The sequence below is a fragment of the Fringilla coelebs genome, assembly GCF_963513975.1.
Source record: "Fringilla coelebs genome assembly, chromosome: 22".
NCBI classification, from domain to species: Eukaryota; Metazoa; Chordata; class Aves; order Passeriformes; family Fringillidae; genus Fringilla; species Fringilla coelebs.
In genome coordinates, this window is record NC_140048.1 from 9,635,627 (window position 1) to 9,699,612 (window position 63,986).

The 63,986-nt window shown below is 46.8% G+C and overlaps 2 protein-coding genes across 3 annotated transcripts; one reads left to right on the forward strand and one right to left on the reverse strand.

Annotated features, from left to right (window-relative positions):
* Window positions 1-13,933: 13,933 nt before the first annotated feature.
* On the forward strand, window positions 13,934-30,923 carry PIK3CD (phosphatidylinositol-4,5-bisphosphate 3-kinase catalytic subunit delta; the record flags this gene model as incomplete). Its single annotated transcript, XM_084220196.1, has 22 exons — window positions 13,934-14,074; window positions 14,975-15,203; window positions 16,272-16,495; window positions 17,234-17,413; window positions 18,017-18,166; window positions 18,465-18,554; window positions 19,210-19,431; window positions 22,243-22,339; window positions 22,660-22,790; window positions 23,377-23,436; window positions 23,599-23,766; window positions 24,248-24,369; window positions 24,530-24,673; window positions 25,232-25,331; window positions 25,911-26,089; window positions 26,292-26,401; window positions 26,663-26,741; window positions 26,990-27,157; window positions 27,501-27,624; window positions 27,839-27,984; window positions 28,194-28,326; window positions 28,848-30,923. 22 exons carry the CDS (start codon window positions 13,934-13,936, stop codon window positions 28,983-28,985), a joined length of 3,135 nt encoding a protein of 1,044 aa, XP_084076322.1. The 3' UTR covers window positions 28,986-30,923.
* Window positions 30,924-31,090: 167 nt separating this feature from the next.
* On the reverse strand, window positions 31,091-60,673 carry CLSTN1 (calsyntenin 1; the record flags this gene model as incomplete). 2 transcript variants are annotated; one of them, XM_084220186.1, is made up of 19 exons in its annotated part: window positions 31,091-33,466; window positions 34,116-34,300; window positions 34,533-34,668; window positions 35,097-35,242; window positions 35,817-35,987; window positions 36,287-36,513; window positions 36,999-37,147; window positions 37,769-37,926; window positions 39,600-39,650; window positions 40,756-40,918; window positions 41,656-41,777; window positions 42,592-42,840; window positions 43,915-44,100; window positions 44,199-44,348; window positions 44,588-44,796; window positions 46,299-46,494; window positions 47,869-47,898; window positions 51,672-51,794; window positions 60,313-60,673. In XM_084220186.1, the coding sequence occupies 19 exons, from the start codon at window positions 60,671-60,673 to the stop codon at window positions 33,272-33,274; spliced, it is 3,207 nt and encodes a 1,068-aa protein (XP_084076312.1). In that variant the 3' UTR covers window positions 31,091-33,271. The 2 variants fall into 2 exon arrangements, with proteins under 2 accessions (XP_084076312.1, XP_084076313.1); XM_084220187.1 differs by lacking the exon at window positions 47,869-47,898 and having other exon boundaries at window positions 60,313-60,515.
* Window positions 60,674-63,986: the final 3,313 nt, after the last annotated feature.

The following is a 63,986-nucleotide window of genomic DNA, read 5'->3' on the forward strand; positions in this document are numbered from 1 at the left end:
GGAGGCCACTTTTCCCTGGACCAGTTTGCTGGGCTCCCTCAGTCTTTGCTAATTCACGAGGGCAGGACATGTGCTTACCAACAGCAGCTCGCACCTACGAGGTCTCCAGAGCACAGCCAAGGTAACCAGCACGACCATCTGGTGATGAGCTGGAAACACTGACCTTTTTATCACTGAGGTGATAAAAAGTTAATCAAGGTTTGATTGTGCTGTGGCTGGTCACTGCTGCCCAAAGTGGCTGAAGGGCACTGGAGGGACTTTGCTCTGTCAGCTCTCTCCTGTGCAAGTTTGTTGGGTGTTGTCATCTCGGTTTTTTTGCAACTTAGCAGGATTTCATGTGCTATTTTTTGTCATTTGTAAGTTGAGTAGATGCTTGGCTGCCTTTCCTCCTGTGGTCAGCTGGTACCCCACAAAAGAGGTTCAGGAAGAGGAGAAGGGGAAAATGCTGTGGACTGAGCAATTCCCAGTGCCTGTGATAAATCTGTTATCACCAAACATCCTGCCGTGCCCATTGTCAGAGAAAAGGGAAGACAAAGATTGGGTAAAGACGAGAGCCCTGGGGGACAAGAGCTCAGCCACGCTGGGAAATGAGATCAGATGCCTGTATTTGTATTTTGCCAAGAGGAGGGATGCACATTTCAAATCCCTGCGGGCTTTGGCTGGTTCTGATTCAGCAGTGAAAACAAGAGGTGTGGGTTTGGAGGCGTTTGTAATTTGGTAATCTGAGGGATCTGTTCAAATCTCCAGGTTTGCTCTGTGCATCCTTACAGTGACAGAACTGTGTCTGAGGAGCAGCCAGTGGTGCTGGTGTCTGTCCTCACTGTGGCTTCCCAGGCAGGGAGCACACAGCGTGAGCAGCAGCAATCAATGAAGCTTTGAAGGGAGAGGAGAGCGGTAAATAAATAATGTGCAGGGAGGAGTAGTCAGGGCATGACCCTTAGCAGGGAATGGGCTGTAAGTGGGTGCAGTAAAAGCCCTTCTGGAGCTCTGTGCTTTGAATGTGTCTGGCTCCATCCAGGGTGGGAGCCAAGAGACGACGGTGACAGACTGGGAAATGGCACAGGGAGAGGAATCTTTCTGGTAAAGGAGAAGTCCGAGAGGGGAAGAATGTATTTTTAGTGTCAAAGGGCTTCTGAAACGTTTCTGTTTCTGCCACGAAGGAATCACATGGGTAGTCAGTAGTTGTATTTTTGTTTGTATTTTGGTTGGGGGCTGCTGAGGCTGGGGAGGAATGTCTTTCAAGGCAAACTCTTCTCTGGAGGGTTGAGTGAGTACCTCGGCTCCCCAGAGCTCCCCAAAGTATGGGGGGGTGTGTGGTCATTCCATTCCCAAAGGCACAAAGGGTGGCTTGGCAGCAATGCTGCGCTGTCCAGAGCAGCACACACCTGTGCAGCTGGTGCTCATGGAAAGAAAGAGGATGTAAAGGTTCCATTACATTTTCCCATTAAATGCTAATTCAGAAAGCCAAAGCTGTGCTCAGTGCTGTCCTTTTTGGAAGTGCTGTGCACTTGGTTCTGCTCTGTTGGCATCCCAGCCTCCTTCCCCTCGTGCCTGTGAGCTCTGGGCTGCCACTGCCCTCTCCTCACCCTGCCATTCTGTCGCTTTAGCCAGCAGACTCTGCTCCGTGTCTCTGCCCTTTAAAGAAGAGCAAACTGAAAATCTGGCTCCTGACTGCAGCTAGTTTGCAGCAGCTGCTCAAAACACCAAACAGAAAGTGGCTGGGAGGAAGGAAATGAGAGAGTGAGTTTTTTCCTGTTGCAGGTAGCAAGGAAATAAAATAGGAAATTCAATGCAAAGTTATCATCTTGCTGAACCCCCAGCACCACAGGCTGCAGGTGCTTTATGGTTGCTTTGTCTGATGGTTTGTTTCTCTTTGTGCCAGGGTAAATTCTGGATTTCAGGTCCATGTGGTTCTGCAGAGCAGCTCCCAGCAGAGACCCTTTGGAAAAGGGACACCCAGGTAGTGGGGACAATACTGACTTAGAATACAAGGGGAGTTGCTGTGAGCTGGCCATTCTAATACAGACCCTGGCTATTGGGGCCTGGTGAAAAATGGACCTGTATCAAATTCCCTCCAAGATCTTGACAATTTTCCAGCCCAGTGAATGAGTGGTTGCATGGGCAAAGGTGCCTGAGCTCTGTAATTTGTGCTGCCTTGCTGCCATTCTGGGAAAATGGAAAAATCACTTGGGTGCTCAGGTGCCTCCTGCTGCTGAGGGGAGACCCACCCTCACTCAGACCCGGCTGCTGCCGTGTTTTTAATGGTTATTCTCTCGTAACAAACGATGGAGCTTTTTCCTTTACTTTTTGAGCCAAGCTCGCCCTTGTAGCACAGAATCCAAGTGTTTAACATCGTCAGGACTTGTCCGGCAGTTTCCCAGTTCTGTTTAGGCTGGCTGGACTCTTCCCTTCTGTGAAATACATCTTCTCTTCTTTGTAAATGTTTTTAAAGACTTAATGAAAACAAACATTATCTATTTCTAGACCAAAATCTGAGGGCAAAAATTTTGTGCTTTCCCGCTACTGAAAAGAATTTGTTTTTCCTTCATCACTGTTCCCATGGTAAAAGTTGTTACCTCCAGCTATGTAAATGAGTCTTCATCAATATGTCTCAGGTGGAAATTCCCCTTTTTGCAAATGGAAATTTTCCTGTGGTAACAGTAAAAATAATTTTCTTTCAGCTAGAGCCATCTCTCATTTTAGAAAAAAAAGAAGAAAAATTCCATTCACATTCCTTTTCTTCTTGTCACTGGTGACTCATGCAATGGCCTTTGCTACTTATTTCTGACTCTTAAGTGATTTTTCAGGTGGCTGCTTAAAAATTCTTAAAGCATTTGTCATTGGCATCCGTCTCACTTGGTAACACAATACATATATTCTGATTTTTATGCAGAGAGTGTATTCGTTTGGATACATTTGGATACATTTAAATGTTGCTTAGTTTGGAATACACATTTTAGATGTCAAAGCTAAACAAACAAAAACCACTGAAATACAACAAACTCTTGAGTTTGTGCAAAATATTTAGCACAGGCAGGCACCTGCATCTGTTTTCAGGGTGCAGCCAGCCACCCACACACGAGCCTGCAAGATCCGGTCTGACTGGAAACAATTAATAAAGACCCCCAAAATTCCCAAATGGGATGAAAGGCTTTCTTTTTAGCACTGTGACTTTATCACTGAAGTCGGGTTTTTTGAACTTGAGCTGTGCTTCTGAGTGTGGGAAGACTGGGTGCTGCTTTCCTTCTGGCAGCAAAGAAAAGGATCCAGAATCCCCTAACAGTAATTTCAAGAATAAATAGCGTGGTTTAGTTAAATAGGCAGTTACAATTCATAATGGAAATGTGTGGTTTTAAAGATCACTCACTTGTATTGCAAAAAAAGAAAATAACAAGAGAAAGGAAAGTTGTTTGTCCCTCCTGAAGAACGGATAATCAGAGAAGGGATAGAGCTTCTGGACTCTGTGTTTGACATTTTTTACTTTTGTATCAAAACCCATCTTCAACAGAAGTGAGCTTTTGAGTGGCATTCTGTGAGAGGGGGAAATGCTGTGTTTGTGTTGCAGGCACGCTCTAAGTGATAAAGATGTAGTGTGTGTGACATTGCTGCTCTGAGCTGTGCAGCTCCGCCAGCTGAAGACCTCAGCTGGGCTGTACAAACAGCAAAGCTCCCCAGAATGCCCTGTGGAACACGAAGGAGCATTCCCAACGTTCTGCATGCAGGAAAACCAGCAAAAGCTGTGTCACTGGCACCATGTGAGGAGCAGAACACGAGCCCCTTACCTGCCTTCAAAAACCTCGGGTTTCCACAGCAGCCTATGCAACTTTGCTGGGCATTTTTGTTTATTTCTGGGGTATTTTCCCCAAACAACTTTCTCATGCGTTTTTGCAGTAGGTAACTCCAGAATCCCTGTCAGAGCTGTAGCCTCACGTTCCTTGCAGGGCTGGGCCAGCAGCATCTCCTCCTGCTTCAGTTTGGTTGTACCTTCCACTCTGTTCTGGGGATGATGTGCTGCTCACAGAACCTGCCTTTCGCCTCAGCACTAAACTCTGGCTTGGGCAGGGGTGATAACTCAGAAATTCTGATGAAGAGTACCAAACACACTCTGATTTTGATAACTCTGAGGCAGAGCTGCCTCCTGGGATGGTTCTGCCGTGGTGCTGCTGCTGGCCAGGAGGGAACCTGGGCTGCCACTGCAGCTGACTCAGGTCGTGCCTTGTTACAGTTTTGCTCTGCCAACGTTTGTGGGGGAACCAGAGAGGAACACATTGTTCTCAAGTCCACAGTATCCTTCATTTAAATACACAGTCACACAAATAAAACAGTATTTTTATCTGGGCAAGGACACCAAATTAGGCCACTTTGGCCTTCAGCAAGAGGGCTGAGTATCTTTGTCATCATTCTCCCTTCTCTCTTTCATTTTGTGGTCGTGAGATTTACACCATTTCAGAAGCTTTTCAAACAAACAGACTGCTCAGGTCCTTGAATCCCACCCCCTAATACTTCACCGTCAGCTCCTCACAGCTTGTGAAAGGGTGTTTTTTAATGGCATTTTTGTTTGAATGCACGGTCATCAAAGAGAAAACCGTGCTGGAGCTTTGTTGTGGTTTTAGTCTCTGAAATCTCTCTTGCGGCAACATCAACAAGTAAACTGTGGCCTTGTTCCTGAAAGAAAAACAACTCATGTTATAACCAGGGTGTCCTCAGCTGTCCCAAAGGCTGAGATGTGTCACGTTTGTCTTTAGGGCAATGTCCTCCTGAGCAGGTTGCTGCAGTGAGACGGAGAGGGAACAGCACTGGTTTGGGGATGGGTGAAGGATGTCTGTGTGTCAGGATGTGACAAACTAGGGGTGTATGGAGGGGCCAGTCCAGGGAGCAGAGCTGGTGGCTCAGGGGGATGCCCTTGGCCCTGTTCCTGTGCTCTGTGAGGTGCAGTTACAATACTTAGTGCAGTTTATCCTAATGCTCCTTGACGTGCATGTTGCTCACTTGCAAGAGGACCTGGGTACCCCAAATATATATATATCTGTATGTGTGTTTAAATAAACCTCTAAAGCCTGCAGCAGTGTAGTATTATTCTATAGCACTGAGAGCTTTTGTGTAACGTGCAAAACCAAACAGTGACCTTCAAATGTTGGAGCAGTTTGGCTTGGGCAGAGGGTTTGGTGTGGCCCGTGGCTGTGCTCAGGCAGGTGAGCCCTGACAGCCAGTGTGGATCAGGGCTGCCCTTTGGGTGGCTGTAATCCTATTTCACATCTTGTTGCAAAAAAAGCAAACCAAAACCCCATCTTTTGAGTTTTAAACCCAAGCAGCTCCCAGCCGTGTCTGCAGCCCGGCGCGGTTTCCCCGTTGAGCAGCGTGAACCTTGAGTAGTGCTAACCACATGGAGGAGAGAGCCCCAACTCTCCTCAGGCTGCTTGGGCTTCCTGTTTGCCTCCTGGTGCAATGAAATGCAGCCACTTCTTGGGTCTGTTTGTTTGTTTGTCTGTCTGTCCCATGCTGGTGAAGGATGAGGGAGACTCATCTGGCCCCATCTGGAAGCAGGGAATAATACACCTCCAGAAATGTCACTATTCACCACATCTGCCAACACCCCTGTGGCTTGGGACACAGGAGGGCAGCCAGGGTCTTTGTGTCTCTGGGCGGAAGCATTCTTGCTGGGTGATCCTGGAAATACCAAGCTGTGGTGGTTCTGTGTCTCATTGTCATCCTCCCTCCTGTTTCTCCTGTAAAAGCTGACCACATCTCAGCACTGGGTAAATTTCCTGAGTGGGACAGTAAATTTCCTGAGAGTGGTGAGTGCTGTGCTGGGGTCTGCATCATTCCCCAAGCAGGACAAGGCCCCCCAGACTCAGCAGCAGCGTGGAATTGTGTGATTCTGCAGACTCACCAGATTAAGTGGCACAGAGCACATTTCCACAGGCAGCAGGAGAGCTTGAGAGGTGAGAACACAAAATTAACCTTTCAAAGTTTTATGAACAATCTGGGTGAATGCAAACCAGACTGGCTGTGGGAATGGACGTTGTGATCTGGCATGCCTTGCACGTCCCTCGTGTTGGATGCATTTGAAATAATTCTACTTGCCCTTCTTAGCAGTGTTCTCTTCCAATGCATTAGCCCTGTTTGGTTCTCGATAACACGGAAGAAAAACTAAGTAACCCTTCCTTCTGTTCTTCCTGGAGGTCTCAGATCTTAATCTTAGCAGGTTGTAGATGTTTTTTCTGACTGAGTTCCTTTTTCCCTTAGCTTCAGCTTCTGATGTCCAATTTCTCACAGGCCATGTGGGCAAATGCCCTGTTGGTGTTCAGTACAGCTGTACATGTGAAACTTGGAGATGATGAATAGAAAAGCTGTTGAAAAGGAAAAAAAATTACAGAACAGAAACCAGAATTCCTGTAAACAGTCTGTTAAAAATATCTTCAACACATGTCAGGGCCGATGATTTAAAATAGACAATTTCTGAGCATTATAAGGTCACATGGAGACACGATAGTAGATTCAAATGGAGTTGAACAATGAATGTTTCAACAGTCACATCTTGTACTGTTGGCAAGATATCTGTGTTGCCAGCTAGTAATGTTCAGGGAAAAAAAATGAGTCAGATTGCAAGAATAATGAGCTTTTCTTGGACGATAACGTAGGGGGAGGGGGGGGAAGAATTTATACCTTAATCACATATCTCAGCAAAAGCTTTAGGAAAATGGTGATTCTGAGAGTCATAAAACTGCAGGACCAGTAGAGGCGACGCAGTAGCACAAACCATGCACTGTACCATGGCTTTTTGTTTCCGTGTGCGGCAGTGAAATTATTAAAATCACAAATCCACATTCCCAATATTTTCTCATTTGTGACCCAAAGTACGGCGGGCATTTCAGAGGAGATGTGTGAAAAGAGAGAGACTTTTCAGATGAGCACATGGTCTTTGAGTATCTAATTGCTGCTGAAAATTTAATGAGACAGAGAGGAATGATTGTCTTTGAACACTGGAAACATTTCTTGTCCCCATCTGCTGCTGCTTTGGAGCCACTAATTTCCCGTGGCAGTTGGAAGAGCTGCACTGAGCAAAGGGTGATGGCAGCCCCAGGGGTGTGAGAAGAGGGGAACTGGTGGGATGAGACCCTGCACAGTGCTTCAGTGCCTGGGTGGGCTTCCCCTGCAGTCCATGGACCTGTACAACAGGTTGGGGAGAGAAAAAACCCGAGTGGACAACCCTCTGTGTCCTTGGTATCCAGCATTTGAAGGAGGGCTTGGTCCCGTTCCCGTGATTAGCAGGTGGAAGTGGAACACCAGGTGTGTTAAAACCCACCCTGCTCCTGCTTTGGACCCACGGGCACCTTGTCTGCCTCAGAGATTTCTTCTCATCCCGCAAATCCACTTGGCTCTGCTTTGGGATTTGGGATATTCCCCACCCTTACTGCACTGTTACCCACTGCCAGCACTCTGCAAGTTCCACCACGGCCTCTCCCCTTCTCTTTGGGGCACTCTCCTTGTCTCCTGCACTCCATGTCTTTTCCCTTTAAATGCCCTTCTCCTCTTTTTCTCCCAGACTTGATGTCAGCCAATTTCTAGGGTTCCCACATGATTTTTTCCAGACGAATTTCTAGAGTTGCCCCATTTTTTCCAGATGAAGAAAGAGCAGACCGAGGCTGTCAAAGCAGTGCTTTCCAGGAAAGGAGTGGATCTCAAGCCGTTTTACATCTCTTGTGCGGGCAGTTCCACGCACAGATGTGCGCGCAGGACCTGCCCTCGCTGCTGTGCTGTTGTGCGGCCCTGCGGACCGGGAGCGAGCCGCGGGTGCCTCCGGTTCGCCGCCAGTGCGGCAGAGGGTGGCGGCCACGTCATGCTCCGGACACTCGGTGCGCTCGGCTGCCGGCACCGACTGCAGCCAGCACCGAGCGCTGCCGGCACCGGCTGCGGCCGCGCCTTCCCCGCCGGCGTCTCCGGTGCGTGCGGAGCGGGCCGCGCTGCCGGGCCGGGAGCACCGGGACGGCCCCGGGACGCGGCCCGGCCGGTGCCGGGGCGGGGCGGACTCGGCGGGCGCGGCCCCTCCGCCGCCCCTTGGCAGGCGGGGCCGGGGCGGCGCCGGAGCGGGGCCGGGAGCGCGGGAGCCCCGCAGCCCCCGGGACCCCCGGCCGCCAGCGCAGGTGAGCGCCGGGACGGGGCCGGGCTGGGGCTGGGAGCGGGGCCCGGGGCCCGGGCGGGCCGGGGGCTCCGGGGTGCGCGGCCGGCGCTGAGGGGCCGCCTGCGGCAAATGCCGGCTCCGAGCGGGTGCCGTCAGCGAGCAGCGCTGCTGTGCTCGGGAAAAGCGCTCCAGCCTCCCGGAGAGCGGGGCTCGGCACAGCCGCTGAGCGGCCCGAGCTGCCCAGGGGCCGCCCTTGGCGCTGTGTCCCCCGTGCTGGTGGCAGCGCTGGGATGGATGGATGGATGGATGGATGGATGGATGGATGGATGGATGGATGGATGGATGGATGGATGGATGGATGGATGGATGGATGGATGGATGGATGGATGGCGGGCAGCGGGCTGGCTGTTTTGGCCAGTAACCTGCCGGCCCACCTCACGGGGTGCTGCTGGTGTCTGCCTGGCCTTTAGGTGGCTTTGGCACATGGCGCGTTGTCGCCACAGTTGTCCCTCCCGGGCTTTGGGAGTGGCAACACCTGGTCATCTGGACCTGTCCTGGTGTAGGGCTTGTGCTGCCTGGCTCAGCCATGTGTGTTTCTGCTGTGGGTTAGCTTTGGATCATGTCTTTGGCAGGGCATGGGAGTCTGGAACATGGCACGTTGTATGTGCCTGAGATGGGAACCTGAAAGGTGAATGTCATGATAGAAGTCATTAGAAATGCGTGACTTGTGTTTTGTTTCCATCAACAAGATGGGCTCTGGTTTCTGGTATTGTGGAGCCGTTGGGAACAGTTGAAAAAACCCAATTTCGGCAACTTCTTCAGCTGGAAGCTTTCGTTTATCACAACTTCCTCCAACTCCCAGGCTCTGCCTGTGTTAGCAGTAATAGCAAGGGTGCAAGGAACTCATATCCCTTTGCCAGCATTTAAGAGTTACAACACCACTCATGAGTTACAGGCTGTACTTGTGCATGTGAGAAAGCTGAAACACGGAGGAGTTGGTTGTTTGATGTTGTGCAGCAAACAATTGTCAGGTTTGGGAGCAGAGCTGTGCACAGTGCTGGTTTTCAAGCTTTTGCTTTAACCACTGAATATATGTTTTCCCACTAGGTAGTTCCTCAGGCAGTACTGTGAACTTGCCCAAAAGCTGATTGGAAGTTTCCACCAAGGCTCTCGAGTGTCCCATCAGATGCTTTTCTCTCTCTGGGATGTCTCTCTGTGGTGATAGTGTTGTACTCCCAGAATGAGAAATGGCTTTACATTTATTTTTCTCTTAAGTTTCTTTGCCTGAACTCCTCTTTCTCTCCCTCTGGCTATTGCTTCTGGTTGGATCTAAGGTTCTGCTGAGCCTCAATGATGGCATATTGCTCTAGGGCTCTTCTGGAGCTGGGAGCCCCAAAAACTGCAGCCTGTTTTTATCACCACATGTGCATTCTGCTTTCCTATCTCTTCTCTTGCTGATAACCCCTTTCATCATCAGCCCTGCACACAAACAAGGTTATCCCCAGTTCAGATCACATTAGTGTAGTTCTGCTTCCATTACTTTTCCCTATGAGTCTGTTTTGTGGGAGTGTGTGTGTGAGGTGGGCTTTGAACAATTTAAAAGCTCAAAGCAGTATTTATTTCATGAAAGGAAGGGCCCAAGCCAGGGGATTCTTTAGCCCCAGTGGTTGTTTAAAGCTTGATCCTTGTAGTTTTCACATGACCAGAACAAAAATCCATGGTTCTCCAGTGACATCTGGATGCACAGAAGATGCTGATTTTCGTTAATTAAGTGCTGGTTTTTATTGGCACCTCTGGTAGGGAAGGGCATGCTCTGTAGTGTCTCAGAGGCCTGAAGAGTTAGGTGTGGGCATTTTCATCCCTTGCCAGGGACAGTTCATGGTACAGCTACATCTATCTAATAGTTTGTGTAAGTAAAAGTCAGATTAACCAGGGGCTCAGAAATATCTAAGAAAAGTCATTGTCAAAGCAGCATAACTGTGTGTCTGGTATGTAGAGTTGGATGAACAATGAACTGCTGTTGAAAGAATGAATGAATCAGTGCAGGCAACTGTGTGGCAGGATAGGAGAGATCAATGTACAAAATGGAAGCTGATAATATGAAAAAAAACTTTATTTGATTTTTATATTTGGTGGAGGTAGAAGTCATAGGATGGTAAACCAAGTAAAGGGAATTAAAATATTGTAAACCAGGGTTTGAGGAAGATAAAAAGCCAGGCTCTTGATTTTAGGGATTGTTCAGTGCTTGAATGGTTTTCCACACTTTTCTAATGGGTCCCCAGTTTTCCTGCCTGGTTCATGACCTGAGTTTGACACTTGTGGGTGTGTGGAAGGAGGAACTAGAGACAGGGCTGTGGTGCAGCCCTTTTCCAGGAGCTGAAGGAGGGCAGAGATGGCCCCACGGCACAGCTGAGACTCGGATCCTGTTTTACAGGAGACTGCTGGAAGCTGTGATGGAAACATCAGTGGGCACAGCAGCAGAGTCTGACCTGTTGCACCAAGGGGAAGCAGCTCCAGCCTGGTTCTGTGTGTGGTGGAGTGACTGGCACTGGGTGTGAGTCCCCAGCAAACCCTGCTAGGGTTTGGTTTGCTCTCCCAAGCTCTCATGTGCAGGCACAGTTTGACACACTTACCTGCTGCAGGATTCTTCCCCATCTGTCTTGAAGGGGAATTTGGGGGTTACTTTTACTGTCAAGTGACTTGTCTGCAGTGTGGGCTTGTTTTACCCTATGACCCCAACCAAAAAGTCAAGACCAAGCTCAAAACACTCTCAGAGCACCCTGAAGTGCTGTGAGAGCTCAGAGCTGGTTCAGCTCTGCCCAGTGTACTGATTGTGTGCTAAAGCCATGTCAAACACGTGTGTATCTCAAAATTCCGTGGTCTTCTCCCCCAGCCAAAGCCATGCCTGCAATGAAAGTGACTTCCTGCAGTCTCCCACGCAGCACATCACCTGTGAGCTCTGCACTGCTCATTTCCTATAAGCTCGAGAGGTATTTTGGTAGTCCTGGGGTTTTGTAATTTTGCAATTTGTTTGTGGGTGTTGGAGCTTCTGTGTGTGTCTGATGCTGCAGCCTCGCAAGGGAGCACTGCTCCATGTCTGATCTTGCTGCTTTCTTTTTGGGGTTTTTTTTACCTTTTCCTCTCCAAAGCAGTTAAATGTTGTAAACACCACAGCTGTGGTTGATAAACTTCACCAGAGGAAATTGAAATTTGTGTTAGTAGGTTTTGTGTTGGCTGCTGGCTTGTTAAATACTGACTGGGTGGTTTCAGAAGTGTCTCTTGCTCCCTGACACTCTGCACAAATTTACCTTGCCTCAGATTCCTCACCTGTGTTCCCTCCTGTTGCTGATGCTGTGCCTCTATTCTCTTCATGGCATTCAGTAAAACTGAGGGTTTATTTCTGTCCTAGTGCATGGACTCATCCCATGTGGGCATCAGCTCTGCCTTGGCCAGCTCCTCTCTTTGCTGAGGATACACATTTATTACCTGCACACTAAATACTGCAAGGAGAGAGCAGTCTGTAGCTTTCCTGCAGAGTGAAGGATAATAAACCGAGGCAAAGGCCACAGGGGAAGTAGTGGAGTTGCCTTCATCTAAAAAGTGAAATTTTGTCTCATGGTTATTTTCCTCCACCACTTTTCCTGGCCAGTGATGAAGAGATCTGGGCTTTAAAAATTGACAATTATATTAGAGGATTCTTTTTTTTTTTTTTTTTTTTTTGAGGAAGACTGCTGCAGTGAAAGACAGAGAGTATATCTCAAAATACTCCAGTAGTGTAAACCCTGCCAAAAAGGAGTGATGCTGCACTTGGCTGTTCACAAATGGCAGAACGACCCAGAGAAAAGGGAATTGTAATTGTTTGTACTCATGAGGTCAAGATAGTGCAAACAAGATTGGAGAACTGTTCAGTTTCCCAAGAAAAAGGGGAAGAGGGAAATTAGGCAGTGCACAGTACCCATCTATGCAGAGCTGGCTGTAAGAACTGTCACATCAGATCTGAGCTCCAACAAGTAAAACATTTTGAATTTAGCAATGGGAAGGGGAGAGTCTTGGTAAATGTTGTATTAGAAACTATGGAAGTCCAGAGATATTTTTCCTTTGGTATATTCACACCAGGAAAAAATTTTGCCATCCTCTAAATCAGGGAGTTTGGAAAGACAAGGTGCTGAACTTGAACTGACACTGTAGTGCTCGTGGCTTAGGGAGGCACTTCATATTCTCTGGGACGTGGTGCCAGATAGAAATCCTCAGCAGGAGGAAGCAGCTCAGCCTTGGCTGTGTCTCTGTCTCTGCCGGTCAGTAGGGTTGTGGTAGTTTGCTGATTCAGGCTGAGGTAGCAGATACACCAGAAACCTGCTGTTTTTAGTGTTGATGGGCAGAGAACAAGGCCAGCCTTGCCTCCTCCCTCTTTGCTGCCCTCCCTGCGAGGCCCAGGGTGGTTTGTGGTGATGCAGCCTCTGTGCTGAGGAAGCAGGACAGATAAAACACAGCTCATGTTTCTGGGAATCCTGACCTCACTGCTGACAGGGAAGTGGTGTGCTCCCAGGAGCTGGCAGATAAGATGCTGGGCTCCTTGTGCTTGCTGGTGTGCAGGGCTGGCTCCTGAGGAGCTGCCAGCAGGACTTTGTGGTTTGGGAATCAGCTGCACTTTGCTCAGCTCCTTTCTGCGTCTCCACAGCCACGGCTGCAAAGCTGTGCTTTAAGTTGTGAATGGGGAAATGCTGTGCTGGTTTCATGGGCTGGGGAGAAGGGACACAGACTTGCTCAGGGCTGAGCACCTTCCAGGCTGTACCACTGGGATGTTCCTCTGCTGACCTGGCAGGAAAACTGCTGAGAGGGAATTGGGGTGAGCTGGTTTCTCTGCTGGGGTGGTTGCAGAGAGTTAGTTGGAGCCACTTCCTTGTCTCCTGCTGGGAACCAGTGCCAGCAGTTCCAGAGTCTCCAGCACAGGGGACACTTGTCATATGTGCAGGGAACCAAAGGTTTTAATGCTGTAGCCTTTTGCTTGTGGGCAAATGGATGGAGACTTTGTTACAGGTCTTTGAGAAAGGAAATGTCTGACAGGCTACTGGTGAATGCCTTTTGTGTCATTCTGTGTCTGAAAACAGCAGCTTGTACCTGATCTTGTACCAGATTCTTGTTCTCTTTGCATTCCTTGGATGTGCTGGAAATAAACTGTAGCATCCTGCCAAGGGACGGGCTGCAGATGGAATTAACAAACTTATTCTGATTGCCTCACCCTTCAACTTCGTTTTTCTATACTTGTAGAGGGGGGATGTACAGCAGAGTACTATTTGTTTCTGTGTATAAAAATGCATGCATACTTGGAACCATCATCAACTCTTTCTCCCTCTTGCAGACTGGAACTGAGCTCTGGAAAAACAAAGTGGAGCCTGGAGCATGTGGCCTGAGGATTGCCTTACACAGCCAGGGGTAGGAACTTCTTGTTTCTCTTGGCTGCTTGGTCATAGATGAGCTGTTGGGACAATGCCTTTGTTCTCCAGAGTAGATAATTCTCTTATTTCTTTGTCAAATGCAGGTGTAGATGTTAATCCTGGCCTAGAAGGGAGTAAGAGAGGGTTGCATTGAAATACAAACAAATGCTATAGTTGCATGTGACTCAAAGGCACTGAAGTGGAATTTTTACTAACTTTTCCTGAGCGTTAAGGCTGTGCTGACCTTCCTTTTTTTAGGTTATTTTGCACATTCATTTTCTACAGAGCCCAGCACAGAACTGAGCAGATTATATGTAGTCAACAGCACCAGATTGTTTTCCCTTTTCTTGCAGGTGGTAGCTGAGCAGTGAGCAGGATGCCCCCAGGCATTTACTGCCCTACAGAATTCTGGTCCAAGGGGGAAAACCAAAACATCCAGGTGGACTTTCTGCTGCCCACAGGAATATACCTAAACCTCTCAGTGCCCTGCAATGCCAGCCTGGGCACCATCAAGCAGGTAACAGCCTTCTCCCAGCTTTGGGTGACAGTCTGTGTTACAGCCAGGGGGTCATCTACTGCAGAGTTCTGCCTCCAACAGCAGGCACTTAGGACGAGAGTCAAAAAAGGGATGTGAAGTCATGTGAGAGTGCTATCCACAGGGAGAGAAGCATCCTTGGGAACTGGATAGTGTTGACAAGACTTGAGAAGCTCTTGGCTCCTGTCCTTGGCATCCTGACAGATTTCATGTTACTGGGGGCAAGTTATTTAACCCAGTTTTGTTTCCAGTGTGAGTAATTGCTGTGTTTCACAGGACCAGAGTCAGCAGGTGTTTACTGTGAGATGCTCAGGTGGGGCTTATTGAAATGCTCAGGCTGAGGGATTGACATTGCCCGAAACAAAAGGCAAGGAAGAAAGGAAGTCAGTTAAAGGCACCTACAAATAAACCTGCCCAGCAGTTCAGCTCCAGCTGGAGCCACCAGACCTGGCTGAGGAGCAGCCTGGGAGTGCCAGGGGGCTGTGAGGACCTTGGGCTGTGCTCTGCCTTAGCTGTGTGCTGAGGGACAGGTGGTGGGTGACAGGGGCAGGGTGACAGGGGCAGGGTGAGGTGGGCAGGGTGAGGTGGGCAGGGTGACAGGGGCAGGGTGAGGTGTGCAGGGTGAGGTGTGCAGGGTGACAGGGGCAGGGTGAGGTGTGCAGGGTGAGGTGTGCAGGGTGACAGGGGCAGGGTGAGGTGTGCAGGGTGACAGTGGCAGGGTGAGGTGTGCAGGGTGACATTGGCAGGGTGAGGTGTGCAGGGTGACATTGGCAGGGTGAGGTGTGCAGGGTGACACGGGCAGGGTGAGGTGGGCAGGGTGAGGTGTGCAGGGTGACAGGGGCAGGGTGACAGCAGCGCAGTGACAGCGGCGTGCCCCCGCAGGTGCTCTGGAAGCAGGCGCAGTATGAGCCGCTGTTCCACATGCTCAGCGACCCCGAGGCCTACGTGTTCACCTGCATCAACCAGACGGCCGAGCAGCAGGAGCTGGAGGACGAGCAGCGCCGCCTCTGCGACATCCAGCCCTTCCTGCCCGTGCTGCGCCTCGTGGCGCGCGAGGGCGACCGGGCCAAGAAGCTCATCAACTCCCAGATCAGCCTGCTCATCGGCAAAGGTCAGCCCGCCCTCACGGGCTCATGGCCGCTGGCTCTGGGGGCACACAGCCCTCACGGGCACAGCATGGCCGCTGGCTCTGGGGGCACACAGCCCTCACGGGCACAGCATGGCCGCTGGCTCTGCGGGCACACAGGCCCCATGGGCACAGCATGGCTGCTGCCTCTGCGGGCACACAGCCCTCACGGGCTCATGGCCGCTGGCTCTGGGGGCACACAGCCCTCACGGGCACAGCATGGCTGCTGGCTCTGGGGGCACACAGCCCTCACGGGCACAGCATGGCCGCTGGCTCTGGGGGCACACAGGCCCCATGGGCACAGCATGGCCGCTGGCTCTGCGGGCACACAGGCCCCATGGGCTCATGGCCGCTGGCTCTGGGGGCACACAGCCCTCACGGGCACAGCATGGCCGCTGGCTCTGGGGGCACACAGCCCTCACGGGCTCATGGCTGCTCCCTCTGGGGGCACACAGCCCTCACGGGCACAGCATGGCCGCTGCCTCTGCGGGCACACAGCCCTCACGGGCACAGCATGGCCGCTGCCTCTGCGGGCACACAACCCTCACGGGCCCCTGGCTGCTCCCTCTGGGGGCACACAGCCCTCACGGGCCCCTGGCTGCTCCCTCTGCGGGCACACAGCCCTCACGGGCACAGCATGGCTGCTGGCTCTGCGGGCACACAGCCCTCATGGGCACAGCATGGCCGCTGCCTCTTGGGGCACACAGGCCCCATGGGCACAGCATGGCCGCTGGCTCTGGGGGCACACAGCCCTCACGGGCACAGCATGGCTGCAGGGCTGGGACATTGGGACAGCAGCAGGATCCCTCTGCAGGGCATGCAGGGGACACTGCCTGTGCAGGGCCAGGGAAGGTGGTGGCAGAGCGCTGGGCTGTGGGGACAGTGCCAGTGCACATCGTCCATCGGGGCCTGCTGGCAGCTTGGCTGACTCTGCTTTTGGCCGCGTGTTAAACATGGGGTCAGGGAGACTTTCACAGACACCTGAGGAAAGGACTCATTTCCCTCAGTGGCTGCAGATGCTTACTTTGCCTTCCCCTCTTGCTTTGCACCCAGGTTTGCACGAGTTTGACTCCGTGCAGGACCCGGAGGTGAGCGAGTTCCGTGCCAAGATGTGCCAGTTCTGCGAGGAGAAGGCGGCCCAGCGGCAGCAGCTGGGCTGGGCAGCGTGGATGGAGTACAACTTCCCCCTGCAGCTGGAGCCCGCCACCAAGGGCCTCTCCTCGCTGCAAATCCCCAACAAGAACATTTTTGTCAACATCAGGTTCCAGTCTGGTGGGGTAAAGCACAAAACTTTTCTGTCACGGTGTTTGATGGTTTGTGCTTTTCCTTTGGAAACCTCTGTGCGTGTGCAGACAGAATAACGTGTGCCTGAACTGTGTTTGCATGTGTTCAGTGTTCATTCTCCAGACTGCTTTGCCTGTGGAGAAGGTTGGAAGGGAGCTGCTGTCCCTCCTGAACGTGCACTGGGTGTACTGGCTGGCTGGAAACTGAGGTTGCTGCACGTATGTGGGCTGGAAACCTTTTTAGGTTTGGGTAGGAAAGGAGCACGGAATCCAGTACTTGGCTTTCCTTTGGAAGCTCAGGAGCCTGCTCAGCTCATGCTCAGCAAACACTGCTCTGTGCTGCCATGGGCCCCTGTTCCTGCCCCCTGCCTGGGTTCACGTTCTGCCTGTTGTGCCTGGGCATGAATCAAGGTCACACCTTCAGAGCAGCGTGTTTGAGCATGGGGACCCTTCCAGCCTCTGCCCTGCTGCTGGAATGACTGTGGGAAGGTTTTTAATCACTGGCAGCCATGTGACCTGGTGATTCTGCTGAAAATTTAAGTTCCTGATTTCCAGCCTTATGCTTACACTGCTGAAACTTGCTCCTGCCCAGTTTGGCAAACATATCCCTACTTTCCATAGGCTGATGTGTGTGATTGTCCCTTCCCACGCTGCTCCTCATTGCCAGCAGCAGGAATGCTGCTCCCTGTCTGTGCTGGTGTCTGACACTTTGCTGTGCTGTTGGGATTGCAGGAGAGCTTCATGTTCCAGATCTCCCCCCGGGAGTTCCCCATCACCCTCATGAGCTATGCCATTAAGAAACAGGCCACTGTGCTCCGCCCCGAGACCGTGCAGAAGCCAGAGGACTACACCCTGCAGGTGAATGGGAAATGTGAATATCTCTATGGGAACTACCCCCTGTACCAGTTCCAGGTGAGCCTCGTGTCTTGCTTTGTCAGTGACTGTTCCCCATGGCCTTCTCTTGCTGGGGTTGGGATGTGTTGTGAAGGAGAGAGTGCTGTTTGCAGGGGTGCAGCACGTCAGTGACAGCACCTGGATGCTCCCTAGGGCAAAGGGTACTCCCAGCAACCTAACCAATCCTTGTTTTTGGGGGGGCCAATGGTCTAAGCCTGTCCCTAGGTGCCAAGTGCTGTGTAAATACATTTACAAGCTGGGGTTCTGGAAATATCTGTGTGCTTGTATGGTGGGATGAGGGTTCTCCCATTGAAAGTTGGGCAAGCAATCCTGAATCATGTGCTCCTCTGGCAAGGCAGACTGCTGCTGGGAGTGCTGAATCCTCCTCAGTGTTTTCCCTTAATGCAGCCATTTGAGTCCATTGATGAAATGCCAGCTATAAAAGGCACTTCATATTCTCAGCTCTGGCAGCATGAGGCCAGCGAGTTGCAGGTTTATAAAGCAAGAGGAGATAACTGAGGGCTGGAATTGGATTGTTGCTGTGTCCTTCCCCGAGTCCCTGCAGGGCTCCTGCCTGGCCTGGTGGCTCTGGCAGGCCTGGCTGACCCTGTCCCCTCTCAGCACATCCGCAGCTGCCTGCAGCGGGGCCTGACCCCCCACCTGACCATGGTGCACTCCTCTGCCATCATTGCCATGAGGGACGAGCAGACCAACTGCATCACCAGCCCCCCAAAGGCGGCCTCCAAGCCCCCCCCGCTCCCCAAGAAAAAGGTAAGAGGGGACAGGGACCCCTGGGCTCACCCTGGGCTCGTCTGTTGGGGGACACGCTGGGCTGGGCTGGGAACAGCAGTGGGTGCTCCCTGCCCTTCTCAGGACAGGTTCCCAGCTACGAAAAAGGGTGGGAATTTCCAGCCAGCCTTCCAGCCCCCTCCACAGCTTCCCTGGTTGTCCCAGGCTTCTTGCTCTTTTCTGTGGGACCCAAAAGCATGGAATGGGAGACGAGTTCTGGTGCTGACTTGAGAGGCCTTTGTTGCATCTCTTTCTGATCAGAACCCTTTTCTCTTTGCAGCCAAACTATGGCTCTCTCTGGTCCTTAGAGCAGCCTTTCTACATCGAGCTGGTGCAAGGCAGCAAGGTCAATGCAGATGAGAGAATGAAGGTGGGGACTGACTCACTCTGGGGTTTGCACGTGTGTTTTCCCAGTCACAGCCCTCTGGTCTGTGTGGGGTGGACAGGGATGGCTGGCAGTGTGACCTCACCTGCTCCTGTGGGGCTTCATTCAGCCCTTGGGCAGCCTCTGAGCTGCAGCACAACAGGCGTGGGGAGGGAAAGGGGCAGACAGCAGCCCAGCCAGAAAAGCTGCTGCACAGCAAACAGAGCTGCTGCCCTGAGGTAATGGCATTGGGCTGGGGTGGGCTGGGCAGGGCAGGGGACACCCAGCTCTGAGAGGAGTGATGGGAGAGGTGGTGGCTGGCAAAGGGAAGGCAGGAGGCAGCAGAGGCCTGGGATGTGTGGGGTGTTTGCCATGAAGGGGGAAATGAGGAGAAGGGGAACAGCTGCCCTTTGGGAACGGAAGGAAACTGGGCAAGAACATGCCACGTTAATCAATATGCAAGTCTGCATGAAGTGAGAAGATAACAATGTCCTCACTGAAGCTGAGTGAAGAGAGAGACTTCAGAACTGAGTGTCTGAGAGAACTGGGAAAGAGTCAGGAGAGGGATGCCCTGTTCAGGGAGCAGCTGCCCTGTCCCCTTCCCCTGCAGCACGCAGGCCAGTCCGTGGGCTCACGCTGTGCTGTCCTTGCTGTCCCTCAGCTGGTGGTGCAGGCAGGGCTGTTCCACGGCACCGAGATGCTGTGCAAGACCGTGTCGAGCTCGGAGGTGAGCGTGTGCTCGGAGCCCGTGTGGCGGCAGCGCCTGGAGTTCGACATCAGCGTGCGCGACCTGCCGCGCATGGCCCGGCTCTGCCTCGCGCTCTACGCCGTGGTCGAGAAGGCCAGGAAGGCTCGCTCCACCAAGAAGAAGTCCAAGAAAGCTGTAAGTGAAGCCAGCCTGGGGCTGAGCCAGGCTGCCCGGGGCTGCAGATCGCATCCTGTGCTCCTGAACCTTTTTGCTTTCAGAAAGCTTTGTGTTAATAAAGCAGCTGACAGGGCAAGGGCCAGTAACTGCTCCAGCAGGAACAGGAAGCTGCGAAGTGGCTGCCTGTAAGAAAGGCTGTTTATGTGCAATTTCTTCTCTAGAAAGACCATTGAGAAACATACCCAGCATCTGACTGGACCTAAAGAGGAATCACTTATCTTGGTGTCCCTGTTTCACTCTTCTGCAACTTCCTTGTTTTGTAGTTGAGGTTAAACCATCATCTCTGTTGCATTTTCTTTCTAACAAGGTCTTTCCTCCAAATTCCCAGTGGAGCAAATTACCAGCTAGGGAGGGGGAATAAACTGAGGAATGTAAACATTGGTTATGGCAAGGTAAAATTAAAGTGCAGATTGTTCAAGGTCACTGCTCAGGTGTTGCAAACTCACCAAAGTGTTAAATCACCTTGGGAGCTCTTGATTTGAGCATCTTAATCAGAGGTAGTGATATTTCTCGCTTCCCAAAACTTCTATCCCATTAATAATTTAGTAACTAAAAGCAGATCCAACTGCAGCCTGCAATTGAATTGCTGGTTGCCCAGAGTTGTAACTTAAGCCTCAAGCTCTTTCCTTTATGAGCAGCAAAGGCATTTGTGCCTCTGCAAATTATTGTTTCTGTGACCCCAAAGACTGTGTCCGTGCCTTAAGGAGAGGGTTACTCATGCCATCTGTGCTAGAGTGCAGAGGAATGAGGCACTGATGAGTGTGATGAGAAGATTTCAGTTCTGCTCCCTTCTCCTCACTGCTGGGAGGTTCACTGAGCCTTGTTGTGCTGACATCAGTGGGGTTCTCAGGGTTACTGTGCAGTCATGTCTGGGAGCAACAGCCAGCTCACAAATCCTGCTCGTGGAGACCAATTTCTGGGTTGAAGACTTCAGACTGGAAACATTTTGAGGCCAGGACCAGGATTAACAGTTTTATTGTTGGGTTTCTTTTTTATTTAAGAATAGCAGAACCCCAGCTCTTGCTGGAGGCTTTTGTTGGACAGAAGATCTGATTCATCCACTGGCTGGATGATTGTGGTCACACTGGAATAATTTTCAGTTTTGAAGCAGTCAGAAGGAAATCTTGCTGTTCTGATTGACAAAACAGAGCCAGTCTGTTTAGCTGAGTTGTTAAGATGAACTTATGTGTGTTCTGGTGCTGGGAAAAGGTGGGTACATTCTGATGAGCTTTTAGTATAAAATCACAACATTCACTACAGCTGAGCATGGAAAAAAGGAATTTTTCCCCATGGTGAGCTACAGCTCTGAGTGAAGTGCCCAGAAATAATTTCAAATGATTGGTAAGGGCAGGTTACAGAGTGCACACTGATTTTTTTGTTTGTTTGTTTTGATTGTTATTTTTTTTTCCTTACTCAGAGGTTAATTCCATACATGTTGTTTATATGCAGCCTGTCCAGAGCAGATAGGTGGGACTAAATCATTTACTACCACAAAAGCAGGCATGTTTGCAGGCTGACTGAATGAGTCAGAGGGTTAATGTCACCCAGAGGGTTGGCTTTCAGTGTTTCTCTAAATCACGCAGGAGATGGCTGTCTTTAGAATGCTGGATCCTTGTTTTGCTGGACCTTATCCACCAGAAACCTTGCCTTGTGTTTTGGCAGGCTCTGAGCTGTGGTTAGATGTCATTTACTCTGTTAGAAAAGGTTATTGCTGGTGGTGGTGTTTTATTTGGCTTTTCCCTGTTGTCTGGAAGCTGATGTCTCAAATGTGATTTCACTGAAGATATTTGAAGTAATCAAATCAGCTCCAAGGTTTGTGAGAGGCTTGAAGTGACTCATTTTGTCACATTAGAGGGAAATGGGGGCTCTGTTACTTCCCCCAGTGCTGGGCTGTCCTGTGGGGTAAGGCTGCTGCACTAGAGTGCCCCAGTGGAACCAGACACGTCCCTGTGGTTCCCTCCAGAGTGGCTCTGTTTGTGGGTGCCTCAGTGAAGGATTTCTGCCATGTAGCCCCTTTTCCAGTTGTTTTCTGTGCTGTGATCTGAGCTCTGAGTGCTGCTGCATGAGGTCAAGTGTTCCATCTGGGGAACCTGACTGCAGGAAAGCTGAGCTCACTCGTGGAATGTGTGTCTGCTCTGGGGCTGGGAGCTGGGTGAGGGCAGGGGATGGGTTCTTTTTCTTGGCCATGTCCCAGGCACTTTACTTGTTGGAGTCTCCCTCCTCTAAAATGAGGCTGGGTTGGATTGGATTTGTGGGGTTTATTTTGGGGGTGGGGTGAGGGATTGGCAGCATAAAGTTTGATTTCTATAGATAGTGTTTATTATTGTACAAAGAAGCCAAGCCTTTTTTTCCTATTATGAGCTATTTCTAGCATCCTTTGTCTAGTTTTCCAAAATCGTGCCTACTCTGTGTTCCCTGTTTCAAAACTAAAGCTCTTCTCCCTCCCCTCAAATTGTGAAGTATGTGAAATAGGTAATAGTTCCCTCAAATATTGAATGTAGGGTAGCAAGGTCTTATTGGAAAATTAGAGATTCTTCAGCTTTGCCACATATCAGGTGGTGAAGTTTCAGACAGATTTGTGGGGGGCGTTTGGTGCCATTTGGCACCACACAAAAGACCCCAGGTTTTGGCAAGTGCCCGATGCCATCTTGCACTCTTAATTTAGGAGAATTCAGGAGGGGAGCAGGCAGGGTGTCCCTTTGCAGGGGGGTCTCTCAGTGCCCTGCTGCAGCTGGGCAGGGCAGCCCCCCACGAGCGCTGTCTCTGCAGGACTGCCCCATTGCCTGGGCCAACGTGATGCTCTTCGACTACAGGGACCAGCTGAAAACAGGGGAGTGCTGCCTGCACATGTGGTCCTCCTTCCCAGGTACGGCAGGAGAGGGAGCTGCTGGCCTGTGGCATCCTCAGGCTCCCCCAGGAAGTGGAGGGGCCACTGCTCTGTGCCGAGATGGCAGCTGGAGCCCTGCCAAGGCAAGGCTTTGTTGAGCTTGGCTTTGCAGGTGTGACCTGAGAGGTGGCTGCTCACCTGAGGATGCCACGTGCCCCTTGCTGGGGAAGGCTCTGGAGGGTGAAGTGCTTGTGCCCAGGCAGTGCCAAGGCAGTGCCCAGGGACAGCCTCTGCTCTGCTTTCTGCACCAAAGCTTCACAAGATTTGGGCTCATGGGTTTTATGTACTTTGTTTTTCAGATGAGAAAGGGGAACTTCTGAACCCCATGGGCACGGTGCAGTGCAACCCCAACACTGAGAGTGCAGCAGCCTTGGTCATCTGCTTCCCCAGCGTGGCAGCACATCCTGTGTACTACCCATCCTTTGAGCAGGTGGGGCACAGGGACACTTTTCCCTCACTGTCCCTTCCAATGGGGAACCTCTGGGGCAGCCATCAACAGAGACTGGGCGCAAGCAAACTTGATTAATAGATAATGTTAACTGAAAATTTCACTTCTCCCTCTCACCTAATGGACCTTTGAGTGAATACTTTTCCAAGCTATGAATTACTGAGGTAAAGCTGCTCTCATAGATGAGCATTTGTTTAAAAAGTGGGTTTAACTGAGCTGCCTTCAAGCTGCATTAGGCTCTGTAGGAAGGAAGAGGAATAAAGGGGAAATGAGTGAAAGTAGGCAGCTCCCTCCCTTTCAGCAGAGTGATAACATGCCATGTGTGAGGTGGAGATTTTCCATCTGTCACTGCAACTGGCCAGACAAGTGGAGGAAGAGATGTGCCTGTTAGAGGGGAGGAAGGAGCCCTGTGCTCCCCAAGAGGCAGGGTCTGGCTCAGAGCCTGTGCCAGGCAGAAAGGGGAGCCCGGGACTGGCAAGTGACTGACCTCCAATGCAGCATGAGGTGATGGTGACTACAGTTACAGAGGAACTGGGAGCCTTTCTCACCCTCTTTATTTGTGTCCCAGCTGCTGGAGTTGGGAAGGAATGGAGAACAGCCCCGAGCTGCCCCAGAAGATTCTGAGGAGGTGAGTCTTCTGGCATCCCTTTTCAGCTGCCTGCCAGCCTGGCTTCATGGACTGCTTGTTTCCCCCTTACCCCTCCCAGCACTTTTCACCCAGCTGGTTGGTGCCCAGCCCTGCAGGGTCCCTGTGGGCTGGCTGAGCCCAGAGTGTGCTCTCGCTGTGCAGAAGCTGCAGCTGAAGGAGATCCTGGAGCGGAGGAGCCACACGGAGCTGTACGAGCACGAGAAGGACCTGGTGTGGAAGATGAGGTACGACATCCGGGACCAGTACCCGCAGGCCCTGGCCAAGCTGCTGGTCATCACCAAGTGGAACAAGCACGAGGATGTTGCCCAGGTGAGGATGCTGGGGCTGGCAGCCAGGGCTCCTGTTTTGGTCCGTCTTTCAGTGTCTACATTCCTGTGCTTGGTCTGGGAGCCCAGCTGAGCCAGGGGTGTTTCACAGTTTTCTCAGGGAAGTTCCCAGCTGAGCTCTGGCTCTTCTGGGCTCTGTTTGGTTTTGGGGGCTGTCCCAGATTCATTACTGGCCAGCAAGGTCTTGTTTATCCCTTCAAGAAGCTGGAGCAAGAAAAAAATCTGTATAATTCTTGGGAAAAAAAGTATCTGGATTGAATATTCTTAAATGATAGTAAGAGATCAGCACACGCCACCTCAAGGGATCAGTTTGTGACCTGGTATCTGCAAACTTGCTGTGAGGCATCTATAAATAGTGACCCCCTGTAAGGAGCTGCTCTTTCATCAGTAGAATTTCAGATTTATATCCATTGTCATAAAAGCCTTGTTCCTTTTTTGAGCTATTTTCTTTTTGGTCATTACAGATGATTTCCCTGCTTCAGACCTGGCCAGAGCTGCCTGTCCTGAATGCCTTGGAGCTGCTGGATTTCAGCTTTCCTGACCGTTATGTTGGTTCCTTTGCTATCAACTCCCTGAAGAAGCTGACGTAAGTGCTGTCCCCAGGGGAGAGGCAGAGCCCTTTCTATTTCTGCTCAGGGCTGCTGAGGGGCTGTGAACAGGAGTGACAGTCTTGGCTTTGCACCTTTTACAGAACATTCATGGCAGTGAAGACAAGGCTGTGTTTCATGTTTCCTCTCTGTCCACAGGGATGATGATGTGTTCCAATACCTGCTGCAGCTTGTCCAGGTGCTCAAGTACGAATCCTACCTAGACTGTGAATTAACCAAGTTCCTGCTGGAAAGGGCATTATCCAACCGCAAGATCGGCCACTTCCTCTTCTGGCATCTGAGGTGAAGAGCAAATCTTTCAGGCTTTTTCTCAAAAATCAAGGGAAGACAGCATTTACTGAGTCCTTCATTGCTCTGTGAAGTGGGAACTGCTACTTTTTACCTTGGGTGACTCAATAAGAATTATTCCAGGAGGGCACAATATTGGTTATTTATTAATTTCTTTTTGTCTTTTGTCATTCTAGTGGTGATGTTTGGGTTAGGTTCTGTTTCCAGAATTTATATATATTTGTGACTATATTACACACATGCCTCTGAGCTGGAATTTGCTTTGGGCTTCCATGGCCACCTGCCAGCTCTGAGCCATAAGCTCTGAACTGTTCTTGCTCGGCAGGTGATGTTCTCAGAGGAGGGGCTGGGGACTGAGTCACCCAGAAAGATGTTTCACCACCTCAGGCAATGGTTTTCCTCCATCACCCTCTGGGGTGGGGGCATTATTTTTCCTTCCCCATTCCCTAGGATGTAGCCAGCAGCCAGGTGCTGTGCCGTGGTTCCCCGTGGCTGCTGAAGGGACAGTGGGTGGCCCTGCAGTGACTGCTCTAACTGCTGCTCCCTGCCCAGGTCAGAGATGCACGTGCCCGCTGTTTCCCTGAGGTTTGGGCTGATCCTGGAAGCCTACTGCCGGGGCAGCACCCACCACATGAAGGTGCTGATGAAGCAGGTACTGATTGCTTTGGGCCTTCCCTCTGCCTTGGGGCTCGTTCTCAGCTCTTGGCTTTCCCAAATTATTGTTGCCAGGAGTACAAGAAAAGCCTTGTGAGGGCTGCTGGCTCTGGGGGTCTCACCCACACAGGCTGCAGTGTGTGTCTAGAATGGTCTGAAATGTGCCATCACTGCTGTTACAGATCAGCTGGGCGAGGTGCTGTTCAGTGGGAGCTGCTCACAACCAGAACTCCCCAAAAGCAACCAAGGCAGGCTGGGTTCTTGGTCTCATCCTCTGCACTATTCCAGCCAGGGCACCTCACTTCTTCCTTTGGTGTGTGGTAATGTGCTTTATTCCTGCTGCAGCCATTACCTGCAATGCATTTGTGCCCAGCAGAGTATCCACAATTAATTATGGGTCTTCCTCAAGCACATACTACTAAATTTGTTTTGCTGCAGTATGTGAAATTGCTACAAATTGAAGAGGAAGTAAGAGATGGAACCAAGGTTTACATTTCACTGGAGATTTTAATGTTTTTTAAGCTTTCTCCAGGAATTTCCTATTTGTTAACCTTGTTTCATCCCTCCCTTTTTTCAGGGAGAAGCACTGAACAAGATGAAAGCTCTTAATGACTTTGTGAAAGTGAGTTCTCAGAAGGCCACCAAGCCTCAAACCAAGGAGATGATGCACATGTGCATGAAGCAGGAAACCTACAGGGAAGCCCTTTCCCACCTCCAGTCCCCCCTGAACCCCAACATCATCCTCGCTGAAGTTTGGTAAGGGAGAGATCTGCACCTCTGAATTTGTGTGAATTTTGTGCTTTGTTTCACACTGGAGCCAGGCTTTGTGTTTTCCCAAGGTTCTTTCCTCATGGGAGCCCCAAGTCCATCAGTGGGTGGAGTTGCTGTAGGACTGGCAGCTTGGATGGCTGATGTTTTAATAGATGGAAACTGAGGGTAATATTTTTATTTCCTCTAGTGTGGATCAGTGCACCTTCATGGACTCCAAAATGAAACCTTTGTGGATTGTGTTTAATACTGAAGAGACAGGTGGAGGTGGAGTGGGTATAATTTTTAAAAATGGAGATGGTAAGTCTTTATTATGCTTGTGAAAATATATCTTTAAGTCTCAAGTATTTACTGGAGTGAGTGGGCCTAAATCTGGACCATTAAAATGTTGTGTAAATTAGGAACTTTAATGGTTTTGGGCAAGTATTTTGGTAATAATCTGAAAATTTATATTAACTCTCTTCTATATTTCACCTGCTTCCCCCTTTAATTAAGATTTTACTGCAGTAATTGGATGCCTTTGAACAGTAAAATTCTGTTTTCCCCTGCAATGCTGCCCAGATCTGCGCCAGGACATGCTGACTCTGCAGATGATCCAGCTGATGGACATCCTGTGGAAGCAGGAGGGCCTGGACCTGAGGTGAGCAGTGTGCACACAGCTGTCCTGCACTGACAGTCAGGGTGCAGAGGCTGCTTTCTCTGCAGGGTCCTTTTGCCCCCAGCAGCTCTGTCTGGTGTTGTGGGAGCAGCTGGGCAGCTTCTGTGGGGTGGGCAACAGAACTGCAGAGCAGAAAGGGAAGAGACAGGGCAGGCAAGGGAAAGCTTAAAAGTCAGCACCATGCATTTGTGGGCAGGATTTCAGTGGAAGGGTTTCTTTCATCTCTGCAGGATGACCCCTTATGGCTGCCTCTCCACAGGAGACAAGACGGGGCTGATTGAGGTGGTCATGCACTCGGACACCATCGCCAACATCCAGCTCAACAAGAGCAACATGGTGGCCACGGCTGCCTTCAACAAGGACGCTCTGCTCAACTGGCTCAAGTCCAAGAACCCGGGGTGAGGGCTCACCTTCCCCTCCCTGCTCCTTCTCCTTCAGCTCTGCACAGCTCCAGGCTGTCCTGCGCGGGCTGCGGCTGCTCCCGTGCCTGGCACACCCGGAGGCCTCGTGTGGATCTCATTTCCATGGAGATTGTGGACATCACCTTATTGAGACCCCTTCAGTTAACAGAGCTTACAGCTCATTTTTGTGCAGCAGGGGTGGGAGTCCTGCCTCCAGAGAGCACTGTGGCAATCCAAAGGAGCTCCCCTCCCCTCTCCTGCAGCTGAAAACAGCTCTTCCCGTGGGGCAGTACTGGAGGCCAAAGTCAAATTATCTTTCACTCTTTCCTACCCTCTCCAGAGATGCCTTGGACCAAGCCATTGAGGAATTCACCCTGTCCTGTGCTGGGTACTGCGTGGCGACCTACGTGCTGGGCATTGGGGACCGGCACAGCGACAACATCATGGTCCGGGAGACGGGGCAGGTAAGGAGGCACCTGGGAGGGGATGGCGGGCACGGGATGGGGCTCTGCCCAAAGCAGGGCCCTGGACATGGGGCTCTGCCCAAAGCCAGGGCCACTCTTCCTCTCCCACAACCCTATGGCCAGGATCTGCTCAATGCAGTAACTGAAGAGAACTCAGCTCTGATCAGCTAAAACAGGTAATATTCTGATTTTTTAAAATTTTTTTTATTTGCAGCTCTTCCATATTGATTTTGGTCACTTTTTGGGGAACTTCAAGACTAAATTTGGTATTAATAGAGAACGAGTCCCTTTTATCTTAACCTACGACTTTGTGCATGTCATCCAGCAAGGAAAAACTAACAACAATGAGAAGTTTGAAAGGTAAGTGCTGGGAGTTAAACCTGACTTCAGCTTTTGAAGCTCTAAATGTTTAGTATTTATTTCCACCAATGTGCAGCTTCTAGCTGCCTGTACAGATGACAGTAAATAAGTTATTCACTGGAGAGAGCAGGGTTCAGACTGCTTAAGTGCTTTTCAGAATGGTGGAGCTGGCAGTCCTCACTCCTTTGGCTGTCTCTGCTCCTGCTCAGGTTCAGGGGTTACTGTGAAAGGGCCTACATGATCCTGCGGCGCCACGGGCTCCTCTTCCTGCACCTCTTTGCACTGATGAAGGCTGCTGGGCTGCCAGAGCTCAGCTGCTCCAAAGACATCCAGTACCTAAAGGTAAGAGGCAGAGCCCATGCAAGGGGCTAAAACTGAGCACCTCATTTTGTGGCTGGGGGAGGAGGAGGAGTTCAGTGTGCAAGGCCAGATGCTTGGAAGCAGATGAGCTCCAGAGCAGTGAGTGGATGCCCAATGCCTGGTGCAGGACATCAGGAATGCCAGGTCCTGGTGCTCAGAAACCTCTTCAGGTTCTTCACCTGAAGGCAGCAGGAGCCTGCTTACAGGGAAGGAGGCAAATCCCTTGGCTCTCATTTCCTAGTTTGCCTCCTGAGTCATAACCACCCATCCCTGGCAGCTGCAGACCAGAATATGAGCAATACAGAATGTGCCCTGCACCAACAGAAGCAGAGGGTGCAAGTGTTTATCAGAGAAAAAGCCTTCTGCAACTGCAGGAACAATTAGAAATAATCAATGGCTACTCCATTGCTCCTTTCTATTGAGTAATTTCTTATGAATAAACGTCTTACTGGTTGAGCAGTGACTTGTTCAGTTGTGCACTGATTTGTGCCTCCTGCCTACAGGACTCCCTGGCCCTTGGGAAAACTGATGAGGAGGCACTGAAGCACTTCAGAGTGAAGTTTAATGAAGCCCTGAGGGAGAGCTGGAAAACCAAAGTGAACTGGCTGGCACACAACGTCTCCAAAGACAACAGGCAGTAGAGCAGGAGCTGCCCCTGCTCCGGAGAACAGAGCAGCCCCAGCACTGACAGACAGGTGCCTGAAGACTGAACAGCGGTGCAGTGTGCAAGATCCTCCACCTCATTCCCAGAGATCAGACATTGCTGCATGACTGAAAACTGTTGGCCTGCCCTCAGCCACACCACCCTGGCTGCTGTACATCTTTGGGGGACAAGGGAGAGACGTGAGGCAATAAAACTACTGCATACAGTGAAGGTAGGTAGAGGTACTGTACCCTTGAGAACTCCTTCAGCTTCAAATACGTGTTTCAATGGAAGAGTTGAGACAGTTGTAACATCCCTCCAGTGTGCTAATGTCTGTATTTCTATTTTCTTGAAAATTTAGCTGAGCAGAGATCCCCCTATGCCTGTAGCCTATCTAGGACACCACTATTTCAGCTTAGAGGCATTAACTTCAGCATGTGGTCACTCCTGCCCTGTGTCAGTGTCCACTGAGGTGGGTAAGCTCAAAGCACACCAAAGCTGACTTGGATAAATGGTTTTACTCTGCCTTGAGACAGGATGAAAACATCCAGGCTGTCATATTGCTTTCTGTCTACTCCAGAGGCCAAAGTGTTCTGAAACTGAGCTGGAACTCAGCTACTGCTGTCTAGAACTGATGGCACAAAAGCAGCTTTGAGGTGGCCACTGGATCAGGTACTTTGCTTTCCAAAGTTAGGCTTTAGTTGAGCCTCAAGTAATTCCTGCATTTATTTTGGTTTCAAACCTGAAAACGCTAAGATTGCATTTTCAAATTAAAGTACATACTTACTGCTTTTCATAAAAGATGTTAAGCTGTGAGGTCTGTTCTGGTTTGGATCTATTAATACAAACAAACCCTGTTGCCTCTCAAGCACCTGTTGGTAGAAGCAGCAGTTCTGGCATAGAAGACACCTCATTTTAATTTAATCTAACCCTGGGAAAGCCCCTTTTCCTACACCTTCAGATGATACTGTGACTGAAGCACTCAGGCTCTAACAGCTGCTTTGGTACTAGAGGGAAATACTGCAGGATTTAGAGCTCTATGCAGGCTGATCAGTGAGAAACAGTCCTGTGCCTCTGCTCCATTTTATAGAGTAAATATTGCTACTTCCTTGCTTATTAAACTAATTTACAGAGCAAAAAGTATGCAAAAAAATGTCTTGGGCCCTGTGCAAGGTGAGATGCACTGAAACCACAGCCCCAGTCAGGTTCTTGTGGAAGGGAAGACACTACAATTCCAGAACTGCAAAAGCAATTCTTTTGCAGTGCCAGAGCCTGGTGTTCAGGGTGCTGCAGCACTGGCCCCCTGCTCTCCTGAGTCCCTCTCACAGCAGAAAGGCCAGGCCCTCACAGATTTCAGAGCAGGGGCTCCTGTCCTGTCCCTCACTTTGAGAAGTGCAATAACACAAAGGTGTATCAGTATCAGCTGCAAGAACTGAGCACAGTTCTACAGAGCTTACTTAGTCTGGAAAACTTGACTTACCTACGAGCAGTAAAAATTCAGTGAATCATCATGTGAACCTTCTTTTTTGTACGCCCTGGGAGAGAGTCTTGGATAAATCTCTGACAGCTCTGTTGGGTCAGCAAACAGCCTCTGACTCCAAATTCACAAAGCAGCAGCTCACTTGATGGTTTTCAGCAAGCTGAACTGTACTAAAGATAGAAACTTAGGTAATTTTCAAAAATGTTCCATTTCATTACAAGTGGCTTCTCATTTTTATAAATATGCTCAGAATGATAGACCTATTTCTATTTATTTAGAGATGTTTCTGTCATTATTTTTTTTTAACTCTGTACAAACTGATTGTGCTTATTCTGTTGCCTTTGGAAAAGAAGTATTTTTTTAAGCCAAACCGTGGTTCTGCAAGAAGAGAATGTTTACATGTTTAGCCTTTCAGTTGCGTTAGGTACATGTTTTGTAAATAAGAAATAAATAAAAGATATGACAAATTGTACACAAATGCTGCTAAGTCCTTCTGTGCTTGAGAGCAATGACCACAAAACTCTCCTACTTCCCCCACAGAGGCAAATTAACACATATAACTGGATTCTATTTTGTTTCACTCAGGAAAATAAAAAATGCAAACAACCTTTAGAACCAGAAATTTATTGTAGCTTATAGACTTTCCAAACTGACCTGTTACCAATATACACATCTGAAAAGTTATACCCACAGTGGCTACAAACTGCATCAGGACATTACAACCCCTCAGTATTACCATTAAGTCATGATCAGTTTTGGTCTAAAATACAGCAGCTACAGCAACAGTATATGGAAGGATAAGTCTTCTACACATTAACACAGGACAACTGTCAGACATAAGTTAAAAGTTTCCCAGTTTACTTAAAACTAGCAGTTAATTACCACATAAGTAGTCAAAACCATTTTCCCATTTTAGAAATCTAAAATTTTACATTAAAAAAAAACCAAAACAACCCCCAAAAACAGTAAGCTCTGGTGTGGGTTCTTTCCCTGCTGCCAGGTCCATCTCTATTATAAAGGCACTCCTCAGTCAGGTTCCCCCAGAGCAAACCCCATCAATCCTGGGGCTGCTCTGGGAATCCAGCTGTACAAACACGTGGTCAACCCTGATCTTTTATCCCTCTGGTGCTCAGGACCCTTTGTGCCCCTCTCTGGCCCTTCCCAGTGCTCCTGGCCCTGCCCTGCCCTGGCTGTGGCACGCTGGGCTCGGCACCCACACCCAGGAGGAATTGCTGGCGCTTGGCTTACCGTGCTCAGGAGGGAATGCAGTCCCAGGCTCCTGTTACAGGCAGAACAAGTTACTCTTTAATCCACCTCCACAGAGATCAAGCAGAAATTCATTATTCACAACTCTGCATCAGATCAAATAAAGTTAAACAACCCTGCCTGACAGAAAAAAAACAGCCCCCCCCACCATGTTTGTACCTTCCAGCTACTGCCCTCTGCAATCCCAAATTGGAGCTGGGATCAGAAACAACCCAAATCACACAAATTAACATGATTCCCAAGGTTTTTCTGGTTGGATAATTTATGCTACAGTTTTTCACCAGCAGGAAAACACAATTACTAAGTGTAAACAAAGGCTTAAAACACCGACAATCTGTACAAGGGGCTGCAGGGGAGGAGCAGGAGTGTTCAGTGGTATCAGCTACACCCCAAACCCTCCCACTTCCAAATTAGAAAAAATGAACAAAAAACCCCCAAATCCCTATCTATGTAGACTGGTAGCCCAGTGCCCAAGACTCCCCTACAGCCAAACCTGTCTGCAGTGTGCACAAGCCACACTGGACTCCAGGCACTCTCCACAGAACTACCAGGAGCTGTGGCCATACCCCACAGCCACAGCACACAGATCTGCCCACCATGCATGTAGTGTTATTTCCCCAATAACTTAAAAGCCTTTATGGCAAGCCTTAATTGGAGAAAAAAATAAAATTAAAACCAAACTGTAGTGCACAGGGGAGCTGAACCTCTGCAGAGGCTCCTAAAGCCTTTACAACTTCTCACAAGCTTGTCTGTTCCCTCTGCAAAAAAAAAAAAAGGGAATGAAAGAAGAGGAAGGAGTTCAAGGAGAGTGGGGCATGAGCACACATCGCAGTCAAGGCCAAGACAGAGTTACTGAACATCTACACTAAAAACTGTGCCCGTGCTCCTGCTGCAGTAGGATGAGACTTGGAATAGTTCATGCTGCATGATTTTTCACTTTAGCATGTTTTAAACCCCAATCCCTGTTTTCACTACCACAAATGACATAATTACATAATTCCAATATATTTACAAAATATTAAAAAGTCTTGTTAATCTTCTACATATTAACCTCATTCTGCCACTTTACACATGCACTAATTTGGGGGAAAAAAAATGAAAAGAAATTAACAGGCTGAAATGAGCAGCTTTACCCTTTGTCAACAAGCAATCTTTGCATCTTTTAGAAAGAGAAAAAGGAACAAAGCCAAGTTTGTTTCACTGAGCAAAAAAAGACAGTTCAGAAATTCATGTGCAATGGCTACAGAGCTGTAGAGTCACTTAGCTGAGATGACATGAAGAAAAAAGTGCAAGGTGGTTCCTCACAGAGCATAAAAAAAATCCAGTCACTGAGGCATGGCTGAAGGAAGAGGTGCTAACTACAACCCTAAACATCAGGAACTAGCTGACAGAACACAAACACGGCTTGTGTGGGGGTTCAATCTACTGGCCAGAATGAATTTTTTTGTTTCAAACACCATGAATCCTTGGTACCAATGGAGTGTGTTACAGTGGAGTCTTCTAGAGTGGGAACATAAAGACAAAGGGAGCAGCTAGAATCAATAACTGAGGGTAGAGTCATCCCATTCCAGCTGCTGCTGTCTGTTAACATTCTGTTGGTCCTCCTCCTGCTCCCCCTCTTCCTCCTCACTGCTTTCAGACTCTGCACTAGTGATGTCATCTTCTTCTCCGTCTTCACTTTCTTCTTCCTCCTCTTCCTCCTCCTCTTCACTGCTGTGTTGATCCTCATATGTCTGTTCAGACAAAAATTAGCTGTCATTACCATGCTGGCTAAAATTATTTTTGTTCTTTACTCAAGGCATTATATTGAGGAAGAGCTATTGCAGATTCCTTGCTGGATTTAGAAGTTCAGCAGGAATTAGGCAGAAACCAGAAAAGACAAAGGAAGTAGCACATTGTAAAAGAGTTCTGTGACAATCCTGGCACATCCTGGCACTCTACACAAATTGGCTCTGAAGGGTGATCCAGTACTGCAAATTCTACTGGAAAAGGATCTTAAAATAGGACACAGAGCATGAAGGTCACGCATCTTTCTTGTTCCCAATTTTCTAAAAATTCAGATGTCAGCCACAGGAGAAGGTAACATCATAAACACAGATGTCCTGACAATAAATTCCTGCGAGTTTAGACAAAAGCAGGCTGTGTTTAAAGCACTGTGCACATGATGAACACTAGTGCTGGACATTGGCCTGTAAAATCCCATCCTCCATCATGAATCTCTAACCCCTGCAAGATCCTAACCAACTGCCCTTGGCATTTGGCACATTTGTTCTAAATTCCCAGGTCATGTCTCTGCCCTGTGCTCAGGACTGGTTCTGCTCTCCTCCTCTTGTGCCCATGGGCAATCCCAGCTGGAAAAGGCCAGCAGCTGCCCAGGGTTACCTCCATGGGGTTGACAGTGATGGTGAGAGCAGAGTCGTCCCAGTCCATCTCGTTCTCCTTGCCCGTGTCCTGGTCCCGCATGGTTCGCTGGTGCGCGGCGCGGATCCGGAACACGCCCAGGATGATCATGAACACCAGGAAGCTGACACACACCACGATCACCACCGTGGCTGTGCTGGGGACAACTGCAGCCAGAAAACACAACACTGGTAACTGTTACACTGTAAGGGGAATTGGCTTTATACAAGTATTTTATGCATATTATTATATTTCATATATATGACACAAAGGCAGTTTGTCTACAGTCACTTAAAAGGTCAGCAGGAAAGTAAGAACTAGGCTTCATTTCCTTAAATATAATTACACCAATCTGAAAGACAAAAAACCAGCTCAACTTCAATGGCTGAGAATTCTGACCTGAAAATGGATGAGGGTTTGCCAAGTTGTGACCAGAGAGATCAACAAAGGAATGATGCACTGGGTGAATGAACTGTGGCTGCGCAGCAATGTGATTGGCATGTTCCACTGGGCTGGCTGTGTGGATAACATTCACCTAGAGACAAACAGAAAGTGTTAAACTCCAGAAACCAAATAGTTTCATTCTGAAAAGATAAAGAGAAAAAAATTTAAAATTTTAGTGCTTTTAATGCCATTTTCTGCTGTACTTACATCAAATAAATGGAAGCATACTATCAGCTCTCTGGTAGCCCCACTCTCATTCCATTTGCTAAATTAATAATCTGTGCTCTCAATACAACCTTTCCACCTTCACACCTCCATTAGCCACACTATTTCTTCTACAAACAATTTTATTTCAAGCTGAAACACAGGACTAAACCCAGATTTATATATAAAACACTGCCCGAAATGCTCACATTTCCTAATACCGATCTACAGGACAAAACCTAAATCAATAACTGGTCAATTATCTCTCAGCTGAGTGCATGCTGCAGGCTCCCAAGCCCTGGGGCAGTGACCCACCTCCACCTGGAACTCGTTGCTGACGTAGCGCCCGTTGAGCTCGGAGCAGAGCAGCTTGAACTTCCTGTCAAACAGGGACGCCGTGTGCCAGTTCCTGTAGCGGATCAGGTGCAGAACCTCCTCGTAGTTAGCCATGGTGTCCACCCCTGGGGGACAGACACTGCTACAGCAGCTGCTCTGCTAAGGCACCACTTCAGAGCCCAGACAAATATTACTCCATTGCTTCACCTAAGGTTTCTTGGCCAACAGATTTTCAAGGATACAGAGAGGGTAACACCACTGACACACACTTGTGGCGCCACTGAAATCCTGTGGGTTCACTTTGTGATAAAATCCTAAACCCAGAGAGTCTTTGAAGGGATTCTGGGAGCTTTTCTACGGAATACTTTGAACATAACAGAGAAGAATGATGCATGCTCCTAGGCATTGGAGTACCCATGGAAGGAACAAGCCTTTTCTGGGGCAAAATCCAACTGCAGTTCCATATTCCAGAGGTGACCTGCTATTTGGAACAGAGTAAAGAACAGAAGGATAGTTCTAGAATGTTGTATTTTCTGGAATCACAGAATTGCTGTGCTTGGAATTCTAAAGGTAGTCCAAGCTTGAAATTCTAAAAAGAAAATGAAGCATTTGGAGTAAGGTGTTACAAACCACCTCTCTAGAACTGCTCCCCGTGTCAGCCCCTTCAGACCCTCCCAAGAGCAGCAGCAGGAACCCCACCTGTGATTATCATGCCCAGGTTGGAACTGCTCATCTCAATGCCTTTCTGCTGCAATCGTGTCATGTCAATCTCCAGGCTTTCTTGTTCCTGATTTAGTTCCTCTCCCAGCACTGTCACCTCACACATATCCAGGTTGTGCATGATCTCTTCAGATACCAAAGACTCTTGAACTAAAAATCAGAGAAAAAGCAAAAGATTTAAGCAGAAACACCAGAACAAATATTAAAATCTAGGTCCGAGGAGAACAACTATTCACAAAATAATAATTTAAAAAATAAAATACAAAATACAAACAAGGGATATTTACATGAGGATAATGGCCTGGACTTATTATCATTTCCAGGTAAGTTTTTGTTAGCCCTGACCAGAGGATCTACACCTTTTTTTCCCTTACTGGATTCTATTCTAAAAGCCCACACCTCTCTGCAGGAGGAAGCTCCTCCCAGAGGGGAGGGTGGGACACAGTTACCTGTAGGATCCTCATCCCCGTCTCCCTCGGGCTCCACCTCCCGGGTGATGGTGCTGATGATGCGGAGCTCAGGGAACAGGGAAACGCCCTCGGAGCTCTCGAACTCTGAGGCAGAGCGGGCAAAGTGGTTGATGCCACTCAGGCTGATTTTTGGCTCCTCTGGCTGCAAGACCATGACATACCCCTCCACAGAGGGAATGGAGACACAGGCCTCTTCATTGAAACACCTGAGAGACAGAAGCAGTTTTGCAGTCAAGGTGGTTATTTCAGAGGGAAGCACAATTACACACAGTAATTGCTTTATAAATTTTTGAAAAGCTGTCTCAGACCCAAGAGTCTTAGATAAATTCATCAGCTGCCCTGGAAAGTATGGAATAGCCACCAAGGGAGCAATCTCACAATTAATTTTTACTTACAGTTACCATTTGGCCTCATTTCTACGTTTTGACTTAGAGCCACAGGTAACCCCTTTAATGAAGCTGTGACACTGGAGACACTCCCAGCACTCTGGCAGTACTTTCCTCCCCACCTTACACACTCCCTACTCCATTCTCAGGCAAAGAACAGAGCACTGGAGTGGAAAACATTTGCTGTACTGAAATGTGGGATGGTCACATAGGCCAGGACTCCTTTGCTTCTCCCAAGTGAGGCCCATGAACACCAGGCTCCACCAGCCCCACACAGGACGCTTCAGCTCAGCACCAGGACATACTTGACAGTGCTGGTGATCTTCAGCCTCCGAATGCCAGGAGTCGGGAACTGGCGGGAGTTCAGGTAGGAAATGTGCTGCATGGCCTTGTCAACTCTGTCAATGTCATCCCCTTCTATGGTCAGCGTTGACTGGCTTGGGTTCATGTGGATCTGAAAACAAGGAAGAAAACCGTAAGAGAACACCCAGCTGAGTGACATGATCTGGCAATTCAAACTGGAGCTCAGCACTGCTAAATGCAGGAGAATTGCATCCATATTCAAAGCAACAGGGTCATTATTTCCCAGCCTTGTGGCACACAGTCTCAGCTCCCTACTCACTGCCTTACCCCAGTGCAATGTATTTGTGTTTCATTCTTTAAGAAAAAAATCTAAGCACGTATCATAGTTCTGGTTCTAGTAATACAGAAGAGAGACAGCTAACATATAAATTTAGCTCTGTTCACACAACCTTGTTACTGAAAAAGCCACATAATCTCATTTTATGAAGCTGCTTGTTAAAGATCTCTTATTAGACAATCTGCACAGATGGTAAAAAGAGGCTTACAAATATGGAGTTTCTCTTCAACACTTAAAAGACAGCAAAGTAACTTTCATGTCTAAGGCCAGGTTTATACAAGAAAAATTTCCTAGTTTTATGTAATATTAATGTAGAATGCCACAAGAGATGAGCTTGTTATATCTGGGGCACCCTGTTAACTCTGCCAGTAAAACTTGTAACTCTGATCAGGGAAGGAATATACATGGCTCCCCTTTGTTTATATGCAAATTTACCTTCACACCTTTGCCAACACCATCAGCCATCTGCAAATCCAGACCCTCTTTGCAGGTGTAGAGGCAATCAATCACCTTCTTGTTCTCCAGTTTACCAGAACGGATCATCAACCCTGCCAGATTGCCTCGGAAAAACTGAGCCATGTGCAGTTCGCCACCTTCAAAACACGAGGGAGGAAAAATCTTTACTTGTCGTGATCCTTTTCCTTTTTCTTTTGTAAAACAAGTATGCCAGCTGATACACACAGTATTATACTCATGCGGGTTAGTTTTCATCCATTCTGGGTGTTAACCTTGTGATTATGGTCAGGCACAAAGAAAGAATTACACAGTTCACCATGCACGTGGCCGTCAGACAGCTGTGGCCACCTTGAACTGACTGTTCCATGACAAACATCTCAAAAGAAGCCCCAGACAGCGAGGTGGTGCTCAGAAATCAAACACAATGGGATGAGCCATGAAACCTCACTCTTCCTGCTGAGGTAACACCTCCCTCTACTGAGGACACAGGACAGCATCCCTCCAGCTGTGAGGGATCTCCACCTAAACCAGCACTGCAGGCTCTCCCTACACGCCAAGGGTAGAAAGGAGCTTTCTAAAGTCATTCAGCTCATTCCAAGAGGTGTCCAAGAGTTACCTGCCCCCTTCTAAACGTGCCCTGTTCTCACTGCAGATTCAAGTGAGCAGTTTGAACCAAGGTAACTCAGCTGAGTTAAGTCTGATAAGGGCAATCTAACAAGCTCTTTATTCCTCAGTGTTTTTGAAGATGATGTCACTATGATCAGCTAGTCCATCCTGCTAAATCCTGGAGCCACAAAACACCACCTGGAAATGTGCATTTTCAAGCTCATTACTTACTAAGCAACCTGATTTTAGAAAGATGTCTAAGCTTGTTTTAGAAGTTTTAAGTGATAAAAGATCCTTGGTACAAGTCAAATATTCAGTGGTGAAATGCCCTGTTACAAATTAGACCATTTTCATATAGCTTCAGCTTCTGGAGCCCCTGGATGCTGCTCCCTTCTTGCCAAATTGAAATGTGATGCACAGCTAGAAACCTCTTGCCAGTTACATTCCAGCAATTCTTAAATTTTACAGGAAGGGTACATATCTTGAATTCACTTTTAAAAACAGACACTAATTTTAAGTATCCCAACTCACGACACAAAACCCACTGAACTATCACTAAAATTTGTTATGAGGAAATAACCCTGTAGCAAATCTGAAATACCTGGTAGCAAAAGCTTTTCTGCCCATTCACACTTAGAATTTGATATAAATTTCTGACCAAGTGAGTATCCCCTGTAAATTACAGGTCTGTCTTTACAAGCAGCGTGATCTAAATATGAGATCAGTCTTGTTCTGAGAGAGGAGCAAAGGTACCTGAGTTCCAGAGGTCCTGCCCAATGTACTGAATAAATTCTATAATAAAAGACACATACCTACATGCATAAATACATACATTTATACAGGATGATGTGTGTTTATGCTTTAACAAAACTGGATGAAAGAGATTATAGCTGATATTTTACAACACCAACTTTTTTCACCACTTCACTGCAATCACAACCGTTGCAGATTTGTACATGGACGTACATTTGGATGCAACAAAAAAAAAATACCCAAAACAAACAAACAAAAAAACCAAAACTAAGCAGAAGTCAGCTGATGATGCTCTGCAAATAGAAGCACAATGAAGACACAAGCCTAGGAGAGGATTATGTGAAGGTCAATGGCCCGAATGCAATGCCTGCCATTTCATGCTGTGTGCGAGATGAAGCAATGTCTTGGCTTAAAAATGAAATAAAACAGTAGGGAAAAAAACTCCAGCAACCTGCAGAGGTCTCGGGCACAGTTTCATTGTCATTTTCACTTCCTGTATATTCTGTAGAAAAGCAAGACAAAGAATAGGACAATAGGGAAAGAACCAAGTAGTTACAATTTGGCAAACTCTCAAATGCCAGAAAATACAAAGCAGCACATCCCCCAAAGCTTGCTTATACTGGACCCAGCTCCTCAAGGATTATGAGTTCTTGGAAACAAAGAGCTACAGTGCAGGGGAAGACACATCACTGTGCTGTTACAAGAACAGTCATGGCACCACAGCCCAAAGAGCCCCACACACAAGCAGCAGGGACACCATAAAGAGCTGCAGAACCAAGAGAGGAAACCTCACACAAACCACCTTTAGTAAGACAACACAAGTGTAACAACTGGCTCCATTTGAGGGAAAGTTAATGTGAGATCCAGACTAATTCAGTAAATCACCAAAAGTTATTAAAAGGTAATCAAAAGAAGCCATTATCAACACAGATTTCTTAATCAATAATAGAATCACATGTATTGAGCAGTCAATTTATCAAATGGAAGGACCAAAAATGAAATTTTTTAAAAAGAAATGTTAAAAGAACTTCTTTAAAAGGATAAAAATCTCTTTCTCCTTGGAGACGAGCTGTATATACAACTTAGTGCAGCCTAAATAGAGCAGACAATAAAGCAGATGTCTATTTTTATAAGCAGAAATGGTAAAATTCCCAAGAGACAGCACTGCTGTGTTGCTCTGCAGAGCTGTCTGCTGGACAGGCTTCCATTGATGAGAACACTTTTCCTACAAGACGCTTTTCATCCTACTTGAAATGAAGTGTTCTGCTTGGTAATCTGAAGTATATGAGGTATTGTTACAACTACTATTAAAAATAAGCTAACAGTATTCCCCATGGCCACCACAAAAAAATCATGCTGATGGAATACAGGCTGGTGAGCAGCCTTGTATTTCACACACCTGTGGCCAACGAGAAAACAAACACACACTCATGGGAAAAATTACTCAGAGGAAATATCTGATACCAGCTTGGAGCAAAACCCACCTGGCAAGAGGCAAAACACATCACATTTCACGCACTAAGAAGACCTGCTGGGTACTTCTAGATAACCACAGAGATTTCATTAGAAAAAGTTAATTACAAGTATTAACAATTGTCAATATTTACCTTGCCAGCATGCTCCAACCACCAGCTGTGTTTCTATCTTGGAAGGGTGGAGTGGGTAATCCTCAGTGACTGGGAAAGGATCATAGGAAACCCCATCGACGTACAGAGACACCGCGGGAAATTCAACGTTGACAACGTAGTGGTGCCACTCTTTGTCACACACCTGAATAGGGAGTTTTAAAAATTCCGTCATTTTTTTTCCCATTACAGTTCAGTAACTAAGCTGGTGCCATGTTTTACATAAACATACATGCAGATGTACCAACAACCTACAACACAAGCCTGTACAGACACAGTTGATCTTTCACACACATGGCACACATCTGAAAAGCAAACTGACTGCCAAACATTAATAAAAAGTTTCTTTATTCTGTTGCCAATACAGGAAGCTGCATATACTTCCTTTCCTTTAATTTTTATATTAAATAACAGCATATTTCAATCTAAAAATATCTATCTACATGCATGCACATCCTGAAATATTGTTCTAAGACAACCTTAGACAAAGGACAGGTATTTGCTGTTAAAAAAACAGGACTATTTATCACAGATCCAGAGGGCTGAGAAAATGTCACATGCTCAGAAGTACTTGAATGCTATAATCAACCTGGAATAAACACCTCCTGTTTTTTCATGCACTCCACCTTAGAGTGCACTTAGTGAAGACAACTGATGTCACAGCTGTAAGACTGACGCTGTATTTTCTACTTTATATTCAAGATGAAAAGCTGAAGCCAAGCCTGCCACTTGATCACAAGTAAAACAAGCACTGCTGGGTTCTGCAGAACAGAGTCAGGAGTTTGGAGTGGCAGGAAGTATTTATTACTAAGTACACTGCCAGGGGTGTTAGTTGTCACTGACTCTCACTCTGGCACTCTACCCATCAGCTCCCAGGCTCACCTGATTGAGCTTCCAGTGGAACTCGGCAGGCTGGTAGGATTTTCCCTGGGAGGGATCCTGGCGGAACAGGAAGACCAGGCGGCAGTTGTGCACGTACAGGGCGTAGTGGTGCCGGTTCATATCTGCACAGCAGTTCAATTGACAGCGTTATTTCCTGCACTAAAACCTCACCAACAAAATGCACCTGCTCTGCAATCTCACACTTAAATACCAGTCACTGGAAGTAAATCAGGCAGGGTAAGAGGAATGTAAAACATCTGCAGCAGTAGTGAGGGCAAACACTTGAACCCACGAGGCTGCAGAACAGACAGAGAAGTCTCTATCCAAACTCAGCATAAACCAAGGCACAGCACTGAAGAGCCAGCAGGAGAACAAGCGCTCTACTTGCAAACAGAAGAGCTTTTTTTGATACAAATGGCAATTATGGAAACAGGGCTATCACATTTCCTTCTTATTAACGGCATTTTCCAAACTATTGTTTCTGTGTCATAAGCAGAGAGTGAAATTATGCACAGAATAAAAAACTTAATCTCTGGAGAAAGAGAAATTATATCCTCCTAAGGAAAATAAAGATATAGCAGCAAATGCTGTCACTAGACCTGATATGTGTGTCTTAATGTTTTTAGGCGGCATCAAGAACAAGGCTATCTTTGGAGATGCAAACTCAAGGCTGCAGTGCCAGAATAAGTAATCTACCACAGTAAAAGAAACGCATAATGTAAACTGAAACAGAATTAGAAAAACAAGTCTGCCCAATCTGAAGCCACATAATCTAAGGCCAAGCCTAAACATAAGCACAACAGTGATTTTTAAAGTCAACTTCATATAAATTCCAAGAAAACCTTAAGGTAGAGAAAACACTGTCACACGCGCTGCCAGAGCACATAAAAACCTGACCAACCACAAAGACTGTTTATAACTGAGGTATTGACAAACCTGTCTTGTCTGAATTGCACAGAATTGTCTCTTTCTCCTTGGTTCCGGGCCCATGCCTCATCCATACTGAAATCATGAAGGGCTCTTTCAGATTGGCTGTGACAACACCATCTGGAATCTTCACAGCCTGTGTGCCATTAAACTCGAAGACCTGGTCGCTGTCATGGCCATTATCCGTGGGCAGCCCCACAGTCCAGTTAGCAGCACTGCTTGGAGGGGGGAGCAGCTCAGCTGTGCCAGAAGCAGCACCTACAACACAAATGCTCAAATCAAAACAGAAATTTAAAAGACCACCACTGGTTTCAAATTCGATTGTTTATCTCAGCACTAATTTCTCAGCACCAACTGTCAGGATTATGCACTATCATCACCCAATTCTCCTTTTAAATAGTGTGGTACTAATTACAGGCATCTAATACTATGGTAATTTCACTTCTGGGTAGACAACTAATCTCATAATAAGCAAAACAGTTTCAGCCTCCACAGCTATAGAATCTGATTTTGCCTCCATCTCAGGAACCCTTTCATTAATGCCACTTGTTCCTCAGCCCCACGAACACGAGCCTTTCTCTGGACACTGTGAGACCAGAAGTGATCCAGCTGAAGAGAGTGCACAAGCACCTCCTCCCAGCTCACAGCACAGTCAGCAGCAGGTACCTTTAACGTCACACTGACCTCAATCAGGGAACAGCTCAGGAATTGCCCAAGTCTCTGGGGCTACGTGCTACTCAGACTTTCAATTACTTTCAACTGCGGCTGAAGACACAAATCATGAGTGATAATTTATCCTGTAATCTCAATTCTTCCATATGGCTACAAAAGACTCCACTGACTTTTTGTAAGACCTTTAACTGCAGCGTAAGTGGATGCCAAAGGAATTTATTCCTAGGGCAAGCAGAGCACAAATTTAACTGATCCAAGTTAACTGGTTTTTTCTTGGTTTTCTCTAGTTTTTCATCATGTATTTCTCAGATTGCAGCCATTACATCCATCAAGCTCAGAAAAGTAGAGAGGCTTTAACAGCTATACCCTTCCACACAAATTCTTCCAGCTCTTCAATATCAATCTCATGCAAGGGACATTATTAGTCTACTAAGACAGCAGAGAGGCAGAAGAAAGAGATTCTTTACTTCATTTGAGAATTACTGTAGAAGTCACCTTCAGGCAATTTCATGCCTTTTGCTGCCAGTGAGGAAATGAGCTGAAGGAAACTATGTGCAAATGAAGACCAGATCTACTCATTGATTTCTGGTCTAACATAAAATTCAAAGTGAAACTAGTAAGCAAGAGAGACCACTTTTATTTTAACCAAAGCCTTCTTACCACAAAGCCTGTGGATGGATTTCTCAGAGTAGGTGTCTCTATCACAGCCTTTACCAATATGGCTGGTTTCTAGCTCCACCGTTGCTTCAACTGAGGTTATCGGCTCATCACATGTCTCCAAATGCATCCCAGGGAACAGAGCCAAAGAACCAGTGCCAGGCTCGTATTCTATTCTTTTGCTCCAACCTGAATATTTATCCAAAGAAACAATATTAAAGATCTGTTGTGTTTAACTGAAGGTACCAGCAAGTGCTAAAAGCAGAGAGGAAAGACAGCAAACTAACCTTGCCAGCCAGGCTTGCACGTAGGCTTAATGCTAATTTTAACCAACACATCCTCAGCAGCTCTCTTCTTCCCACAGTCATAGGCTGTTACTGTCAGTTTATACTGGTGTTCTTTACCATAGCTTAACTTTTCTGTGTTTTTTATATAACCTGATGCAGAAAAAAGGCAATTGTCAGACATCAAGACAATTCTTCATGGTCATTACTGCATACAAGGCATCCAGGTACCACCTAAGTACTTTATACAGACTTGAATAAACTCCTCTGCAGCGCATTACCCTGCACTGTCTGACTTTTCAGTGTCAGGCTCCAGGCCCAGGCCCTGCCGGCCAGGGTGGCCCCTGTTGTGTCGGTGGCCAGCGCCAGCCCGCCCCGGCTCCGTGTCTCACCGTCCTTGTCGATGGCGAAGGGCACGTCCGGCGTCACGATCTCGTAGCTGCAGATCTGGCTGAACTGGGGGGAGCAATCTGCATCCACGGCCTCCACCCGGAGCACGTTGTCGTACCTCTTGCCCTCGATGACCGTGGCCTTGTAGGACTTCTCCTTGAACACCGGGGCATACTCGTTCACGTCGTTCACCTGGATGTGAACCGTGGCCCTGCAAGGACACACAGGGCTCCCAGGGCCTGCACACCCTGCTCCTGCCAGCACTGCATGCAGCAGCTCCCTCTCTGCCACCAGAGCCACGTCAGTCTTTCAACCAGCTCTGAACCTGCACTGCTCCTGTGCAATGGGCTCCAAATGGCCTTCCCCCAAGCAACCCGGACCCTGTCTCCCCATACCATAGAATACACCACTGAAATTAAGGTAAATGGCATTTATACTACCAGAGAATATCTACTGCAAGAATTACACAGCTAGGTCAAACCAAGGAATAAGAAAGGAAAACCTGGGTTGAAGGTCTGTTTCCTGAGTACTTTAAACATGGAAAAAATTGATATTTGCATTTTACATTTGCCTTTTTTTCTTCCAGTCCAGTTACTTCCATGCATGTGAAGGTTTGGGTTTTGATTAACAGGAATATTTGCAGCTGGTTCTGAAGGACTGTTACTTCTCTCCTTTTCGAAGAAATGCTTTTAGGGTATTACAGATTCTGCCAAATCAGCTTCTTTTTCACATGAAGCCATCCTTCAGCATTCCAGCTCTCAGGAACAAGCAACCACTGACTAATAAACACAAAAATCTCAACTACCCTAACTAGGAAAGCAGTGGCTGTTTCTCCAGTGTATTGCTATATAATTCAGTGTAGTTCTAGGTTTTGTTTACTATCACTGGTTACTTGCAAATAAAACTCAAACCCTTGCATAGTTATAGAATAGCAAGGTTTTGTTTGTCACCAAGATGACCTCCGCTACTCTATTCCTCATCTTATTTATGCCTCTCTCTTTGCTTCACACAACTGCTCATCTCCCACATGCTCTGCAGATGCTTACACCAGTGTCAAACAGTTATTATCAAGCGGGTTTTCTATAGACTATTTTATATTGTGGTTTTTCCTTAGATAAAGATAAGCTAAAGACTGCTTTGTTCCCATTCTTTAATGCAGGCAGAGATGAGCCCCATGCTATTGATCTTTGGTTCTCTGGTGGGGCTGTCTGGAAATGATAGAAACATGAAATGCTTTGGCATTTTGTTAGGCTTAACAGACTGACTTCTTGAACCAGTTTTTTGGATTTAGAAACTGAATTCCAAAATAATGTCCAGGCCTGGTACCCCACTACAAACTCTACCAACTCAGGACAGATTTTAGGTGTATCAGCAGCTTCCCTGCTTCTATCCCCACCTCGTTTTCTAATGTAAATTCAGAGACACCAAGGGATAAAGCAATACCACCTAAAATAAAAATGAAGGGATGTCCAAGCAGTTCATGTCCATTTTGCTGCTCTTTTTATCACTATTACTGCCCTGCTTGAGCAGGGAGGTTGGGCCAGATGAGCAAGTGTGGTCCCTTCCAAGCTGACCCTTTCTGTGGTTCCAGGAAAAGCCCTCCAGGATGAACACTTGGTTCACATTTACCCTCAGTACACAGACCATAAATCACCACAAGCAGGAGACCCCTCGGAGCCAAACTTCCCGTCGGCCCACCCCAGACTGACTTACTTGTGGGATTTTTTTGCGTTTGCTCCATCTGGTCCCTTCCCACAGTCGTAGGCCTGGATAGTGAACGTGTAGTCCTTCTGCAGCTCACAGTCAAGCTTTTCCTTAGACCGTATTATTCCCTCACCAGTGGATTTATCCACTACCACTGCTTCAAAGGGAACATTCTGCCCGTGGATTTTAAATCCACAAATCTCACCTACAGAGTTAAAGTAAAGATAGGTTAGCACTGGTCAACATGATGAACAATTTTTAAAATAAATGACCAAATATTTTGCAGCCAGGGGTTTGTGAGGGTCTGTGGACAAAGCAAGAGCACTGTGCTTTAAAATGGGTGAATTCTGGGAACTTTAGTAAAAAGAAGCAAACGTCTGCCTTCCAAGCAACTTGTTTACTTTGCATCCATTCATGCAGGAGTACAAAAGAGAAAAAGAGAAATGTAGACAGGCATTTCACAGGAGTACTTGAGACAGCTCTAGGGCAAGAGTAGATCTTATGTGAGCATACAGCCAAGGCCACTGGTAATACCTTCTATGCCAAGCTACTGGCAATAGCTGGGCAGCTGGTTTACTTTGACCAGAGCAAGAGGTTAAAATGCACAGTTACAAGTCAAGGGATGAAAAGGCTTCAAGTACAGGTTCAGCACCATAATTACAGAAATTCTGTCAACAGATCAAAGGACAAAGTCTTCCTGTGCAATGTACCTGGCTAAAATCAGGGAATCAAAATAAACTACTGAATGAGAAAGGTAGAAATACCAACTTCTCAGGCATCCATTTCAACAGCTATCTACTAACAGAGGCCAAATGTTAGTCAAGGAAGCTCTCAGGAAATGTTTTAGAAGGCTTTCCTTCTAGTCAAACTCTTCACCCTACAAACTTGGAAGAGAAGTCCCCAGCACATCATTTTTAAACACATCACGACTCTGGCTGGCACAGCTGGGTGAGCCCAGCACACAACAAAAGCCACTCAATGAACTGTTTGACCACCTGCACTGTGATTTTACCTCTGCAACCTGTTATATTTTGCAGGGGATTTTCTTACACCAACAAACCCCACTGTTTTGCCATTATAGTTGCAGTGGTTTCTTAGTACCAACAACACACTCCTAATGAAAACATGTCTAGAGGTATTGAAAAAAAGGGGGATGATTCATATTTTAAACCACTGAAGTCAGTCCTGAAGGGTGTATACTGCAGGAAGGTGCTGTAATGCTTCAGCACTTCAACATCACTTCACAAAGCATGTGGAAATCTTCGGCTGTCCCAAAGAAGTAATCTACAAGTGAAAATATCAGAAAATGCTAATTTTCCCCAAACAACTTCTTCAATGTCCACGCAATATACAATAACCCCAAATGGTTCAAATGGATGTCTGATTTACAGATATTTCTAACCAAGGGTTTGGTTACATAACACTTTTAATCAATATATTTTAAAATAGAAAAAAACTGGGAGAATAAATGGGACAAAAGAGCATGACAGGATCTTCTGTTTCAGTGCTGATTCCCCATTTCATAACCAAAGTTAGTAGGTTAATATTCATAAAAGGGATAGAAAGAACCCTTTATCACCTTCTTTGGTGACTGTCACCTCAAAACTCTCTAAAGGGAAAAAAGACAAACCCATGTCAGTAACAGGAAAGGTTGAATGGGAGCAAATAAGGAAAAGGCAAAGATGCACACATTACACAGAAAAGCTTTGAAAAAAACGTATTTTAAAATTCCAGCGGTGATTTGCTGTAACTGTTACAATTTTAGAGTTTTAGTTATGGTAAATATGATTTAATCTTTTAATTCCAGGTTTTCATTTGGAGAATTTAGAAATATTTAATATGATCAAGGCTTTGTTTTCTCCTTTTCTTTTTTTAATAATACCAACTGCTATATTTTCAAAACTGCATGTTGATGAATAACTGCCCATAAAGTAGAATTTATCTGAATTTATTTACATTATTCTGTATAAAGTACTGCCAAAATTCATGACTAAAAAATATACACGTTAAAATGTAACCTTGATGAAGACAAGTTTTAATTTAAGGAATGTGGAGAGGGAGCTATATGTTTTCCTAGCAGCATAGCATCTAATTTGACACCAAAATGGATGGAACACTATTGCAACAAAATTTCCTCTTCGGTTTGCTACCAGCTATGCAAGAGAGCCACGGATGGGACAAGAGCAAAATCTGTTCGCTTACAGCGTCATCTCCTCTACAGGACACTTCTAAAAATCCCCCTCCCAGCCTTGCCCAGAGCAGCAGAGCTCCCTTGCTAAGCAAACTGGGGCTGGTGGCATCAGCACCGTCCCACCCCAACACGGGAAGCTGCCTCCAGGGAGAGGGACCCCAAGGGCTTGATGGATTTGGGGGATTTTTAAAAAAGAATCTGTAGAGATTCTGCAAGTTCCTTTTCAAAGCTCTCCACATATTTATGCTTTAAATTAAAAATTCCTAACCCCCCCCCAAAATACTACTTGCATCCCAGAATAGCAAGGGGGAAATAAAGAACTGTGGCTGAGAAGTGGTTTTCTCCAGGGGTGGGTGAAGCCCTGTTACAGGCACATCAAAAAACCAAGGGAAACACTTCAAACATCTGGCTACGAGACCCTGCACTGCACATTCAGCTGTGTGAGGGCATCCAGATACAGCAGTGTCTGTTTCAAATGGAATAGAAATTCAGTTCCTTCACGCACAGTAAAGGGGAAATCCCTGCTTGAGAGCTTCAGCCATCAGACTGGTTTTAGGCACAAACAATAAACGTACAGTAAAAAAAGTAACTGTCCTTTATTTTTATTTTTTCCAGCAAAACCATTTAGGATCAAATTCCAACATGATTCAATTTGTAATGTAGAAAAGAGTCACTGAGGAACACAAATGGTCACTGTCTTCTCAAGCAGATCTGTAACAGTGATGGTGCAGAAGACTGATTCCATCCTGTCCCTATGTGCCAGGCAGCTTGACAAGGCAAGCTGGCACAACTATATTCATCCTCTTCGCAAAAGTGTGTAATTTCAGATTTAAAACCATATAAATAATCCAAAAAACATCTAGATAACCCCACTTATTTTTACACACCTGAATTTTAGGGTCCTACCCACAGCACAGAGTGAGCACAGCAATAAATGTTACTTTTACTTGCCCCACGGTTCATGTACTACAAAGCATCTAAATGAACTCCATTCAAGATGTTTCGACACGCTCAAAATTGAAATAAAGCAAAAAAGCTCTACTTAAAGTATTTTAAATCTGCAGACAGTTCAGAAGTTTCACAGCTCAGCTAGAGGGCACAATTAATTAAAATATCCAGCCTTTTGAAGCATGAATAAATTTGATTTATAAGCAGGAGTACAGCAGCAAGGGCTGAAGCAGCCATTTAATCCTGAGCAGCGCTTTGTTTGCTGTGAAAGCACATCAGCAGCCCCGTGGGCTCCTCACACGGAAGCCCCCAGACGTGCTGGGCACCAGCAGTGTCTGTGCCAGGACGTGAGCACAGCTCCAGCAGAGCTGGGAACAGGCAGCACTCACCCACCCGGGGCTCCTCAAGGACAGGCTGCAGGACTGCTCCATTTACTGGCCCACAGACACTTCCACAGAGCCCCACGGCAGTCCTTCAGCACTTATGTAATTCAAACCCAACACTCTCGTACCGAGAATTTCTTTACAACGTTCATGTGCCATACTCTAAACCTAATTTCTTTAAATCCATTGCTCTGCTCCTGCTGTTACAGAAATGTCCATTTTTGAAAGCCAAAATATATTGTTTACACAAATATATTCTCTCTGTACGATTTCCAGTTGATAAAAATGTTCATTTAATGAAAGCAGGTTTATACAATTTAGATCAACCCAATAGGAAAAGTCTCATTTAATAAATGCTTTGACATTGGATCTTCCTCTGCAAATACAACAATATGTTTGAAGATACTCTGACAGTACTTTCTTGAAAACATTCCTATCCAAGAGGTATAAAACTGCCATTTTCAGAATCTGTTCAATGCTGCTGAACTACCAGCACCTACATTTAAAGCACTTAAGACTTGCAGGAGGTGATTCACATTCTCCTCATCCCTGAGAACACAAGTCAGGCTTCCCACTCCTCTTCTTAATTAACAGATTTTGTGTATCCCAACACAAGCTTCTTCGTTTGGCAATGAAAGTTTTTTGTCCACAGACAGCAGTTTTATTTCCAGTTAAGACAGTAGAAGAGCCTCTGCCATATGAACCCAATGCATGAGGAAGTTTGAATTTCAGAGGTTTAGCATTATCTCTCAACTTCTGAATAGCAAATTTACCATTATCTTCAACTTCATTGGAGATAATTACAGACTTATGACAATGCAACAAAACTGTTACTTTAAGCAGTACCTCAAGAAAATTGTGACCAAACTGCCATAAAACTGCAGCATTCAATGCAGTCAGCTGCTGAACCTTTCAAACAGCTCTTAATTTAATTTAATCACTTTCCTATCTCTTCCTCCATGAAGCCAGGCTAAGCAATGCTCCCAAAAATGGCTCATGTCACATCCTTTAGGTACTTCACTAGGATTATTAACTCTCAAGTTTTGCTTAACCAAATAAGCTTCTCCAAATATCCAATTTAAGCTGGTGTTATCCACTACAAGTAATTTAAATACCTGCAGATGCCCAGTGGTATTCTTCAAACACATCTTTCTAACACTGTCAAATTCAAAAAAGGACTTTCCTTTATACTGCATCCAATTAATGAACACAGTATTCCTAAACAAAAGTTTTCAGAAAAAAATCTACTGCAGAAGTTTATAAGAAAATTGTCAGTCCTATGCTCAAAGTGAAGAATTAGCCCACTCTTGGCAAATATCTTGTGTATCATTCTCTATATTCTTTGCTAGAGGAGAAAAAGCCTTTTCTTCAGCCAGAGGAAGTTGTTCAGTTTTTAAAATACACTAGACTGTTAAGCAAACTTATCAGAGACATGCAATCCTAATTCTACTAATTAGTATTTTCACTTTATTAAGATGCAAATAAACAACGCTAAGGAAACCAAAACTCTCTTCAGAATGGTAAGAAAATCATTGTTCAAGAACTCCCACGCTGAATGCTGTGAAATGTGGAATCTGGAGGATTGAGGAAAAGGACAGACACTATGAAAACAAAAATAAACCACCAGAAAAATTACCATGTACATGTGAAGTTGAAAGAAGCAAAGTACTTTCTGGTTTGGATACTTGGATACAGCTGCAAACCTGAAATAAAATACTGGTCCATGCACACACATTTGCTAGGATGTAAAAGTTTTGAAATGTTATGCTACTGTTAGGGAAAACACACTAAAACACAGAGCATTTGCCCCCAGGAAAGCATTTCCACATCTTCAAACAGAAATGCAGATGAATTCTTTACCTGCAAAACGTAGAGGTGCATCTTTGTCCAGGGCTATTAGAGGGGGGTCCAAGAGCACCGTGTTGTCATTTTCTGTAACTATGCCATGATAGGTTGTTTCAATCCATGGCTTATGCTTGTTAACTGAAGGGAAAACAAAATACTAAGTCAAACCATTTGAAACTGACAATATCTAGAAAAAATGTCTTATAATACTAATTTCTGTATTTTCCTCTTTTGTAATTCTGAATCAAGGTTTTAATAAGCTGAAAGATTTGAGACAAAATCCTGGCTAAGTATGTTCAGAAAATTTGAGTGTCCCTGTAGGCTTTCCAAAAGTAACTCAGAGAATTTAAATTAGTTTCTAACCATGCTGGGATTTAAGATGCCCCTGAAGTGCAATTCAAAAACCTGCTAACATTGATGGGGAGCTCCTGTCATCAGTGTCAAGTGTGACACCAGCAAAATCTCAGTCAGCAACAAACTAGGGAACACGAAACACAAGGGTTTGTTTACACTGTGCTTCCCCCCACCATGGAAAACTGGTCCAATATTCTTCAGAACGTGAAGACTTGTTCTCATGTAAGCTTTTTGTCCTGTAGAGGGGGTTTCACTATCATTAGGAAAACAGGTGGAAAAGAGGTCAAGCTTCATTTCTTTAGTAGTCGTTTCAAGATACTGGGAAACTCCATTAAGAAATCTCACACGAGAGAATCCTTCACCTCTCCACAGAGAGCCTCAAACTGATCACCTGAGCCTGTCTCAAGATGACTGGTCTTCCTCTGCCACAAAGAAATGCAGTCTCTTTCCCTGTCAGCCTCAAAAAGAGTTTTTTTCTACTACATCACTAAAGAGGCAAGATCAAATCATGTTATCTACTAGGCTGTCATCTACTATGTGACAATCCAGCAGGAGAGTCCCTTAATTATTAAACATTTAGCTCTATTTTATGATCCCCAGCTCAGGTGGTGGAGTGCGACTGCCTGAGTTGCTCCTGGATGGTTACGTTTCCTTAATAGCATAATTTTGCCACATGCAATTCTGGAAAACTGCATGTATCCAGCTGCTTAGAGCCTACTAAAAACATCCTAAAGGGCCTGAAAACTGCTCCTTGCCAGACAAAATCTTCAGCAAACAATGCACATAAGAAATGCTTTGATAGAGGTTACAGCAAACCCACCAAAGAGCATTCCACAGGCAACATCACCCAGGTTCTGGTCTGCAGGAGATCAAGAACTTAAAACTTATGAAATGCATGCCTGTGGAATTACAGCAAAATATACACTACAGTTTGAACACTACCACACAGCTGAGTCTTGCTATTTCACCTCTATAGAACTATATAAGCAGACTGTCAAAAGGCAGGCAGTGATAGAAGGCTAACCCAGACTTTTGAACCCTGTCTCTTCAACCAACTAAAATGGATTCATGTCATGTGCCATATGCTTACCTAGGGGAATTAAAAACAGTGATAAAAGGACACTTCACTAAATGATTAAACTTAGAGAAGAGAATGCATACAGGAAACCATAATACTCCCAATATGCTTCCATCTGCAATCTTTTACTAGTTAGTAGCAACAGCAGACAGGATATATCACCTTCATCTGTAACAATGCAGCAAGAAAGATCTCACAAGGAACTGTTTTAATGCAAACTGTGTTTAATTACTCCATGTGGTTTTACTTAATATGGCAACACTCTCTTTACTGCCTCAGTAGGCTCACACAGGCACACTTCCAGCATGCAGCACAGCACAGAGGCAGTAAATGCCAAGCACACTGCTCTATTTACCCAGAGAAGCTCGGCGCTGCAGCACCCTCCCAGACCACGACGTTTCAGAACAAACCTGCTCCTCTCAGAGGCACTAACACAGACTCCTCCCTGCCAGGGAAGGTGCCAGCAACTGCTCAGATCTGAGGCTCCCATGGAACATGCACCCACAATTAAACCTGGTCTCAAGAAAACTGTCTCACCAGCACAGCTTTGGCTTCAGGAGCACAAGGAGGTCACAATTGTGTATTTTTATGTCGGTACATCCAGGACAGTTACACTCCAATTGAAAACCTGAGTCCTTCCATCCGTTCATCTTCATCCTTGCAAGGATATGGTGTAAAACACCAGAACAGATCTCTGCCAGAAAAAACCCTCCATCTCCATTCTAATGCTTCTGAATGTGGATTACAAAAATACTTAGGGGTTTTTTTTAATGTTCTGAGAAATCTTCTCCTAATTTAGCAACCTCCTAAATCCCACTACTGCTGGGTAGGGAGTTCTATAAAACCTTGAAGTACTGTAACCACATATGAACAGAATTTTGAGTATGCTGAGCATCTGCAGAGTCTAGTGAACCTTCAAACAACAGGCCCAGTTGAAAGCAAAGTCATGTCTTTTTATTGTGCTGCAGACAATAAAATCATAAAGCTTAAACCCCTTTGTGTTTTGGAAGGCTAAAGCATCACCAGATTTTAAAACATAAAGCTTAAATCCCTTTGTGTGTATGAAGGCTAAACATCACTGGATTTTAAAACACCAAACTTACTGCTGAATACCCAGGAAAGGCCCGTTATCCATATTTGTGATCTACTGACTTCAGCATAACCACACACTGGAAGGAACTCTCAAGCTAGCATTTGAAATATGAAGTACAGCTTATGAGCAATACATCACTTCCCTTCAATCAAACTGAACCAAGTACTACCCTGACCTCAGCTGCTTAAATAGCATTAAATGCTGGACTGTGAAGGGGTAGTTTAATTGTCACAAAACTCCCGAAATCTACAGAAGCTGTTCAAAGACAGCCTGGTAATTTCAAACCAGAACAGCAGCCTATCCCAAGCCTGACACTAACGAAGTGCCCTGAGCTGTTAATCTCTTGCCATTTAACTGGGATAAACCACACCGGTTTCCTTGAAATACAATATTCACACTATTTATAAGTGCCTCAGCTGGAATCTGCTGTAAATCCCAACGAGCATTTAATCTAGTCAAGTGGGGGGAGCTGTGCTGGCACAGGCTTGCAGACTTCTGCCTGGCTTTCAGTGGGCACAAAGAAACGCCAAGGCCAGCTAAGCAGAGGCATTTCCCGGGTGTCACCCTGACTGGAGACGCTCCTGCCGAGCCCTCCCGGCTGCCCAGCCTGACAGAACACGTCCCACAGGGGAGCGAGCACAGCCACCTCCCAGCTCTGCTCCCCGCAGGTCATTGCTGCTGCAGGGAGGAACTGCACGTGTGCCTCCAACACCAGGTTTGAAAATACCATCTGCTCGTTGTCTCCTGAAGCAGAACGGACCAGCCTGACCGTTCTGCAGCAAAGGGAATGCTCCTCAAAGCAAGGATGCTTCCTTCCCAAGAGTGATGGCTCATGCTGCAGAACACAATCCAGCAGATAGCCAGCAGCAACCTTTTCCTGCTGCCTAAAAGAATTAATCAATGTAAATGAACAGGTAGGCAGGGCAGCTGGGTTTAGGGCTAATATGGAAACTTTAATCACAAGCTATTAAGACAATCAGATTAATTCAGCTCTGTAATTTGAAAGCAAATACTAAAATTAAATGTACTTATCAAAGTCCTTTCTGAGGACCTCTGTCTTCTTCTTTCAAGTGGTCGGAAGTTTATTTGACTCAAATGGGATCCGGCACCTACATGACCAAAGATTTAAACATACCTCACTCAGAAAGGACTGTAGTTGGAAGCCTTTTTCTTCCAGATAACTACTTCTAATAGTGCTGTCTAGCTATGTTGCATATTGTTAGAACTGAATCAAGATGATTCATGTAAAAAAAAATAATTCTTAAGAATTAACTGGTTAAACATATTTAACTCAGTAACAAGTACTAGAGTTTGAAAGCTATTTGTTTAATCTAGTGACAGTAACCACAAAATCCTCATTCTGAAAATATACCTTTGAGACCTCATGAAAAATGGACAGAAAAATTCACAAAAAGAGAACTATAGTCTCTGTTAACACAGAAGAAATAGTAGAGTCCTTTACTTGCCCTGAAGGTCTGACAAAAACTGATAACTGTGTATCTTTTGCTTAATTGTCTTCCTCTGGATGCAAGAGATCAAAAGGAAGCCTTTCAGTGAGACAATAAAAACTCCAACATGTCTTACCTTGAACAGTTGTAATTTAGTACTATTCTGATGAAATTTCAAGCTGCATCATTAAAAGAACCTAACCACAGAAAAACACAGTCCAGCCAAGGAGTGAAAAGCTACACAATAAAATATGCCTTCTCCACCCTGAAAGCAAAGCTGAATAAGAGAAGGCGTAGCCTGACCTGATTACAATGTGTGTTCTGTCCTGCCCAGCCTGCCACTCACAGCTCCTGCCTCCAGTCTCCAAGAGAAAAGACCCAGGATTAACTTTGGATATAAGCAACTTGAAATAAACCAGTGGTAATGAAAAGATGTATTGTGTTTGTTTATTTAACTAGGCCTTCTCAAACCTAGAATTTTATCAAAAGTCATTGTCCAGGTCCAAACAATGGGATAAAACTGAACTCAAGTTCTGCTCGAACGCTGACTTCCTCGACAGCGTGGAACTTACTCACAGTATGAAGGTGCAAGACAAACTACCATTTCTGCTGCTGGGAACTGAAGGCAGCAGCAAAGCATGAGGGAGTGAACCCAGGAGACTCACCTGGAAGACCCAGGAGATGCCCCAGGACATGGATTAAGTGAGGGCATGGACATCCACCATTACCCTCTATGGCTCCTGGCTGAAGGAAAACCCGGTGGTTGGAATTCATCCCACAGTTTCAGATCTCTGTCTTGGACTCTTTGCCACAGGTAAGCAGCACTTTTAACTCCTGCTCTGGAAGCTCAACAGCCATACACTGGAGCACAAGATAACATTTATAATCTATCAGTTGCCCACACTATCAGCCTGTACAATTAACACTACCTCTTCAAACACCACATTCAAACCAATAGTTGTAGGGATTCAAGAGGGTTTTATTAAATTGTATTTTGCCTAGAAAAAAATCACTTGTTTATTACCACTTACAGAAAGTTTCCTGTTCTCCACCAGTCGCCCCATCTGATTTTATTTGTACAAAGATACATGGAAGTTTTGCTATAAGCCTGATGAAACTAAGAGACATGCAAATGACTGATTAGAAACTATTTGCAATTTTTACTATCCACAACTGCAACAGAAAAAACATTCAGAGCACCAAAGACCTTACACAGACAATATATTGACCAAATTTGAATTTGGATAAAAGCCTGTCAAAGAAAACAAAGATTCCACCAGAAAACAGTTTAAATGGGATTAAGACAACAAAGCCTTAATTCCAAGTGAAATTTAAAATGTTTTACTCTAAACAGAACACTGAAATAGAAAACATAAGCCTTTAACTACAAACACTAATTTAATAAATGTTATCTTAAATGTCGCTAATTATAGTGCAAGAGTGGAAACCCCTTTCCTTTTAACTGTTGTCATATTTATGAACTTTGTTCCTTGAAAGGAAACAGTATTTAGAAATACAGCAAACATCACCCCAGTATAGCTGGCACTTCTGGCTCTACTTGTTGACTCCATTTAAAAATAGGGAAACCCACTGGGAGCAGTAGCTGCAACTTGTTTTCAATCAGATACAAAGCAAGTGAGATGAGACCTAATATTACAAACAAAGGACAGACAGACACTTCTTCAAAGGCACTGAGGTTTCCAATAATCCCTTCTAAAGACTCCTAAGGAGGTTTAGTCCCTACAGAAGCCAATGCGAGTCAATCAGTACAAAACAAATAAATTAGAGTGCAAAACAAGATTTATTCAAGACCAAGGCTTCCGCCTCACTGAACTCTCGCATGCTGAGGTATCATTTCTGTCTTTGACAACAATGGTAATGCTACAAGATATGTGGCCCTTAACAGCACAAACCACATTTCAGAGAGACTCCCCCCAACGGACTAAAGAGAATGAGATATGGCTCAGAAAAATGGCAGAAGAGCTTTTCTTCAGAAAACTCTAATGACTATAGATGTTTTTTCCTCTCTGCATAAGAGTTTCAGAGCCTCAAGCCACACAGCTATCACATACTTGGGAAACACTGCTTTACCCACAATACCAGAATTCTAAGCTGTGGGATGTTCACATTATACAGAGCTGCTGCCTGACCTGGGTTTAACTTCAACCCTTCTAACCTCCACAACACACTGAAGCCCATGAGCCCAGCTTCTCTCCTTCTCCTTAAAAAAAATCTTTACAATTATCTGCAACTGATGATTTTGTGTCTGCAGAAACATTACGACCTCAAACCAAAGATACATTTATTAAGTCCAGAGAAGTTTCCGTTGACAAATTTTCCTCTGCTGACAAATTTTCCAACTATCTCAGCAGACAGCACAACCTGCAGCCTGGTAACATGGGAGAAGACAACCAGCACAGGAGTATTCCAAATACACTGTATACCATGCTTGCCCAGACCATCTCTCCTCCATTTCAGTTCCCACAGCAGTGCATTATTTTAAATAACACATACAGAAAAAAAGATTAAAATTGTTTACATGAACAGATGACTGTATATAAAGCTTTCCCAAGCACTATACATTGTAGAGAGGTCTAGTACTGGTTAATTCTCTCTCTTCCCAGTAGTTTCTTACTTTCATAAATATGAAGAACAAAAAAGAACAGGCCACATAAATAGCCAGATTGTCTCTACATAATGCTTTAGGGTAGTGTTACATTTCCTTGCCTCTAGAAAGGGGAAGAAGCCTACCTAATCTCCAGCCCTATAATAAAAAGGCTGTTCCCATGTCAAAGAAACATCTGCAGCAAAACTATGGTAGTAACAAAGTGGTTTGTGGTTTGGATTTAAGGCATTCACAGCACCACATAACTTCCTGAAATAATCACAGATCAGCAAAGTTTCTTCAAGATAGTATTACTTTCATCAATATCTTTCCTAAATGATAATGAGCTGGAAGGGCCCCAAGACAACCCAGATCTACCACTCTGCCTGGTCAGGCCCATGAAAGCAGCAGCTGGGAGCTGCTCCACTCCCCATCCCACTCTGGTCAGAGACATCTAACTGCTTCAGCCACAAACACAGCCAGAATGCACTGCTAGGTACTGCTCTTCCACTGCAACAAGCTTGGAAATATTTAGGTCAACCTGATCAATTGCAAAACAAATTCAAGTTCAACTGTACTTGGGGAAAAAAAAATACAGTACAAAATGGAAAGCATACAAAAAATGCTTCCGAACAAATGCCTTTCCTGGCAACAGGGAAACATAAACGAGCAGTCCATGCAGCTTTCCATGTGTCCTCCAGAGCTTACTTGTCACTAGGTGCATCTCCACGTAATATTATTAACAGGCCTACCTACAGCAGCCAAAACGCTGCAAGGACTAAGGCAACTGCACATACTAAGCTGAAGCAGCCCTCATTCTGTAACTCAGTTATGTGTGATGAAGTTAAACAGATCAGGACCTGCAGTCCAGCAGCTCTGTAGGTCTGACTGAAAACAGGTACTGCCTCCAACAAGCTGCAGAAAATCTGCCTACCAGCGCTGTCCTGGGTAATGCTGCCTAAATCTGCCATTTGTTTCCAAGCAGCTTTCTTAGAAAATGGTTTTTGATCTTAATCTTATTCCTGATTTCAAACGACGGAATTCAAAGACAGTATGCTCGTGTACTGGTGTGGTAAATACTACATTTAACGACTCCAAGAACGCTGGTGAACAGATTGTACTTGAGGGACCTTACACAGGTAAATGATGGCCACTGTCAGAACAGCTGGCAGAAGACTTCCTAGACATACTACAGCATCAGCTTCTTCATCCCACGTAGGGAAACTGCATCAAGATGTGCCCATAACGAGCTGTTTTTTAGATCAAGAACTTCCCTTCAACGTATTTATAAGTCATTTTACAGCCGCACTTCTAACGTACGCTGCTATTCAATGCTCTTAAATCTCATCATGCTATCAGCTGAATCTTGCAGAAGCAGCATTCCCGATGCCAGGGGTAACCTTCAGGTGAGGAAGCGTCTCCGAGCCTCTCACTGAAGCCTGCCGGGGAGCAGCCCCGCAATGCGTATGATGCTGCTGCTCCTCGGGATCAATCAATAGCCACCAGGCCCGCGCTCACATCGCCAACCCGCACGCTCTGGCCCAGGCGCTGCTCCGGCTCATCCCGGCACGGAGCTTTCCCACGCCAGCCCAGCCAGGCCCGGCTGCCCAGGGATTTATCCCCGCTGCCGCCCCGGCTCTGCCCGGCCCCGCTCCGGGTTTGCCGCTGGACCCTCCCGGCAACAAGTTGCCGCCCCCCGCCCGCCCCGGGCCCCGTTATGTAACCGGCGGGCGGACACAGCGAGCGCCGCCGCCGCGCATCCTTCGCCGGGCCGGGCTCTGCCCTCCGCGGCTGGGAGGGCTCAGGGCCGCTGGGCGCAGGTGAGCCGGGAGGACGAGCCGCCATCCCCTCGTCCCCTCTGCAGGTGCAATGGCCGCGGCGGAGTCATCCCGGCCCCAGCTCCATCCTCCCCCCTTCCCCTACCCCCGATGTCCGCCCGCCTCCGCGCTCCCTCCCCTGCGCAGGGCGCCAAGGACACCGTCCCCTCGCCCGCCCGCGGCGCAGCTCGCCAGGCGACCCGGACCGTCGCCCTCGCCAAGGCGCCGAGCAGCCTCCCCCGCTCGCCCCAGCCGCGTTACCTCGAGCGGCCGCGGCCGCTCCGCAGAGCAGCGCGGCGAGCAGCAGGCGGGCGGTGGGGGCCGGCATGGCAGCGCGGAGCGGGGACGGCAGCGCGCAGCCCCGGCTGGCGCCCCCGCTGGTCCGGGCTCCGCTGTGCGGCGGGCGGAGGGCTCGGCTCGGCCCCGCGGAGGAGGAGGAGGAAGAAGAGGAGGAGGAGGGAGGAGAAGCGCTGCGCGGCCCCGCTCCGCTCGCCGTCCCTCCCCTCCCTCCCCCGCCCACCCCGCCGGCGGCTCCTAAAATGGCGGCCGGGCCCGCGCCGGGCACCAGGCGGGGGAGGGAGCGAACCAACGGCGCGGGGCGGGGGGCGCCGGGAGAGCCCATTGTCAACCCCCGCGGGTTGCGGCGCGCCCCGCCCCCGGCACTGAGGGCACTGCGGCACCGCCGCCATGGTGCTCCCTCACGGGTACCGCCATGGTGCTCCCTCACGGGCATCGCCGCTCCCTCACGGGCACCTCCCGCCCGCCGGGCCCGGAGCGCCTCCCCTGCTTCGAGCGCTCTGGGCTGCGTTTGGCTTCTTCCCGCGGGCTGAACCGGGCTGCGGGCAGGGAGCAGAGGGGCCTCCCCGGCGCGTCACACAGCTGAGCGAACCTGGTGCCCCTCCAAAGCCTCACACAGCTGATTTAATAAATGCTGATTAAGCCCCCAAGTCGTTAGGGAGCGTTAAACCCCATATGAAGCTATTTAAGAAATAATTAACCCCATATAAAGCTATTTGAATGCTTTCACCCTAACATTCACACACCTTTTCAGAAAAAAAGACAAAACGGTTGGGTTTTACCCAACCCAAAGCTGGTGCCAGCGGCAGGCAGGTACAGGGCCACACTGGGAACGGGACACACAAACCCAGTCAGCAGCTGCAATGGAACAAACTGCCAACACCTGGTGCTACAAGCGTCAGGTACAAACAATCACAGCATCATTTACGTTGGAAAAGACCTTTAATATCATCAAATCCAGCCATTAACCCAGCACCCCTGTCTTGTTTTTGCCAGCTCTAGAAGTGCAATCCTGCAGGAATGTGTCCAAACACAAACACACCTTGGTGCATCACTGAGTCTGCCCTGCAGAGTAACAAACCCTTTTAGTGTAGTGACTTCTATCAAGGCAAAGGATTACTTCTGTTTGGAAAAATTTCCAAGTGCTATCTAAATCAAGAATTTTCATTAAGTTGCACAGAACTTGTCCTATAATGGAAAAGTTCTTTGCTCCACTATCCAAAATTTCAATGAGAAAATATTGCAACACAGGAAAAAATAATCAATACCATGATCTGAGTTTTGACAATTAAAATGCAACCAACTTATTTTATAATTAGATCTGACTATTCATGCTTTGTACCTATTAGCCATTTCACTCCCACAATGAAATAAAAATAAAGTCCAGAATGTTCAGGAGCCTAGAGATGTGGTATTTCCTTATTTTCTGTGCAGTTTAAATACCAAGGTTGATCTGTGCTGGAAAAGCCTCCTCCTATCTCCTGAGGCAAGCCCAGGGTTCACTACCTGGTCACCCCACACTTGAGATGGGGGAGAAAGCAAAGGTGAGAGACCAACCGATTCACTGCCCTGGAGCAGCCACTCAGGTCTCATGAGGTGACAGAATCTGGTCTGTCCGAGCCCGTGCATTTGGGGATCCAAAGGAAAAATGTTCTTCCTCTTCCACGCTCCAAACCAACCACTTTTGCTCTCTGTTCACTCTGTCTGCAGAGCAGAGCAGGACCTGAAGAGCCATACCCTGAGGCCCAAGACAGTGAACATCCCCAGGTCCATCCTGTGCTCTGGAGCTCTCCCTTAGCCAAGTTACTCTACATTTATTCCATGGACTGTAGGCCAGCTGCTCTGTCAAGAGCTAAGACATCTTTCTTTTTTAAAATAAAGCTAAAGCCTCAGTCTAAACCTCCTTGATTTCTCAGCCTGGCTAACATATGCTGGATGGCAGATCATGTCAGAAGAAGCCTGGAGCCCATCTGTTGCCAGAGAGCTGAGTCTTTACATTCTGCCAACGCAGCTTCAGCTGACAGGGTGCTACAAGATGTGTTTTTCTTTTGTAAGGAGAGTAGGACTGTCCAGCACAGTGTGACTCTCCAACTAGGCTTACTAACGTACTGTCTGAGTAAGAACCACCCCATTAGTAAAGATTTGCTATGCAAGATCTCATCAGTTGAAAGATGATTGCCCATTGATGAATACACGGTGTAACACATACCCAGTACTCACCCAAATACTGGATTTTGATTAGGAATCTATGGACAGAGCTTTAATGTCAATATAAAGGTATCTGAAGACGGCTGGATCTCTGGCCAGTCATCATTCACATGCACATTCTTTATTAAAACATTTTTTGCAAAAGAAATTATCATTAGGTGCGGCAAAAACACATTTTAAAAGAGCTCTGCATTTCACTTGGGCTGTATCGTACATTTTAACAGGAGAAAGCAGAGCACCATGGACCACAGTGAGAAGGGAACTTCAGAGTTTCCATCAGGACTCGTTTAAATTGTTCTGATTCTTCAGAATTAGGAAGAAGAAACACTGTTAAGAGAAGAAATGCTATGTCTGGGTAAACCTTATTTATTACACAATGACACTACCAGCTCAGATGAATTAATCAGCTGAATCAGTCATGCTGAATCTGGGAAATTTCCAAGGAAGGAGAAGGCATTGATGGCATTTCACTTTCTAAGCAAAACTCCTCCGAGTCAGTTGTGACTAAGGCGCTGATTCAGTAAAGCAAACAATTCTTCAGGCTGTATTTTAGGATGAATTTGATGGTTTTGTTTCCTTGGGTGACAGAGATTTGAACGGGCAGTTGAGAGGTTGATACACACAGGAAGGGCCCTGCCCACGAGGTGAGGGAGCCACATGAAATCCTGATCCCTGTCACCATGGATGTTCCACGAGCACTTACTCTGAAAGTGTGGCAAATACAACATCCTCTCATTTTGTGTCACAAAACTTATTTTGATTTCAATCACCCAGTGTGGCACCTGCTGTTCACCAGTCCTGTTTGCTGTTAGGCAAGAGCTGTCCTGTTCCTCCTGTCTGCCAGAGAAAACTGCATTTCCCATGCTGACAGAGATCCTCACTCTATCCCAAATGCCACATGCCATTATTTCAGAGAAATTCAGGGAACTAACTTCAGCAACTTCATTTTACCACTTATCTCCCTCCTACTCTCTGACCTGCTTCTCTGGTTCCAAAAAAACATTGATCTTTATTTTATTGGTAAGCAACAAAACTGGAACAAATGGCTCCTGGCAGACCATGTTTTCTGTTTCAGCTGAAAACCTATCAGCCTGATGTCCTTGAAATGCACAGTGTGACTAATGCCTGGCTTGCAAGGACCCAGGAGGACACATTTATTGTGCTTGTCAGAGTGGAGCTGAGCAGCCAGAGCAGGAAAGATAGGGTGATAGGGAAAAATGAATGCATTTGCCTGCTCTTGAAAGGCAGGCAATGCACACTGAATACAGGGAGCAGCAGGACATGCTCGGGTGCATCAACATCAAATCTGGATCTGCCTGTTAGAGCTCAGGATCATAAACAATTCTGAATACATGCAGAATATTAGGCTTGACTCTTGTTTAAAGGAGGACGAAAGGGAAAGGGCCCAGACTTCAAATAGTCTAGAACTA